Source organism: Pleurodeles waltl, chromosome 12 (genome assembly GCF_031143425.1).
Source record: "Pleurodeles waltl isolate 20211129_DDA chromosome 12, aPleWal1.hap1.20221129, whole genome shotgun sequence".
NCBI classification, from domain to species: Eukaryota; Metazoa; Chordata; class Amphibia; order Caudata; family Salamandridae; genus Pleurodeles; species Pleurodeles waltl.
In genome coordinates this window covers 563,951,279-564,023,367 of record NC_090451.1, presented here as the reverse complement: position 1 = coordinate 564,023,367, position 72,089 = coordinate 563,951,279, and positions in this window count along the sequence as shown.

Below are 72,089 nucleotides of genomic sequence, written 5' to 3'. Positions count from 1 at the left end.
CTGCTGGCAGCAGCGAAGCATCCTATTTCCTGCCAGAGGACCCTTGCAAGCAGGCAAGTCGGGTTCTCCGACAGGAGATGGGGGTGTTGTGTGAGTGTGTGAGGGTGTTGTGTGTGTGTGTGTTTGTGTGTAGGGGGGAGTGTGTCTGTTTTTGTATACGTTCATGCGGGTGTGAGTCCCGTGGAATGCGTGCATGAGTGACTGAATGTGAGTGTATGTTGTGTGTTGTGAATGCGTGTGTGCGACAATGTATGTTCTGTGTGTTGCACTGTGTGGGTATGTATGTGTGCATGTGTGGGTGGATGTGGGTATGCCTGTGTGTATGAGTGTGTATATGTGCGCGTGTGGATGTCGTGGGGGTCGGGAGGGGGCGGGTGGGGGAGGACTCTGGGGATGGGGAGGGGCGGGGGAGACGCCTATCAGTGCCAAGGAAGGAATTCTGTGGCACTGATAGTGCCTACTGCCATGGTTTTCGTGGCAGTAAGATTGGCACGAAAACCATGGCAGTAGGCAGGGTCATAATCCCTAGGCTGGGATTGTGACAGCCGCCCGACTGGAGACTGAAGTCTCCAGCCCGGTTGCTGTTACCACCCTGGCGGACAGAGTGGTACATTGGCGGTTTGGCTTGAGCCAAACCGCCAATGTCATAATTTGGGGAAAGGTACCGCCAGCCTGTTGGCAGTACCTTTTCCCAAGTTACCACCGTCCACCAGGGTTGTAATGACCCCCTATGTCTTCTCACTGGTGGTTCTCCTTTTGCACATTAATCTGGGTTAGCAGGGGCTCCTGTTCTCCCTGGACTGTTCTGTGCTTCTTGGACTTGGTCCTCTTGTTCCACAAGTCTTCAGGTCCACGATTCCATCATTGGTGTCTTGCAGTCTTTTCTGGTTCTTGCAGTGTCTTTTTCCACGACTTCTAGTGTGTTATAGGAAACTTGCTGTATTTTACTCCTGCTTTCTTGGGCTCTGTGGTGGGGTATATTACTTACTTTTGGTGTTTTCTTACATTCCCAGTGCCCCTCTACACACTACACTAGCATAGGTGGGAAATCAACATTCACATTCCACTATTTTAGTATATGGTCTGTGTTTCCCCTAGGTCCATTGCAACCTATTATGATTTTCACTGTTTGCACTATTTTATGACTGTTTACTTACCTGATTTTGGTTACTAGTGTATATTTTTTGTTTAATACTTCATTCCTAAGGGAGTATAGCCTCTAAGATATTTTTGGCCTTGTGTCACTAAAATAAAGTACCTTTATATATTGAGTATTGTCTTTCTTGTGTGTAAGTAGTGTGTGACAACATTGGTATTGCAAGAGCTTTGCATGTCTCCTAGTGCAGCCTTGTCTGCTCTGCCTACAGCTACCTCTAGACGGCCTGGCTTCTAGACACTGACTGCATTTCACTAATAAGAGATAACTGGACCTGTTATTAGGTGTAAGTACCTGTGGTACCCACTACTAACCAGGCCAGCCTCCTACAGTCAGCCAAGTACATCTGATAGAACTTGACTGGAAGGCTATCAGGGCCGGGTGACCGGCCCCTGGCCATATCCTGTAGAGCTTCTCTCCCTTTGTCTAGTTGAAGTTCTCCCTCTAAGTCTTCTTTATCTGCTGGGGAGACCTCCCCGTGGTCATATGGCATAGAGCTGTTCTCAATTCATCGAGCTGAATTTCTCCTGCTAAGTCCTCTTTATCTGCTGCGGGTAGGTGGGGGTGTCGATATCCCTTAAGAACTCTACTGTGTCCTGCGACCTCTCTCCAATGGGCTGCTTGTAGACCTCTGCCAGATAATCCCTCAACACATGGTTAATTGCAGATCGGCCTACCACTACTTGTCCATCTACTCTCACTAAGGGAAATATCACAGGAGGAGGCCTCATCCTGTCATACCAACCAAACCAACATGCAGCCTGACTGGTCACTTTCTTTGTGGAATCTCTGCCTATAATTGTACCGCACATGTCCAGTCTGTCCCCTGTCTTTGCCACTTGTCTATGCGTGGCCGCGGGGTCCTCAAGGGCCTCATCCTCCCCCACGACCTCTGCTGCAGATGGGTGAGTGGACCTCTCCATCCTGTAGTTCACTCTCAAGTTTTCTCCTTTTGTCATAGATCCTTCCCAGGCAGTCTCCCTGGATCACCACCTTACAGACATCCCATTTGGTACTACAATTCCCTGCAGTGTTCCAGCTAACCTCAAAATAGTCTTGTATGGCTCATTTCAACTCAACCTGAAACTCAGGGTCCCCAATGACTCTAGTCAGAGCCCCCACAGAAGGATTTGTGGGTGATGTCTACTTATATAACATTCTGGTATAAGTGAGGCATGGCCCTAGAGGAACATGACCTGATAAAGCGCCGGCTTGACATTCAATGCTCCCCCTGCGGTAGTAAGAAATTGATCCAGCCTGCTATAAACGTGGTGAGTGGAAGAACCATAGGAATACTCAGTCGGCGTTGGGTACAGTTCCCTCCAGATGTCCCTACATTGTAGTCTGTGCATGGTTTCCATCAGACGGTCTGCCAAGACTGGATGGGTGCTCACTCGTTACGGGTGGCAATCTAGTGCACACAGTTGAAGTCTCCCCACTAGATAATGGGCATATCTGCATAATGGAAGAGTTCAGTCTCTAGGGCCAGAAAGAAGTCTCTGTTATCTATATTCAGGGGGTATGTGTTTAAGAGGCATAATATGATCCCATCCAGCCTACTGTGTACCAGAATAGACCCCCCCACCAATGTCAGCTATATAACCAAGTTGCTGGAAAGGACATCCAGGTGCCACCCATAGGGAGACCTCTCTCGCATCTGCAGAGTAGGTTGAAGAGTACAGGTGGTCCCTTCATTTTTTCTGCAGCTTCTGTGCTTCCACGTCCGTGTGTTTCCTGAAGCGTAGCTATGTGGATCCCATTGTGTCTCAAATATGTGTGTGTCCAGTAGCATTTTATGAAGGTACCCAGGCTTCTCACATTCCACGTGAGGAGTTGTGTAGTGTCACCCACCTGGTGTGAACAGTGTGGTCATGTCTTTCTCATCCAGCCCCTCCTCTTCCCCTCCCCTACTGCAAGTATCACTGTCATCATCAAACAAAACCCAATACCCACCTCTTCCAAATCCCCAGTCCCTCCCCGGGTAAACACATGAAACCATAAATTGTGCATCTCCAGTTGAGCTGCACTCAACTTGCCCATCAAGTTACAACATGAACTGTGAAATAGAATCATGTATAATACCCATCCTATGTTCTATTTTATCTCCAAAGGGCAAAAACCTGAACCCAGGTAAGCTACTGCTAACCCTGGCTCCAGGGAACCCACTATGGTGCCTTGGTCACTCATGTCCATGCATCCATACAACTTTACAAACTTTCACTCACTCCTTCATTCTGGCCACCTCACACACCACACAGAGGTGAGAGGAACTCAGTCACACCAGAGTAGGGGTATGGAGGGGAAATGCCCATGAACTGATATATGTGCATTAACTCACCTGCTATGGGAACCCTCCCAGGAGGACAAGTCCCGACGTCCACTTTGAGCCTGGGTGCATCCAGTACATCATGAGACAAACTTTCTGCAGGAGCCTCGAAATACACGTCTGACTTCATAAAACAGTGCTACATCTAGTGTGTGAATAATGTCACGATTGTCATTTATAAGTATATAAAGTCAATTAGGAAGTTCTCAGCCACTGCCCTTCATGCAGGAAACCCCATACAACTGCACTATAGGGCTACTAACTGTTTAGCCACAGAAGGTGGGGAGTCCACCAGATTGTCCAGGCTGGTGCCAGCTGACTCAGCAGATGTTACCAATTCCACCAGTGCTCTGGCCTGCTCGTGCTCCTGTTTCTGCTGCTCTAGGTCCAATGTGGCATCTCAACGGACCACCACTGTAGATCCAGACCCAGACCTACTTCCTTTACTCTGCTTCCTGCTTTTTGGTGTCATTCTGTTACCCCCCAATCCACCTCTGGCCCTGCTCTGCCCTTTCCATCCTGCCATCTCTTCATATCTCCAACCAGTCCCATACGTCCACTGCTGTGGTGAAAAATGTACACAGCTCTCATGTAGCACTCTCAGTTTAGCTGGATACAACAGCATATATTGAAGACCCATGGCCCTTAGCTTCTGTTTAACTCCAGCAAATGATTGCCTTTGTTGGTGCATAGACCTTGTGTAGTCCGGAAATATGCAGATTATATGATTGTCGATAGAGGGATCGCCCCCACTGTGCACCCCCTGTAGTATAGTAAAACGGTCTCTATAATTCAGTATCTTTGCGATGATAGCCCTAGGAGTGCCCCGAGGAGGGGGAGTGGGTGCCATCCATCTGTGGGATCTTTCCACTACAAAAAAGAAATAAGCAAATGTCTGGGAGTTGCACTTAAATCCCCGTCTGTAGGAACAGTTCAGGCCTGGATCCCTCTGCTTTTTCCAGGAAGCCAACAAAATGCAGATTGCATCTGCAGGATCTTCCTTCTGCATCTTCTGCCCGCAGTTCCAGTTTCCGTGTCTGTGCTTCCTGCGTCTACACCATGGCTGTTAGGGCCTTCATTTGTGCTTGCAGTGTACTGACTTGTTGTTCAGTTTTGATAACGCATTCAATCACTTTCCAGACGTCCAAACATAGGAGATTCATGTTGTGAGCCATTGCATCAATTTTACTTTGTGTCGTTGCACTGGAGGTCTCAATGGCTGCTAGGATTTGGGTGCCAGTGCAACCCTGTGGTGCGGGCCCCCCCTGTGCCAGAAGTTGCGTACTGATCCATAGTGGTCGGCTGGGTTGTGCGTGATTTCTTATTGCAAACCATCATGTGGTCACAATAGCAAGATTCGCCCAGGGTCTCTGCACTTTCAATTCTGGGCCTTCTACCTTAAGCAATTGACAAGTCCCATGGATAGCAGAAATTAGTTACAAAATGATGCTGCACCTGCAGTGTGCTGGCTGTGTCCTCACAGTTTGTCTGACTGTTTTTGGGTTCAGGGAGTCCAATATTGCTCTGCTTCTAGGTGACAACCGATGCCACCAGGTCCCTTGCCGCTATCCATGCTTCAGGCCCTGGCACTAGGCTATACCCTACAAGAAACAATGCTGCACTAGCGCTTTGCTAGCGATGTCCATGAAGCCTGTCTCTGTGTGTCTGGGGTCGGGAAGTCAAATGCTGTGCCACTGCTGTGAGACCCCTGACTGCCAGCTGGTATTCTGCATCTACCCTCCCCTTTGTAGGCCCTGGCTCGGGGCCATTTCCTGCTGGAATCAGTGTTGGGTCGACGTTCCTCCATACAGGGAGTCAGCAGCCCATGAGGAGGGTAACTCTCATGGTCTCCACCACTTCTGTCAAGTTCCACAGGGCCCTGTAAGCACTGTTCTGTTTTCTCTGCCTGGTGGGGTAGGGCCGCAACAAGCACCACACACCAGCCAGTGCAGCCACCTCCTACTCTATTCCTGATTGGCCAACTGACTACACCAAATGCCATGGGTCCCCCCCACCTCACCTGCTCACTGCTCCTCCGCCGGGGGGGGGAAGGAACCCACCAAGCCCAGCCCGGGCCTACCTTTGGCAGCCGCAACTTAGACTTGCGGCTAGGTCTGCCGAACGTTCACAAAGCCATCAGCGAAAGCACCCCAGGCAGCCACCACCGCCAAGGCTTCTCAATCAATTCCCGATGCAGTGTTTGAAAGCCATCCGGGCTCTGTCCTCTGGGCTCTATGGCACACCATCACCTCCAGGCTGCTCCTCTCTCACGGGGGACTCCCAGGTCATGCAGCCTAGTCCATGGGAGCAGGCTCCCAAGCTCTTAGCCTCGTTTTTGCAGCTAGGGAGGTGAATAGAGCCCTGGTGGGATCTGCCCTCAGTGTCCCAGTGCTGCAGACTTCAGCCCCAGGTCATCACGGTCCAGTAGCTCACTTGGATGGGAGGATTTTGCAGGATATGTTTTTTGAGGGTCAGGAGCACTAGCTCAGTGCTTCTGTTCAGCCATCTTGTTGGACACTACCTAGCATCTGTATGAGGTTGTTACCTGAATTATTGAGTTGATTTACTGGACTAAGACAACATTCCCTCTTTCAATGCATCAACTTGCTGCAAAAATGACAAGGAGTTGTCTTCTTCAGAATCCCAACATCCATTCCTGTACTAGAGTTAATTGGGACACTTCGACCTCTACTCAGCATCAGAGTAATTCCCTGTTGATACACTCCTTACTTAGTACCAACATTCCCTGTAAAAGGTTGGATCGGACTACTTCTCTGTGCAGCCTTCATCTAAGTACCATTAACTTCTCCTTTAGTTTTTTCTGTTTCATCTCTGTTTTATCACTGGATTATTTCACATATCTCAAAATCTCATCAACTGATTTATTCTGCCAACAAATCAAATTCTGCTGAAACATCATGGTGATTTCAGGTCTCAATCCTGTCACAAACCTCGACACAAAATGTCACATATTATTTTGTTCAAGCGTCTCCATTCCACTCTACTGCTTGAATGCCTGCAACAATCTTGCATACTAAGACTGAATCGACTCTTTACTTTCCTGAGTTGCTCTGTCAATTTTGATCCATTCAATATCTTTGAGTGACACCTTTGACTTTAAAAAAGGCATCAACTGCTAATATTTTTTCCTCACCATCGATGAAGGGCCTTTCGACGCTAGGCTCCCCAGCCGTTCTGAGTCAGGCCATTCAGTGGCTACTTTACACTGGCACAAAAGTCACTCGGAACCACAGTGTCAAACAGAGTATTCAAATTGACTCAAAACATTTGTGAAATCTTCACAAATTGCTCAACTTGCTTGTGCCACTCTACTGGCTTTCCCTCAGCTTCAGAAAGTAATTAGTGAATGATGCAAGTTCACTTCTTCTCGAGGGCACATGAGCATAACCTCCACATGGCACTTCTCTCAACAGGAAATTTCATGTTCTCACCTCTCCTGCTATGGGAGGAGGTGTTTCCGCTGTCTGCTAAGTTGGTTCTTTCTCGCCCATCGACTTTCCCATTTGTCTAACTGATTCCATTTGCAAATGTTCTGAATTAGCTCTTCAAAATGTATTTTCATTCCTGAAGTTCAGGTATAGGCTATGTCTTCTTCATTAAAGCATACACCGTAACTCTTCTGCATGACTAGACCTGCACGTAACTGTGACAACATGGATCCCAATAATGACATAGGCTACACATGGCCCCACACACTTGAACTGGGCACCTTTGTGCAATTAACCACTGGAAATATGTGCACACATGCTGCTTGGTTTGCTGGTCCTCCACTGCCACAGGAGAAACATAGGTCATTTATATGACTCAAACTGTGGCATGACATTACATTTGTGGATTGGTTTTGGGACTTGGTGTCACAAACGTCATACCCACATAGCATTTTATAATGCCTGACTCATGGGTAGTATACAAACAAGTGCCCAGGAAGTGGTATCCAGCATTCCAGGATATGTGATGGCCTAGTCTTGGAACTTTGCCATGATTAACCATCTTCCATCTATCCTGTGCATGGTTTATCATTGGAGATGCTTATGTCCCACAAAACCTGGGAAATTCACACAGCATTTGTTGCAACGTGTATGACAAACACATTTCCTTTCTCATTTCCACACTGAATAGCATCTGATGGTTGGCCACATTGACAACACATGCATACAAGCACATTTAAGAAAAAGTGTCTTGTGATGTTCACACGGTGGGACAACTACATTAGTAAGAGCCAATTCACATACCTTGACACACAGGCAATGAGTTACTGTATTGAGTTGCGTAGCCTTGCTAACCTCTATTGATGCACAACATGCCCAAACTGGGTAATACCAATCTGTATTCCACACGTTTGGCCATCTATTGCGTCAGTGATGAGTGCAAATCTGGTACAACAACTAGAGGATCAGCGTCCGCAGTAGTATGATCTGTCACATGTGCCCATTCACCGCAATGCACAATGTAGGTGCAAACAGCGTACCTCTGTATAGTCACACCTCTCATGTACTATAAAAATTGAGAAATGACACAAACCCAGTAAAAGACAGAATTGTTTACGCATACGTGTCAAAAAGACACACATGCATCAAAAAATGCTGCATAGGCGTCAAAAAATACCGCTCACTACCATGATACATCCATTGGCCCTGAGCGGTAATTCCCACACTGTACCCCATGAGATTGGTTAAGTATGAAAATGAATTGAAAATATGTATGGGGGAGCCCGGAACGCATACCGGGGCTCTGACCCATGCTGCTGCCCTTGCGGAGCTAGGCCCGGGCGTTCGGCCAGTGTGGGCGGAGACGCCTAGCGACGCGGACCGAGGCGCACTCTGGCCTACTCGAACCCCCACAGGCCCGATGGAGGAGACAGGAGTAGAGGGCCTGGAGAAATGATTGGCGTGAAGCCGGGCTCCGGCCACTAACCGTGCTGAGACCCAACGACAACATTGCCGCCGGTAGACGTGCGCAACAAGTATCGAAGCTTAATTAAGCCCGGCAGGGTTGACAAAGCACGAGGTGCGGCGCCGCTCCACTACTCCCAGCAGCTGAACATATCCAAAGAACCCTCACAACTCGCACAGAGAAGCCTACCAATGTGAAAGGCACCGGAGGGCGCGAATTGGATATTGCAGGAAGACATGACCGCATGATGAACCAAGCGACTCATAAAGCGACCACTGTAAACACGTGCAAAGTAACTAGACAAGGATCACGACCCTATTCAACCCTATAAAGCGCCATATCACCGAGCGCACGTGCAGATTCATCTGCAAAAGTAGGGCTCCTGGACGGAATAGCACTGTTGCTCAGCGGTTCCGAAGTGAGTTGGTACCGCGGTAGACAAGTAGTATAAACTTATAATTTGATGCGCATGAACTTAAGGTTAATATAAAGATGGTGAAACCGAAAACACAAAGAGCACAAACTGAAACTAGACCCTCATCAGCATCACAAATGGACGCAGAACACCACTCAAATGCTCTACATAAAGTGACTGCCCACTCCGCGCAAATGGAAAAAGTACTCCAAGCAATATCGACACCAGAACTTCGTTAGAAGGAAATATAGACACTATGGTGGCCGAAGTCAACGCGCTTCGAATGGAACATGGGAAGCTAGCAGAAAGGGTTGCAACAGCTGGAACAACCCTTACCACAGCGCAACCAGACATAGCAGATTTGAAACTCCGGCTCCAACATCAGGAAACCGAAATATTACGCCTAAATAAGCATGCTCAAAAGGCGGAGGGACGCTCTCGCCGCAATAATGTGAGATTCCTTGGTTTTCCAAAGAAGATCGAACTCCCAAACGCAGAAGCATTCCTGGAGCGCTGGCTCAAAGAAAACATATTTACAAACGACCTCCCACCGCTATTAAAAGTGGAACGTGCACACCGAGTACCAGGGGGCCCTCCCCGTCCGGGAGCTCCACCAAGACCACTAATTGTGAGACTTCTTAACTATAGGGACAGGGACCAGATACTAAGGAACTTCCGCACAACAGGCCCAATCGACACAGAAAATGCAAAAATCACGGCCTACCCAGATTACACAGCCGAAGTCCAACACAAGCGTGCCACTTTTAACACAGCAAAGCAAATACTGAGAGACAAAAACTATTCATACTCCTTGATGTAGCCGGCTAAACTGCGGGTGGTGGACGGCGAAAGATCCCACATATTCCCAACATCAGAAGACGCCTGGACTTGGATACACGCGAAAGGCCTGATAGACCCTACAGCCGAGACCCGAACACAAAAAGAGTGGCTGACTCCACAACCACGCCGCAAAAAAAAATTAAAACACAAGACCGAATCGGGTCCAACGAATTCGCAAGTAAAGGCGGAGCAAGTCCAAGTCTTAAAGGTGGCGAACAGGTTCTCATCCATACAGCCTCGATCCAACCAAGACATGAACAACTCGGACTCCAATTCAACGAACAGCCAACAAGGCCTAATCATGTCGGTACTCACCACGGGGCCAATGTTTACTCCACGCTCGACGGATGACCTTTAGTGCTGAAACAGCAGGACTCTCTATACGCGAATTCACGAACTCAAGAAATAAAAGCAGAAAAACAAACATACCATGGACATACCTCCTCAAGAGACAAGCAAACCCAGAACAAAAATAACAAACAAAAAAAAAAGAAAAAAAAGCAAGAAACATGCAGACACTAAACCAGGTACTACATGCGTACTACAATCACATTTGGCACAAAACAGAACACAAGAAGGGATGCAAATACAACCACACGGGCTGAAAATCGGAGACACTCCGGCAATACATCAACACCCCCCCCCAACCCAACGGGTTACCGAATGGACCTTGCAGTAACTAATGTAAACAGTTGCACCAGTTGTGCCTCGCAGCCCCCAGTTAGATTAATCAATGTAAGTTTTATTTCCTCTTTTATTTTCATTCTCTTCCACAAGATGCTTAATATCCTAACACATAGGAGACTCTGGGGGGGGCTGGTCGAGATGGCGTGGGACCCGGGATATGGGTGACACACTACACCAAGCAATCCACACATTATGACGTCATATAATATAGCAACCTGGAACGTTAGGGGACTTGCTAACATGACCAAAAGACGTAAGATACACTCATACCTTAAACAACACAAAATACACATAGCTATCTTGCAAGAGACGCATGCTACAGCACACGAATTGTGTGAAATAGACAAAAATTGGTCGGGAATAATACACTGTACTAAAACCTCGACATATGCGAAGGGTGTATTAATATGGATAGCCCCCGGCGTACCATACACAGTCAAAAATGTACACACAGATAATAATGGAAGATACACTAGCCTGGACGGGGAGCTAGACGGGAAACAACTAACAATAAGTGGACTATACGCACCCAACACAGGACAGGGAGAATTCCTTTGAACCATTACCACACAAATCCCATACGACCCAACTACACCCACTATATGGGGGGGAGACTTTAATAGCATAATTGAGATGTCACTAGACAGATCACACCCTCCAACGAGAGACGTCCAGTGCAAGGCATTTTCCTGTGCACTCAACAAATGGATACAAGAAAGAGAATTACAAGATATATGGAGACGTTTACACCCCATAGATAGAGAATACTCTTTCTACTCACCAGTACACCAACTCCATACGAGAATAGACTTATTACTATGCACTAATAGGTTAGCACACATGATACATAACGCAAAATACCTGGCCAAAACTCTATCAGATCACTGCCCGTTACTGGTAACATTAAAATGGGGCAGACAGCCAACATGTATTCCAACATGGCGCCTGCAACCCAACCTACTGCGTGACCTCCCTTTCCATGCCAAAATAGCAGAAGAAATAGAAGCCTACTTTGCAATCAACACAAAGACAACAACATCACGAGCTATACAATGGGACGGACACAAAGTAGTTATAAGAGGCATGTGCATAGCAACGGCAACCGGGGTCCGTCGAGAACTAAGTGCAGAGCTACATGAAATTGAAGGTAAAATTCTCAACTCGTAATGCGAATTAGCCTTGGGCAGAGGCAATAATAACGAATTAACTAACCTCAAAAACCAATGGAATGCAACCAAGACTCATTTGCGAAAAGTTGACTATCGACACTACATAGCACGACTACAGGCCAAAGGCGACCGTTCTAGCAGGCTACTAGCATGGCTAGCAAAAGGGACACAGAAAGTCACACCCATAAACGCTATACGCCAAGATACAGGCACAATGGTAAACACACAGCAAGAGATTAATGAGACATTCAAACAATACTATAGCACACTGTACGCAACCAAACCCCCCCCACACCCGCTACAACTGGCAAAGTTCTTTCAGCAAGCCCCAATGAAGAAATTACACGCAGAACAAATTATTAACCTTGATAGATCAATCGAAAGAGAAGAGATACTACAGGCATTAAAACAGTTGACAAACAATAAGACCCCAGGTACGGATGGACTCCCCATCGAATACTACCAAACTTTCACACCACAGATAATCGCATCATTCCAAACAATGCTACAAAAAGCATACGAAAGAGGACAACTCACAGAAACACAAAGGGAGGCGACAATTGTAGTCCTACATAAAAAAGGACGAGACCCTTTAAACGTCCACTCGTATAGACCCTTATCCCTATTAAACTCAGATTATAAAATATTAGGGAAAATCCTAGCCAATCGCCTCCTGCCACTAATGAGTACCCTGATACACCCAGACCAATCTGGCTTTATACCAGGGCGTAATACCTCTATTAATATCAGAAACTTAATACGCATCATGTCCATGACTCAGGGATTAGTTCACTCTAGGGTGGCGGTGTCACTGGACATGGAAAAAGCCTTTGACACTCTGGGCTGGCCTTTTTTGATGACAACATTAGAAAAAATGGGATTTGGCGCTGGCTTTATACGCTGGATATCCATAATATACACTAATCCCAAAGCACAGATTAAAACCGGCGCAATCATTTCAGAGAAATTCGACATAGGAAGAGGAACACAACAAGGTTGTCCATTATCACCACTATTGTTTGCACTTGCAATAGAACCACTTGCGGCAAGACTACGCAAGGAAGCAGCAGAATGGGGTATCCCAGACGGCGAAGAATTCCGCATAATTTCATTATACGCAGAAGATGCACTAATATACCTACGCAACCACACCGTGTCCCTTCCACACATATTGCAACTACTTAACACTTTTGGAGACCTACCTAGCCTGCGTGTCAACTGGTCCAAATCATGCATATTCCCCATGTGTCCATCCCCAGAACCACATGTCGAAGCGTCAATTGATAATGTCTTAAAGTGGGAACACACAACTTTTAAATACTTAGGAGTCCATATTTATCATAGCACCACAGATCTAAAGGAAGGTAACCTAGATAGAGCCATTAGATCAATTAAAAGCTGTATACCCTTCTGGTGCTCACTGCCCCTCTCACCTATGGGAAGAGTGGCTCTGGCCAAAATGATAGTGCTTCCTCAATTACTTTATTACTTTACAGCACTACCACTAATACTATCAAAAACACTCTTCGTACAATTAACCAAACTGTTGATTGAACTGATATGGGGAAACGGTCGCAGAAGGGTGACTATTGCTAAGCTTTACCTCCCAATAGAAAGGGGGGGAATGGGGGTACCTCACCTCGAGCTTTATTATGCAGCAGCACAATCACCTCGAGCTTTATTATGCAGCAGCACAATTGCATTGGATTACGACTTGGTTACAAGACCCCTCAAACCCAGAGGGACACAAAGTGAGAACGCAACTAGGACGAACAAAGATACTAGATTGGCTCACGGGGGCACACTCACTTCGCATCATAAAAACGCACTAATGACAGTTGCCAAACGTACCTGGAACCGATATGTATCACAGGGAACTCGTGTACCACTATACTCACCAAAGATTCCCCTACTAGCCATACCAGGGATAAATAAACTACATGATACACTGAGCCTAGCGACATGGACTACAAAAGGCTTACAACAGATCGGCGACCTATATGAAGACGAGCAATATATAACATACACAAGGCAGAGATATACAACCTAGGACCAGGTGAATTTATCACATATGGGGCACTCAAAGGACTGATAAGTAAAATATGGGGCAAAGGTAACTCAGAACCACCAATAGCACCCACACTACATGAATTACTTGCAGATATTGGCACGTCATCAAGCATCTCTCGAATATACCAAATACTACAAGCTTCCCCCGTAAAAACACAAACACAAGCTAAATCACACTGGGATAAGGCCCTGCAAACACCCCTCACAGAGCAACAATGGACCATGGCCCTCACAACCACGCTGGAAATTTCCCGCAATGCCCGCTTCAGATACACTCAACTCAATTATTTACACCAGACATATTTAACCCCACTTCGCATAAAACATATGGTTCCACAAGCAACTTCTGAATGTCCACGATGTGGAACCACGGAGGCATATTTTTACCACATGACCTGGAACTGCCCACCACTACTTTGCACATGGCACACCGTCACACAACAGACAACCAAGTGGTCGGGTCTCATGCTAAATCCCACACCCGAATCCTGCATCTTGGGCATACGTCATAGGCACAACAAGGACAAACAAAAACATAGATGCGCAGACCTAGCGTTCATCATCTTTAAACGACTCATTGCAACACAATGGAAGTCCCCTGGCACTCCAGATATACACAGATGGACTAAAGACCTAATTCACTGGGCCAACGCAGAAAAACATGTATTAGACACATTAAGGGACATAGGGATGGTGGTTAAAAATGCGGAGATATGGGACACCTTCCTAGAACAGCTACTTGAAAAAGACGACACCCGCCCGCCCTAGATCACCGGCACAAAGCAGACAACAATTAAAGTAACAAGACACTACTACTGAAAACCTTCCTCCAGTACCCGCAGCCTTTCCCTAAAGGAAACACATGTGACTGTAATATTGAACCCCCAACTCCTTCATGGGCCCCGCCGCTCTAAGAAATACCCATAAAGAAGCCGTCAGTCCTCCAATAGATAATCTCCACCCGCCAGCATCTTCCCCTCCCCCTCAACCTATTATACATCATTTCGTTTTCTCTTTCTCACTACCTGTTTTTTCCTTTTGTTCTCCTTTTTCTAATTTTTTCATTGTTCTTGCAGTTCTGGCGCCTTTAACCAAATGTAACAAAGATACTAGCTGTAAAATATCTAAAAATTAGCATCATAAGATGATTAGAAGCAAAATTGTGGTAAAGGAACTCCATAACTGCATTATAATTAACACTGTTTATTAAATCACTGTAAGAATTGTTCACTGGAAAATTCAATAAAGAGATTTAAAAAAAAAAGTATGAAAATGTATTGAAAATATGTATGCGGGGTAATTTCTAAGCATGAGTGTCAAAAAATTTTTTTTTGCACAGACTGAAAGTGTTATAATATTTTGACTCATACGAATAAAAACGCACCACATTTGAGGCAGGAAGTGATATAATGGGATATCCTGTGTACAGATGTGGTACACTAGGTGTACTTTCACTTTCTCTTTGCAGTCTGTGATTTTTCTAGACTGTCTGGCTGTGTTTGGAGTTGTCTCTCTGTGCATTTTGTGAATTTGTCTCCTGTGTGGTCTTAATATCGTCTTTTGGTGTTTCCTAAGTGTCTGTGTTATCCTATGTAAGTGTATTTTTGTCATTTCTGGTGTCTAATGTTGTCTTTGTACTGTTGTGAGTCTGTTTTGGGTAGTGTTAGTTTGGGGATAGTTGGGCTGCTTTACTGTTAATTAGTTTTCATTTCCCTCTCCTACTTTCCCTTCATTATCCTCTGTATCCCTTTATTACATTTTTTTTTCAAGCATGTTGGGTAGGCCACGTCTTGGTAGGATGGGAGAGGAGGAGCTTGGGGGATTTATTTGGCTGGTGTGCCACTTCCTAGCATTAATGATTGAAGCAGGTGGCCATGTGATACAGTGGTATCACACAGAGGCAAGGAGGCTCCAGTGGGCAAAGGTCCTGTGCCATCTAAAAAGAATCTACAACACACGGCGCAACGATCACCAGCTGAAACACCTTTGGGCTGACCTGGTTGCCAGGGAGCAAGACCTGCTGGACCACCTGGGGATTGTGATTGGTGGCCCTGTTGGTGAGTACAATTCAGAGTAATTTGCACATTTAAATACTCTGTAGTGACAGTAGCAGATTTGTTCATATGCTGCAGGGAATATTTTTGTTCATGTGGAATGCAAGTTTAACATACAGTTGCTGTGAGTTATACAATAATTCTTACACATTACGGTCATTTGTTGACGCAACAGCTGCACTAACTTACAAAACACAACCGGAGCCTGTAAATTAGTGCTGCCTTCACGTCGATAGATGATGAAAATGTGGCTCTAACACATGTTTTATGCATGGTCTGTGAGTGTACCAGGAAAGACATATTTTTATTCCAGATATTTTCAAGAAATAATGTGTCCCTCAATTATTTCTGATACATGTCAGAACTGGATTCTAACACATACGTAACAAATTATATCTGACCGCAGGTAACATTTTAGACTGATATTTGGACTTGGTTGTGCCGCAATTAAATTAGGGATGGATGCCAAAAGTAATGCACATGCATTTATATCAAAATGTTTGTTGCAACTTACCATAGCTGTGGCACATAAAGTTAAGCAAATGATACCAATTGAGGGATAACAACTATCCATGGCCCTCTGTACATTGTACCTGTGTATTTTACATTGGTCTTAGTCACAGTAGCTGGCCCGAGCTAATGCATTTGCCATCTGTGTTACTCTACTGCCAAGTACTTCTCATAAGTTATGGGATCATCATGGGATACGTGACGTTGGGGAATGCATGATCACAATGGATTAAGTGTATGATGTCATGCAAGGGACCACTGACCAATTCCATCATACATATAAAGTTGACTAACACTTAGCTAGTTTAGTTTGGCACACCCATGCTGATCAAGTGCAGCATATGTTTAATAACTAACCTCCCAGTATGGAGGCTATCACTGATATGGGTGTATGCTAAGATCAGTAGACCAGCATTCCTGTGACTGCTCGCATTCTGAAGGTACATACAAATTGAAAACTACATCAGCTTGATTAACACACTGGTACATTTGCTAAACCATGTGTTAATAATATCACGTTGTCAGTTTGCTATATATACGCTGATCAACCAAATTGGCAAATGTAAGATGATGAATGTGGCTCATCTGTGATTTCCGAAACCCATATTGGGTAAACAGGGCAATGAGAGACACATTTCAGGTGCAATGACTACACCTGTGCCCATGCAGTCTGTCATGGATGAATACAATATGCTCTGTCAAAATATATCTCCTTGTTGTATCCAAATATGAAAACTGCTCAATCCATGGCTAGCCTCAAACTGTCTCCAAATAATGAACAGGATCCCTGCCATTATGGTGTCATAGGGGGCATATGTGGCTCAGGGTACACTGTTAATGTAGCATATGTAACCTAGACACAACACAGGCCCTACATGTAAGGGACCATAGAAAGCATGATAAATCATGCCCTTAATTCAACCCACAGGTGTGTCACACAGTAAACGATTGTCCTTTGATGCCCAAGCCACAATACCTGAGTGACTGGTAATGAGGTCCTCCAGGAAAATGGCTTTGCATGTCTCTCATTGATACACATGATGAGAGGAATACACTCCATAAATTAGTCTGCAAACAAATGATGGGGCATGTTTGCCATATGTTCTCCCCCTCAATGCTGTTGTCTGATCAGTATGACATTTGGAATGTTGCATGGTGTCATTGGAGGTATTGTGACCCAGGCACAGGGTGTACCCTGACATATGCAGCATGGGTATGACATTAGTGCTGTGTACCTCATAATGTTTATGACAATGGCTAATGTTTGTAGCCACTATGGACAATCACATTTGACAGGATTAGAACATGTTTATTGATTACAGGGGATTGATAAAGTTGTCATCCTGAACCCTCTAATTTGGGTGTGTTTGATCCATGGGGACGTTATTGCCATTAGCTACTTGACCTGCAAACACAGCAGAGGTGGTATTGGGAACTGTTGTCAGTGTTAAATCCCACTTGCAGATGTGGCCTGAGACTGTTAATTGAGCCCTAGTTCATGTAGGGAGAATAGCAGCTGTCGTGTCACAGTAGGCCAGTTTTATGTTGTACCCTACCCTCCTGGACTGGCTTTACCTTTCTAACATCCTTGGCATGGCAGCATACCCCCATGCAAAGGTTGTTGGTGTAGTGTAGTACTAGTACTGTGCCCCAGGTTTCCTCTGAATGGGACATGCCCCCGTGCCGTGCCCCTTTACCCATTCCACTCCCTGGATATCATGACTTCCAAGCATTGTGTAGTAGGTATGTCCCCCCTGCTTGCAGTTAACATTTGCGCATTTCAATTCCCATGCGTCTTACCCTGCATCTATGTTGTCTCCTGGTAGTCTGCGCTGTCCTGTCCTGTCCTTGAATCCCTGTGACAATCTCCTCTGGGATGACAGCTGCCACCATCTCCTCCATGTGGTCCGGGGCCTCCTGCGGTGCTGGACTCCCACCTCCAGTCTGCAGTGCTGCCTTCCTGTTCCTGGCCATCTTTTCCTTGGTCCTGCGCTTGTAGTCATGCCAGTTTTTCTTGCACTCGATGACTGTTCTCCGTACTTCTGTCACACTGTTTATCTTGTCAACAATTTGTTGCCATATTGCCTCTCTCCTACTGATTGGCAACTTTGAGGTGACAAACAGTTGGTGCTTGTATTCTGTCACCTCTTTCACCAGAATTTCCTGCTCCTCTGCAACGAAGCAACACTTTCTTTTCTTCTTCTCCCTCTCCTGGGTCTTCTGTGGGTCCTACTGGCTGGTTCTTGGTCTGTTGTCTTCTTCCTGGGGTCTGAGCAAGCATCTGGGATCCATTTTGGCTCTCCTTAGCACATTTTGCTGTGTTTGTGTCCCTTTTTGACGCAATTGCGTCAAAAAAAGGCTTGTATCCGGTTTGTGACGTCGCAAACCGGCTCACAGTCATTTTCGCCGCGTTAACGTCATTTTTCTTTATGACGTGACGCATTGGTTTGAGTAAAAAAAATGACTCACACCAGTAGTTTGCCCTGCCGTGCGTCAAAGTATAAATTTGACGATCGAGCGGCGCAAATAAATGGCGTTAGCCGATGTTAAAAAATTTTACTTAAAACTCTGTCGGCGCAGTTTTGCCTCAAAAAGTATAAATATGGCCCTAAATGTGGCATAATGTGGAAACATCAGTGCACTTCCTTTCTTTCTGATCTTATGCCATTGACCAAGCCAAATACATGTATGGAGCCCTACATTTATTGCCATATAATATCCTGGGGTATCTTCGGATGGTGCCTCTCTACTAGGTATAGGCACATCTTCACTAAATAAGTCTTGTATGAAAAAAAATCATTTTCAATCAAATATCAATAAAACAGATAGGTTTTTTTTCTGGACCAGATAAAAAATTATATCCACAGTTTTTGTTCAACAGCAACAACCAATAGTAACACTACCCCTTATGACGTAGAAAATCAGGACCAGCACAGGACCACACCAATAGACCAATACCAGCACAGCACACTATGATTTCAATTTTGCTCCTTGCAATGGTTCACCCTCCTTTACACTCCGCATGCACGCACTCTTCTCAGTATCAAACAGGTATCTCAAAATACAATGCAAAGATCTCTTGTCTGCTCTACTAAAGAATTTATAGTATCCAATCACACAATTGTCAAAGTAAAGCAATTCAAATGAAGCCTTAACCTGCAAGGTATCATTTAGATTGGTACAGATTAACCCTGCACATTAGGATCCACTAAACCAACTACATCTCTCAGTCATGCAAATATGTTTCCCTTTCTCAATTGTGCCATTGGCAACGTCTCACGACAAGCACCATCAAATCTAGCAGACAATTACAATATATGCCCTCATTATGACTTTGGCAGTAAATCCCACTTACCACCACGCTGACGGCTGCCAACTTACTGCCGCGGTGGCAGATATCTGTTCACTGTATTATGACACACACACACTAATCCGACAGAATACAGCCACATACACAAATCCGCCAGACCAAAGGTCAGTGATAAACTGGCAGTATCAAAACTCAGACCGTTACGCCAACAGAACAACGCCCATCACATTATGACCCATGAATCACAATGGCAAATATTCAACAGCCGTAAACCATTGGTGGTACATACCACCGCACTCACTATGGACAGCCATAGACAAAACAACACCATATTGGACAATTCAATCAACACACACCTGACACTCATACACACACCACACCCACACCATTATAAAACACCCACCCACATTACCCACAACCCCTTAAGAATACAAATCGTTGGCACAAGACTGACACTAAGACCACTGCCACAACAAGATATACACAGCACATACACTCAAACATCCCTCACGCACCCTACTTCACACACTCTAACACATAACCCAACACACCCTCACCAACACACATCACATAACACCAATGGCACCACAAAGGCACCCCTATTTCATGGAGCAGGAGTTAAGGGCCATGGTGGAGGAAATCGTCAGGGTACAGCCACAGCTATTTGAAGCACAGGTGCAGCAAATATCAATAGCTAGGAAGATGGAGCTATGGCAGAGAATCATGGACAGGGTCAACTCTGTGGGACAGCACCCCAGAACAAGGGACGCATCAGGAAGAGGTGGAACGACCTACGGTTGAAAGTACGTTCCATAGCAGCAGGACACCAGCTCCCTATACAGAGGACTGGCAGTGGACCCTCACTTCCTCCCCCACAACTCACAGCAAGTCTTGGCAATAATGCATCCTGAGGGCCTGGCCGGAGTCAGAGGAGGACTGGACTCTGTTAAGACAACTTTCAACAATTATCACCCCCCATACCTGCATGCCATCACATACCCTCACCCTCACTCCCATCACTACTCTCCATCCCACACACTTCACCATCACATCTCACTAATCCCAATGCCAAGCCCTGCATGCTGTACCAATGCATGGACACCTCTCACAGCCATGCATGGACACCCATCACTAAAGCATGATCAGCGTAGGGAAACTAACAATCCCACCACACACCAAAATACACAAGTAAAAACTGGCAGGGCAACACCAATCATAGAGGGGAAGCCAGGGATGTACAATATGTCATACACATGAAGCATAATAGATCATTTACATCTCCACAGGTACCCCAGCCAATGTCACTGGAAAGGAGGTGCCAGCACTATCCAGTCCCCCAACAGAAGAGGCCCACAGTGATGACAGTAACTCTGGTCTTCAGGATCTGGACGATCTACCTGGCCCATCAGGGACCACTGGACAGCCAGTTACCCAAACCCAGTCAAAGACCACCCTCAGAGCCTCCCCCATCAGGAACCAATACCACAGCACCCACCCAGCGTACCCAAACCTCTGTCCCCAGGATACGTCAATCAGCAGTGTGCCCACCTTTACAGGGACCCCAGGCCACACCTCGACCCCAAGGCAATCAGGGACCTGGGGGCTTGGTTCAGGGGACAGAGGCATAGGTCAACAGGGAAACTAGAAGGATTATTTTTTATTTTTGTTGTCCTCATCTCACAACCCACGCTTCAACAGGAGAGACCTTTGGTTTGTATTTTCCAGGGATAGACCCCTCAGTATCAATGGGCCAAACCACCTGTCCTACACGCACCAAGTCTTCCCACATATGTCATTGGCCTCACGCTGCCATTTGCTCATATGGTGGTCATACCAGAGCAACACCCGATAGGTGGAAGGAGTTTTTAATCACTGGACTTAGTTGCTGAAGAAGGAGAACCACATAACACAAACAGGTCATGTTTAATATTGATAAGCATTTTCCCAAACTGCCCAAAACTCATCCCTTCTACTAAAAGGACCAGCTCGTTCCAGATTGCAAAGCCGTTTTACCGACAGTTGCCACTCTTGGACTGTAGGAGGTAATGAACAAACCCATTTAAAACAGATTTCAAGTCGAGCCAAGAACATCAATACAAACAACAGATATTCTTGCTGCACAGAGATTTTCTGGCCTTGAGACTCTGAATCACATACCCCAAACATAACTAATAAAGAGCTTAATTCTAAATTTCTACCAAATGTTACCTTAAGAATTTTTCCTATGTCTTCCCAAAATCTAATCAACCTTGGGCATTGCCAAAACATATGAAGGTCATCCGTGTTAGGATCCCCACATTGTGGGAAGTTTTTTTTACTTTTCCCAATGCCCGTCAATCTTGCCGGTGACCAATATACCCTGTGCAGAGTAAACAAATGATTTTTCCTCATTGCTGCGGATTTGATAGTAAACCAAAGCCTTGAACATGACTTTTACCATAAGGAAACAATGTCTAGGGTCGGGAAAACCTTCCCCCATTTCAACACCGGAAGAGGCGGATCCTCTTCTGCTGCGTCCAATAGCGCATGGTACCATAGAGCAACTTCGTTATTTATGGATAACTGAAATAGTTTTTCCTCCCAAAGGCTTCTCCCAATTTCTCCTGCCTGGAGAGCCTTAACCCAACTGGATAGCTGATAGTACTTAAACTTAGAAATTTTCCTCCCTGCTCGCTCCAAAATATAGACCAGGGTATCAATTCAGAATCTTCTATAATCTGCCCCACTCCACCACCCCATTAGCTTTCAACAGGGCTGATAACTTATCCAAAAGACACTCAGGAGTTCCTGGTGAATCCCAAATGGGAGCCAATCTACAATAGTAAGCTATCCCTAACACGTTCCGAATCTGGACCCAAAATTTGCAAGCTTGTCTAGGGATCTTGAGTGAACCTTCTTAAAAAACTTCAGATGACCGAATTTAGCTAAAAAATTATCAGCCCCCTCCGCAAGGTGCGCCGTCAAAGCTTTCCATAGAGGAGTATACTCTAGCTTCTCATTCAGAAGCATTCTAATGTTCTTCAATTGAAATACCAAATAATACTTGTAAAAATCTGGGGATGCAATCCCCCCCACTCTTTCTTTCTACATAACTTCTTCCATGCTATCCTTATTCCCTTAGATGCCCAAATAAACGTAGATAGGTCACCCTGTAGTTTTTTTAACCAACATGCCTTAAACTCTAATGGGATAGTATTAAATAAAAACGTAAACTTTGGAAGAATACACATCTTTAAGATATTAGATCTGCCAATTAGAGAAAGTGGAAGAGCGGCCCATGCCTTAAGGAGTTTTTTCGTTTCAAAGTAAGCTCTATCAAAATTGACCCTCACCACTTCACTAAAATTAGGCGTAAGCTGAACTCCCAAATATCTTATCTCATATTTAACTAATGGGGAATCATAAGCCATATTCCAAAACATAGGCCCTCATTACAACATTGGTGGTAAATCCCACTTACCGCCGTGCAGAAGACTGCCAACACACCGCTGCAGCGGCGGAATGCCGCTACAGCTATTACGACCAACAGCCCGGAATCCGTCAAAATCCAGACACCCACACAAGTCCGCCACACCAAAGGTCAGCGATAAACTGGCGATAACAAAACCAACACCGTCACGCCAACAGAAATACTCCCACACTATCACGACCCACGAATCCACGCGGCAGTCTTTCAACTGCGGTATTCCATTGGCGGTACACACCGCCGCGCTCAAAATACACACACATTTACAAAACACCACCACGTTGGACAGATCGAAATACACACACCTGATACACATACACACACCACTCCCACACACTCAATACAATATAAAACACACACCCACATCACCCACAAACCCCTACGACAAAAATTGAGAGAGAAGTCCAGAGCGAGACACCTCCATCAACCATACTAGCATCCACAAGCACACAACACCATCACTCACATAACATCCACGCACCTCAGGCAACACACACAAACACATCCCCTCACAACACACATCACCTCACACATCACCCACACCATTGCACCGCAAAGACACCCCAGGTTCTCTGAGGAGGAGCTCAGGTTCATGGTGGAGGAAATCGTCCGGGTACACCCACAGCTATTCGGATCACAGGTGCAGCACACCTCCATAGCTAGGAAGATGGAGCTATGGCTCAGAATCGTAGACAGGGTCAACGCTGTGGGACAGCATCCAAGAACACGGGATGATATCAGGAAGAGGTGGAACGACCTATGGGGGAAGGTGCGTTCCGTGGTCTCAAGACACCAGATTACAGTTCAGAGGACTGGCGGCGGACCCCCACAACTAACAACATGGGAGGAACAGGTCTTGGCTATACTGCATCCTGAGGGCCTTGCAGGAGTAGCAGGAGGAATGGACTCTGGTAAGTAAAATCTTAACTATTACATTCCCCACCCTACCTGCATGCCATCACATACCCCACACTCACCCCCATCACTCCAACACCTCACAAATGTTCCACCATCACAACCCACACATCTCAACACCAAGCCCTGCATGCAACACCAAAGCATGGACACCCATCACCAAAGCATGTCCACTACAGATACCCACAGACATCCCCAAACCAATTATCGCACAAGGTCCTACACAAGAATGTAAGCACTGGAGTACAGGGTCACCCACCCATCGCATACAATGGCACACACAGATGCAATAATCATGCTTTTACACCCCTGCAGGACCCCAACCCAACGTCACCGGACAGGAGGTTCCAGACATGTCCACTCCCTCCACAGAAGAGGCCCACAGTTATGACAGCAGCTCTGTCCAACTGGATTAAGATGACCAGCCCGGCCCATCTGGGACCTCAGGACAGTCGGTTCCCTGACACTGGCAGAAGCCACAACAGAGCCTCCCCCCTCAAGAAACACCAGCACAGCACCCACCCAGCGGGCCCATCCCTCTGTCCCCAGGACATGTCAAGCAGCAGTGTGTCCACCATTACAGGGAACCCAGACAAACCCACCACCCCAAGAAAATCAGGGACCTGGGGGCAGTGGCAGTAGGCACACGGTTCAGGGGACAGAGGCACAGGAAAACAGGGGAACTGGGAGGACGGCTGTGCAACAGGGGGAGGACGGGCCCAGGGAACCCACTCTCCACGAGGCCCTCTCTAACATCATGGGAGCGTACCATCATTTCCAGGAGACTGTGGCAACGGTACTGGCCAAGTTTCAGGAGACCTGGCGGCTGCAGGAGAACAGTATCTGGGGATCAGGGAGGAACTTAAGTCCATCAACACCACCATGCACACCATTGTAGGGGTGCTGAAGGACCTTGTGAACACCAGGATGGAGACTGTGGCACAACAAGGGGCCCCTGACACTAGCCTGGATGATGAACAGCCCACCACCTACGCCAGTGCTAGTGGACAGGAGGCACCGCCACAGGACCATGACACCAGCACCCACCCCCTGTAGATGGAGAACCACCCCGCAAACAGTCCCTGAGATCCAGGACAAAGACAGAGAACAATACCAAGACCCCCGCCAGGAAATGAGACCCCCCTGAATGTCATCATTCTGTCCCACTTCGTCACCCTGTCCATCCATCAACTGCCCTAGCTCTACTTCCTATGCCCTTTTGGACAATGCACCTGTGAAACAAATAGACTGGACTCTGCCATGGACAATCCACCACCATCACCCCCGCCCATTTTACAACCCCCTCCACTATTTAGCACTGAAATAAACACCCTTGAATCACAAAACAAGCTGGAATCAGTCTGTGCTTTCACAAATGTGTATATGCAATAACTATGGAATATAGCAATGTCGATTGTATTGTCAACATACCGATGTAAACAGCTCTAGTCCATGAGGTAATAGAGCAGAGATCACACAGTGGGACCCACATCTGTGAAATGGAAAGGCAAAATGACAAGTCAAGGTCCATACACTGGGTGAAAGTGACAGACATATGATGGGTCTAACAATGGTATGAGAGGTGTGAGGCATTGACATCTTCTTACCTGTGTCTCACTTTAAGGATTGCTGGATAACGTTGTTTCTGTTGTCGATATCCTCTTCTTCTGCCTCCTCTTCTTCACTGTTCACAGGCTCCACAGCTGCCAGAGGACCCTCATCTGGACCATCCTCCTGCAAAAAAGGCACCTGTCGTTGCAAAGCCAGGTTGTGCAGCATACAGCAGGCCACAATGATCTGGCGCACCTTCTTTGGTGAGTAGTAGAGAGAACCACCTGTCATATGGAGGCACCGGAACCTGGCCTTCAGGAGGCCGAAAGTCCTTTCGATCACTCTCCTAGTTCGCCCATGTGCCTCATTGTAGCGTTACTCTGCCCTTGTCCTGGGATTTCTCACTGGGGTTAGTAGCCATGACAGGTTGGGGTACCCAGAGTCACCTGCAAATGTCAAGGGACAACTGTTAGACACACACTAACCCTTAGGGACAACCCCAGACCCAGACAACTATTCACAGGGTATAGGGTCCTTGTCCTCACCTATTAGCCACACACGGTGCCTCTGGAGATGCCCCATCACATAAGGGATGCTGCTATTTCTCAGAATGTAAGCGTCATGCACTGATCCAGGAAACTTGGCATTCACATTGGAGATGTACTGGTCGGCCAAACACACCATCTGCACATTCATTGAATGGCAGCTCTTCCGGTTTCTGCACACCTGTTCACTCCTGTGGGGGGTACCAAGGCCACATGTGTCCCATCAATGGCACCTATGATGTTGGGGATATGTCCCAGGGCATAGAAGTCACCTTTCACTGTAGGCAAATCCTCCACCTGAGGGAAAACAATGTATCTGCGCATGTGTTTAAGCAGGGCAGACAACACTCTGGACAACACATTGGAGAACATAGGCTAGGACATCCCTGATGCAATGGCCACTGTTGTTTGAAAAGACCCACTTGCCAGGAAATGGAGTACTGACAGGACCTGCACTGGAGGGGGGATTCCTGTGGGATGGCGGATTGCTGACATCAGGCCTGGCTCCAACTGGGCACACAGTTCATGGATTGTTGGACGATCAAGTCTGTAGGTGACTAGTACGTGTCTCTCTTCCATTGTTGACAGGTCCACCAGCAGTCTGTACACCGGAAGATGCCGCCATCTCACCAGCTGCCCCAGCGGACGTGCCATATGGAGGAAAACACCGGCCAGAGAGTCAGCCAACACTGAGGTACAGTGTCATTAGCAAACAATTGTAAATCTGCAATGTGCCTGTTACTGTGCGTATGCAAGGCCTAGATAGGTGTGACGCAGTTAATATAAATGCCATGTGGCCTCCTGAAATGGCGGCTGCCTGACCTGTAAAGTGGGTCAAGGGGAAATGAGGTAACTGCGCTGGCGTTCTACACCGTCGTGGTAGGCGGTCGGAGACCGCAGCACAATCCTGCATTGGTTAACATTGGACCCTATGGGTCCCAGAAGCCAATGACGAGATACGCCGGTGTTGACGGTATGCACCGCCGTGGACGTGACCGCCAATTTCTGTCTGTGCACTCACTTGATAACTGACCTTCGACAGGAGACGACCTACACTGCAAGTGCTGCTGGGACCTCAGTCTGGAAGCGACGATGGCTCATGTGTCTGGGGAAAGGGCCCCATGCCTTCACTTCGGAGGAGTTGGAGAAACTAGTGGATGGGGTCCTCCCCCAGTACACGCTACTCTACGGTCCTCCAGACAAACAGGTGAGTACACTGTGAGCATGCTGCATGGGTAATGCCTGTTTGGAGTGGTGTGGATGGAAGATACAATAGGCGGGGTGGGACTGAGGCCTGCATGTGCGGACAGTGGGTGTATGTGCGTCAGGGCAAGAGCGGAAACGTGGGCCAATGACTGTGATGGTCCGGACGGTTGATGTTTTTCCTTTTTCCCTGTACTATTCCTCTAGGTCAGTGCGCACCAGAAGAAGGATATTTGGCGTACCATCGCCAAGAACGTCCAGACCCTGGGGGTCCACCATAGACGGAGCACCCACTGCTGTAAAAGATGGTAGGACATTCGCCGCTGGAGCAAGAAGATGGCGGAGGTCCAGTTGGGGATGGCCTCCCAACGTGGGAGGGGTGCCCATCGCACAATGACCCTCCTGATGTTCCAGATCCTAGCAGTGGCGTATCTGGAGTTGGATGGGCGCTTGAGGGCATCACAGCAGCCACAAGGGGGTGAGTACCGTCACATCCATCTGAGTCTGCGCGTATTACGAGGTGTCTGGGTGGGGGAGGTGGGCAGTGGGTTACCCTAGGCCAGGGCGAGCTTTGTAGGCAAGGGCCCTTTGTGAGGCAGGCTATGTGGCACCCCAACCCCACCAGTGGTAAGAGCCATCTACACCTAGTCAGGCTCCTGTGACTTCCATGTGTGCAGCAATCAGGCATAGGCCTTGTACCCCATGGGTATGTGATTAATCTAGGAACTCTAAGTGCATGGCATAGTGCAGAGGGCTGCTGTGTCTGTAGTGTCTGCCAACGGTAGTGGTATTGCATGCACTGAATATGTCTTTCTACTCTCTCCCCCCCTTTTTGTGGTCTCCCTGTTCTTGTGTGCAATAGCATCATCAGGAGGAGGAGCAGTGGCACCAGAGCAGGAGGGAGCTGCATCCCACTTGGCCCTGGAGGGCGAGACAACGGAGTCTGAAGCCACCAGTGGGACGGAGGGCGAGGGGAGCTCCATTTTGGGGACAGGAGGTGACATCAGTGACAGCGACTCCTCCACTGATGGGAGCTCCCTTGCGTTGGCGGGCCCCTCTGTGCCCCCCGCATCAACAGGTATAGCCGTCCCCCCACCTACCAGCACCGCCCTCCCTGCAGCCCTTCAGCGTGTGTCCTGTGGCTGCTCATCCAGGATGATGGGCATCTCCTTCGCCCCAGGCACCTCAGGCCCTGCCTCAGTCAGCCATGCTGCCCTCAGTGAGGAGGCTATTGACCTCCTCAGATCCCTCACTGTTGAACAATCGATCATTGTGAATGCCATCCAAGGTGTCGAGAGGCATTTGCAACATGCCTCTCGACATACCTGGAGGGCATTCATTCTGGCCAGGCAGCCCAACAGAGAGCATTTCAGGCTCTGGCCTCGGCACTGATGGCAGCCATTGTCCCTGTGTCCAGCCTCCCCACTCCAACTTCCTCCACCCAGACCCAATCCCCTGTCCCTTAGCCTATCCCAAGCACACCATCAGACCAGCATGCACACACCTCACCACACAAGGGTGGCTCTGGCAAACATAAGCACCACACATCCCACAGGCACTCACACAAGCATCATTCCCATGCAGACATATCAACATCCACTGCCTCCACTGTGTCCCCCTCCTCCATGTCGTCCTCCTCCCTCCTTGTCTCATCTCCACTCACACCTGCATGCACAACATCTTCAGCCACTACCTCCATCACCAGCACGCCCATCACCACACACCGCTCACGTGCAATCACCACCCCCACTACCATTCACACACCCCCTGTGTCCTCTACCAGTGTGTCTGTGAGCCCTCCTCCCAAAGTACACAAACGCAGGCACACACCCACCCAACAGCCATCCACCTCACAAAAGCCTCCAGCCCATGCACCTTCACCCAAATTCAGCAATCGTACACTTCCTACAACCACTACCTCTTCCTCCACTCCCAAACCCACTCCATCTACCCATCCCAGTGTGTGTAAAAAAAAAAAATCCTGGCTAACATTGACCTCTTCCCCCTGTCCGTGCCCTAGGGCCAGGCTTTCCAGGTCCCAACCCAGCACCTCAGCCACCACATCATCGGGCACAGTGGTCCCAGCAACAGCCGGCTTTTGGAGTGCGCCAAGCATCAGGGCAGCCAGTGTGCCACGGAGCGAGGACAAGGACATTCCGCCACCTGCAAAAGTAAAAAAAGTTGCCCACATCCCGGAGGGAGAAGACACCTGCCACCAAGGGCTCAGGGAAAACAAAAGGGGATAGTGGAAAGACAGCTGCGCCACCATCCAAGGTGGGGAAGGGCCAGAAAATCAAGGGCAGGTGAGGAGAGGGCATGGTGACACGAATTATGAGACCAGTGTCACACCTACTGTCCACGTCTACACTAACCGGTACGGCGGAGAAGACCGCCACCTTCACTGCCACATGCACTGCCACCAGCACCGCAGTCCCTGAGCCCGCCACCAGCACTGCAGTCACTGAGCCCCCCACCAGCATCACCGCCACTGAGCCCGCCACCAGCACCGCTACCACAGAGCCCACCGCTAGCACCGCCACCACAGAGCCCACCGCCAGCACCGATGCCACAGAGGCCGCCACCAGCACTGCTGCCACAGAGTCCAGCACCAGCACCGCCACCACAGAGCCCGCCGCCAGCACCGATGCCACAGAGGCCGCCGCCAGCACCGCTGCCACAGAGTCTGCCACCAGCACCGATGCCACAGAGGCCGCCGCAAGCACCGCCGCTACTGACACCGCCGCAAGCACTGCCAGCGGCCCCGCAACGTCCTGAGCCAGTGGCACCACCGCAGACATGTCTGCCATCCCCAGTGGTCAGTCGACCTAGCCTGGTGGTCAGTTCCAGGAGCCTGGGCAGCTTCCATGATGCAACACCTTCAGTGGAGAAAGGCATCCACTACCTCTGTCCTGGCAGGATGAAGCACTCTGGGCACAAAGCCCCCTCCAGAACCAGTGGAGTATCACATCCACTACCTCTGTCCTTGGCAGGATGAAGCACTCTGGGCACAAAACCCCCTCCAGAACCAGTGGGGAAAGGCATCCACTACCTCTGTCCTTGGCAGGATAAAGCACTCTGGGCACAAAGCCCCCTCCAGAACCAGTGGAGAAAGGCAACCACTACCTCTGTCCTTGGCAGAATGAAGCACTCTGGGCATAAAGCCCCCTCCAGAACCAGTGGGGAAAGGCATCAACTACCTCTGACCTTGGCAGGATGAATCACTCTGGGCACAAAGCCCCCTCCAGAACCAGTGGAGCACCACATCCACTACCTCTGTCCTTGGCAGGATGAAGCACTCTGGGCACAAAGCCCCCTCCAGAACCAGTGGAGCACCACATCCACTGCCTCTGTCCTTGGCAGGATGAAGCACTCTGGGCACAAAGCCCCCTCCAGAACCAGTGGGGAAAGGCATCCACTACCTCTGTCCTTGGCAGGATGAAGCACTCTGGGCACAAAGCCCCCTCCAGAACCAGTGGAGAAAGGCATCCACTACATCTGTCCTTGGCAGGATGAAGCACTCTGGGCACAAAGCCCCCTCCGGAACCAGTGGAGGATCACATCCACTACCTCTGTTCTTGGCAGGATGAAGCACTCTGGGCACAAAGCCCCCTCCAGAACCAGTGGAGTATCACATCCACTACCTCAGTCCTTGGCAGAATGAAGCACTCCGGGCACAAAGCCCCCTCCAGAACCAGTGGAGACTGTTATTCACTTGAGAGACTGTGGCTTTGCACTCCCCAGGATAAAGCTTTGGGCAAACCACCCACTGGAAAGACTTGAGAGACTGTGGCTTTGCACTCCCCAGGATAAAGCAGTGGGGAAACCACCCACTGGAAAGACTTGAGAGACTGTGGCTTGCTTTGCACTCCCCAGGATAATGCAGTGGGCAACCCACCCACTGGAGAGACTTGAGAGACTGTAGCTTTGCACTCCCCAGGATAATGCAGTGGGCAAACCACCCACTGGAGAGACTTGAGAGATTGTGGCTTTGCACTCCCCAGGATACAGCAGTGGGCATGGAGCCCCCTCGTGGAGTAGTGGCGTTGTGCACTCATCCGGCTGAGGTGCCCCCCCTTCACTTCCCCCTGAGGTACCTGTTTCATTTCGATCTGATGCCTCTGCAGTGTTCTCTCCGTTTGATGTCTGGTATTGAGTGTGGGCCTCGCCCATGCATTTTGGGCCCAGTGGTCCACGGACAATTAGTGGTGCACTATCTGGACTTGTGTAGTTGGTGTACATAATTGTATATACTGTATTTCGAGTTTTGACTACTGTTTTTTTCATGATTACAATCGTTCAACTCATTTCCTTTTGTCCTTGCGTTCCTGAAAATTTAATGGTTGATGTAATGTTGCAGCCTGTATTTGTGTATATGTTGTTGTGGGTAAGGGTGGGGGTGGGGGTGTTGCGTGTGTGTGTCACTCTCTTTTCCCTCCCCCCTCCCCTGTGTTGGAGGTGCAGTGCTCACGTGGTTGTCGCCACCGTCTTTGTGTCTCCTGATAGAGGAGCAGGAATACCATCACAGGGAGCATTTGGTGTTCTGGCTCCATGGCGTCCTGGTTCCTTATGGGGTGTCTTCCAAGTCCTGTTTCTGCTGTGTTTTTGTTCGCGTTGGTTCCGCCCCGGAAAAGGTGGCGGATTGGCCTCTCATAATAGTGTGGGCGGTACATTGTCTTCCGCCTGTCTGTTGGCGGTGTCCGCTGACCTGTTTGTTTGTACCGCCGTGGCGGTCGGAGTGTTAAAGTGGCTGTCTATGTTGGCGGTTTCCGCCACGGTCGTGATTCCATTTTTGTCCGCCGGCCTGTTGGCGGTATTAACACCGACCGCCAGGGTTGTAATGAGGGCCATAATCTCTGTCTTCTCAGTATTTACACTATAACCCGACATTCTGCCAAACTGCTCCATCAATAAAGTAATGATAGGCAGGGAAACAGTCACATTTCTAGTATAAATCATCAGATCATCTGCATACAGTGCCACTTTCTTTTCCCCACCACCACTCCAGAAAGGAAGGATACTCGTACTAGCCCTTAGCATTATTGCCAAAGGCTCAATATTCAAATCAAAAAGTAGAGGGGACAAAGGACACCCTTGACAAGTACCTCATCCAATCCTGAATTCTAGGGACAGCGTATCATTGATCAAAATCCTCGCTTTCGGGGATCTATACAACTCCTTAATGGTTCTAATAAAAGAGTTCCCCAATCCAAATAGTTCCATCACAATATGCAAAAAGGACCAATTAACTCGGTCAAATGCCTTAGTTGCATCAAAGGTCAAAACAGCCAGGGGAACCTCCTCCTGCAATGCCAAATCTACAGCAGCCAGCAGATCATGGGTTAATTCCTAGAGCTGTCTACCTTTAATAAATCCTTTCTGATCTGGATGTACCAAACCAGCAATGACTTTCCCAAGTCTCCTAGACAGAACCCCTGTATAAAGGTTGTAAACCGAGATAATTAATGAGATAGGTCGATACGATGAGCACTGTGTTGGGTCCTTACGTGGTTTCAACAATAAACAAGTTGTAGCTTCATCCCATGATTTAGGTGCATGCACCCTTTCTAACAGCATACAATTAAACAATTCCAATAAAATTGGAGTTAGTTTCTCCCCAAGTACCTTATAAAGCTCATTCGGAAGATTATCAGGACCAGATGCCATTCCTTTCTTCAACGCCTTTATAACTTTAAAAAACTCTTTCTCATTTATCTCCCTTTCTAACAGCTCCCGCACCGAATCAGGAAGGGGAATTTCCCTCAGGAACTCTCTGACCTGCTCTACTGAATTCCTGAGACCCTCTGTATAGAGCATTTGAAAAAAAAGAGACAAAGGCTGCTTCTATCTCTGTTGGCTCAGTACAAAGCTGACCTGTAAGCTCTGATCTTATCGATGAAATATACTTCTTTGAAGGGTCCGACTTAACCTTCAAGGCTAAAAGCTTGCCACACCCTTCCCCATATTCATAATGCACATACCGACTACTATCCCATTTTATCCTATTTTGGTTCTCTAAAAAAAGATCTAAATCCAAACGCGCTTTTTCATATTGCCGCTCCAAACTCTCCAGTTGACACTTAGGGGGTCATTACTACCCTGGCGGTCATGGACCGCCAGGGCAGGGAACGGAGGAAGCACCGCCAACAGGCTGGCGGTGCTTCAGGGGCATTTCTAACCGCAGCGGTAAAGCCGCGGTCAGAAAAGGGAAACCAGCGGTTTCCTGCCGGTTTTCTCCTGCCCCAGGGAATCCTCCACGGCGGCGCTGCAAGCAGCGCCGCCATGGGGATTCCGACCCCCTTCCCGCCATCCTGTTTCTGGCGGTTTTCACCGCCAGAAACAGGATGGCGGGAACGGGCGTCGTGTGGCCCCTGGGGGCCCCTGCAGTGCCCATGCCACTGGCATGGGCACTGCAGGGGCCCCCTAACAGGGCCCCATTAAGATTTTCAGTGTCTGCAAAGCAGACACTGAAAATCACGACGGGTGAAACTGCACCCGTCGCACACCAGCAACTCCGCCGGCTCCATTCGGAGCCGGCTTCATCGTTACTGGAGCTTTCCCGTTGGGCGGGCGGCCTTTTGGCGGTCGCCCGCCAGCCCAGCGGGAAAGTCAAAATGACCGCCGCGGTCATTTGACCGCGGTACGGTCTTTTGCCGGTCACCGCCTGGCGGGTGGCGCCCGCCGGGGTAGGAATGACCCCCTTATTCTCCTCCCTATGTACGTTATTTATTAATAATTGTAAAGTAGCTATAGATGCTTCGATACTTCCTAATTTCTCTTTCTCCTCTCGGCGCCTATATGCCGCCAAGCTAATAAGTCTCCCTCTAAGATACGCCTTGTATGCGCCCCATACGTTCTGTAGACTGGCTGACCCATAATTTAGAGCAAAGTATTCTCTTGTGTCCTTCTTTAATACTTCAACTATCAAGTCATCTAGAAATAGCGACCGATTTATTGTCCACCTAAACTTAAAAACATGCGCCGTAAAACAAAAATGTAGCTTAACGGCTGAATGATCCGACAGATGTGCCAGCGCATGAGCTACATACTTGACATTTCCACACAGGCTATTATGTCCTAAAAAAAAATCTATTCTAGATTTGTGACCATATTTCTTGTTATAAAATGTAAATCTAGGGCCTTCACCCCCATTCCAATGCCAAATAGCTACCAAGCCTAGGTCTATCATAGCCTGCCTCACCTGCGACCGACTTCTGGAAGAGTTAACAGTACCATGAGGAGTAGATTAATCCAGAACAAGATCCAACAATATATTAAAATCGGCTCTAGCACAACCGGATATTTAGCTAGAAGTAGAAGGTTATACAATTCTTGGAATGATGTCGGATCATCTACTTTATGACCATAATATCCTGCCATCGTAACACAACACCCATAAAGGCACACTTCCACCACCACCCATCTACCCCTTGGATCTACTTGCACATTTCCCACCTTTATCCTAATAGATTTTTTTAACAGAATTGCCACCTCTTTAACTACACAGGATTGATTGGTACTCGCACTATAGGCTACCCAGTTCACTTGCTTAAGCCAAGTATCCCATTCTTCTTGCAACAGATGGGGCTCCTGAAGAATAACTACCTCCTCATCAGCCAGCCTAAGAAACTCAAAGATCTTCCTCCTTCTTTGCTTAACCCTCAAACCATTCACATTCCATGAAAGAATCTTCAACTGTGAATCCTCACAATTAACCATCTCCAACAAACAAGAACTGCGCGCCTCCCCTTCTGCCCCATCTTACTAAGCACTTTCTGAGGACACTCCTATTTTTATCTTTTTGTACCCCCATGCTCCCACACCTGGTGCAAAACCAACCCTTCACCAAAAAGCCACCCTCCAAACCAACCCACCTCCCCATGGGAACCCTCCCTTTTTGTTTTAAGATAACCATTCAGTTACCCCTATTGAGCACTCCACAGGGCAAATTTCCCATTTACTATTGTGACACCTTTATCTGTTCTATAAAAGTCCGAACCTCCACCGAGTCTCTAATGTTATCCATTTTATTCATCTACATAATGCGTAAGGCTGCCGGAAATCTCAGCTGAACTGTAGCACCGATGGACCGAAGCTCTTGCATAAAGTTCCCCAATTCCCACTGCCTATCCAAGGTCGCTCTAGACACATCTGATCTTATGCGAAAAGACCAGTCCCCTTTAGAGAAACTTCCAGCTTTAAGGGCTTCAGACAAGATTTTCTCCTTACTTGAGTAGGTAGCAACATTTATTAGAATTTTCCCGGGGGGCTTCCTTCCGGGGCTCTTCTTGAAAGGATCTCGGTGAGTTCTTTGAATATCCTCCTCCAAATTCAAATGGGCTGAACTCGGAATGGCATCCCTGAGCAATGATATCACATACCCTTTAACATCTTCACTTTCCGTTCCCTCGGGAACCCCCAACAGCCTAATGTTATTCCTCCTCATATTATTTTCCAAGAATTCCAACTTGTCTTGTAACATCTTCTCTCCGAATTTTAGCTGTGAAATACCCTGGCTCTTTGCCAACAGTCATTTATCCGGGTCTTTCACCACTGCTCCAATTTACCTAGCCTGTCTGTTAACAAGTTAATCTTACTCTCCAAGACCTCACAAGCTTCCCGAATTTTAGTTTGATTATTTTCAGAGATCTCGAACTTCTCTCTGATCTCCTTTGTTTAAGAGACTAACAAATCCTGCACTGCTGAATTATAAGGACCAGGGGAAAGTGAAGGGCTAGGTTCAGGAACGACCAAAGTTAGTAGGGGGGGGAGAAGCCTTCATTGATCCCGAGAAATCTTCTGTTGTTTAGAGTAAATTATTATTGTCCCCTCTCGCCGGCTCCTGAGTCATCAACCCAGAACCCCCTAAAGACAAATTAATATTAACTGCGTCCTGTGGAGGTGACACCACATTCACCCCTTTCTGAAAATATTTTGTAATTGGGCCCACAGTATCATTTTCTATTGAGGAATGTATAAAACCTCCTTTATGAGGTAACTCCTTCTTAACTTTACTAACGAGTAGACAATCCTCTATTGAAAAATCTTTACATCCAGCCTTCGGCTTCTCAACCCCCCCACTACAAGCCTTCACCCTACTTTCACCCGTTCTCTTATTAAAAACAATTGTGGGTGAAAAGGAAGCAGAGTCTAGCCCCAAGGACCCACGCTTACTTTCCGTATGCCCCCTGGTTTGTTAATGTCAGCCTGAAGGCTCCTAGGGCGACGTTTAATCGGCGACATGCACGGTATACCTTCCGTGCAGTCGCCAGCTCCTTTCCCCGGGCTCCAGCCGAGTCTCCTCTCCAGAGGGAGCCCAGGACTTGCCACAGGCATTCTGTGGAGGCTGCAGCAAGAAGTGTAGCGTCTTCCACGGCGTACACCCCTCGCAGACTCCGTCCACACCCTAGGAACTGATGCGGGTCTCCGGCACCACTCCTCTATCTTCTCTGCAGGAGCGCGCGCCGTCGCTGCCTCCACCATCTCCTCCGCGGTCCCGGCTCCAGGGACATCAAGAAGCGAGGGAGTCCTGCCGCAACGCCTCGGTTAGACTCCTCGATACCTCCACTCCACAATACCGGAGGTTAGTGTCCCCGTACTGCCGGCATCATGTTCCGCCTTCTTACACATGCCTGTCCGGAGAGCTTGCGGTCCCAGCTCTCAACTGGCCGCCATGCTCCACCGATTATCCATCTCGATATTTGGGAAACTGGAAGTATTGATGTGCGCCAGGGGGAGGACAGGAGCAGGGAACCGACTTTCCAGGAGGCGCTATCTGAGGTCCTGGAAGCCTATCAACATTCCCAGGACACGATGGGCCAGATCCTAAACAACGTTCAGGAGAACAGGCAGCTGCAGGAGAGACAGTATCAGGGGACCAGGGAGGACTTGCAGGCCATCAACAACACCCTGATCTCCATAGCAGGGGTGCTGGCAGATATGGCCGACATTATGAGGGAGGCAGTCTCACACCAGGGGGCCCCTGCCACTAGCCAGACATCTGCACAGCCTTCCACTTCTGCTGCCGCTAGTGGCCAGGAGGCCCTGCCACAGGACGCATAGGCCACCCGCACCCCTCCCCCTGCAGAAGGTGAACCACCCCGCAAACATTCCCTGCGATCCAGACAGAAGCCAGAGACACTTGCCAAGACCCCCGCCAGGAAATGAGACTCTCCTGATTGTCCCCGTTGTCTCCACTCAGTCACCTTGTCCACATTGAACTGCCATTGCTCCCCTTCCTATGTCCCCTTGAACAATGCACCTGTGCTACGAACAGACTGGAACTATACCCTGGACTTTCCTCCATCATCACGCCATCCCATTGCACTTTCCCCTCTATATATTAGTACTACAATAAACACCCTTTGCTATAAATTGATTTCGAGTATGTCATGTATTTCAAATATGTATTGATTGAAACAGGTACAACCATTGCAAATTAACTGTACATAGAATGAGCAAAGAATCAATGACCTGTAGCTGGCTGTTGTGATCACACCAGGGGTATTTGTCAAATCACCAACATCTGCAAAATGAATAGCCAGAAGTAACAGTAAGTGGGCATAGATGTGATAAATACCACCATGTCAATGCCACACAGCATACAACCAAAGTAACTGAAATGTAAAGTTGCACTGTCTCACCTGTGTGTCCTTGGAAGTACTGCCGGATCACAGATGTTCTGTTGTCCACATCCTCATCCTCTGCCTCCTCATCCTCACAGTCAACAGGGGCCACTGCTGCCACAGGGGCATCTCCAGTCTCCTCCTCCTGCAGAAAAGGTACATGGCGTCTGAGGCCCAGGTTGTGGAACATACAGCATGCCACAACTATCTGGCATACCTTCTTGGGTGAGTAGCACAGGGATCCACCTGTCAGATGGAGGCACTGGAACCTGGTCCTTTCAATGACCCTTCTGGTTCGCCCATGTGCCTCATTATAACGTTCTTTTGCCCTTGTCCTGGTAATCCTCACAGGGGTCAGCAGACATAATAGGTTTGGGTAACCAGAGTCATCTGCAAATATTGAGGGACAACATTTAGCCACACACAATCGTATATGGCCCACACAATAGGCATACACCAACATATACTGTATGGGAACCAGGGATCACCTATTAGCCACATCCTGTGCCTCTGTAGTTGGGACATCACATTTGGGATGCTGCTATTCCTCAGGACAAAGGCATAGTGCACTGCCCAGGATACTTAGCATTGACGTGGGAGATGTACTGGTCCACCAAGCACACCATCTGCACATTCATGGACTGGAAAATCTTACGATTCCTGAACACCTGTTCATTCTGGGGGGGGGTACAAATGAAATATGTGTTCCATCAATCACCCCTATTATATTGGGGATATGTCCCATTGCATAAAGCCTGGCCTTCACAGTGGCCAAATCATCAACCTGGGGGAATGCAATGTAGCTGCACATGTGTTTTATCAGGGCAGACAACACTCTTGTCAGCACTAGTGAGAACATTGGCTGTGACATTCCTGCTGCCAAGCCCACTGTCACTTGGAAAGAACCAGTTGCCAGGAAATGGAGAACTGATAGCACTTGCACAAGAGGAGGTATCCCAGTGGGCTGACGGATAGCATATAGGTCAGGCTCCAATTGGGCACACAGCTCTGTGATTGTGGCCCTGTCCAGTCTATAGGTGAGGAAAATGTGCCTGTCCTCCAGTGCAGCCAAGTCCACAAGGGGTCTGTACACAGGGGTATGTCTCCATCTCCTATTCATCTGCAGCGGTGGGTATCTAAGGGACAAAATAGTGAGGAGGCTGTCACAAACTGAACAATGGAGCCGCAACAGTAGTCCCCAATCTGTAAACATGCAATGGGAGGATAATTTGTCAAGTATGTGCCTATTTATCCTGTGACACAGCATTATTCCATAGGCCTGTCACCCAACCCCTGAAATGGTGTCTGCCTGTCCTGTGTGGAGGAACAGGTGGAAGTGAGGTAATGCCACTGACGTTGTGCGCAGGTCAGGATCCGCTGTGCAACTCCTCATTGGTTATAATTGGGCCCTGTGGGGTACAATGGGCAATGGTGATCTTCGATGGCGGTAACGGTATGCCCTGCCACAGATGGGACCTCCATTTTCTATCAGATTCTTCACTTGTTTCCTGACCTTCCATAGTAGAGGACCTACACTGTCACGTACTGCACTGAACTTCTCACCTCTGGATTTCGGATTGGCGAATACACCAAGTGGCATATTTATACTCCGGTTGCGCCGAATGTGCGTCAAAAATTTTGACGCACATTCAGCGCAAACGTTGCCCCATATTTAAACCCTGACGCCCGAGCCGGCGCAAAAGTAAAATGGCGCTATGTGCGTCATTTTCTGGAAGCGGCACCCCGCCCTGCGTTAATGACATGCAGGGTAGGCGTTCCCGTCCAAAAAACGAGGCACACAGCGGTGCGTCGTATTTATGCTTCCGGGCAAAAATGACTCCCGCGCGGTAGGCGGCGCAAAAAAATGACGCAAAGCACGAATAACGTGAAATTTTAACGCCTGGGTCAGGGCAGGTGTTAAAATGGGGCAAACACACCTGTACTTAATCAGAACACACAGAACAAACAACAGAGCAGCAGAGCAGCAGAGCAGCAACAGGGAGACATGGAGGTGCTTTTTCTTCAGCGTGCACGTAGACGCAGAGCCCTGCAGCAACAACAGCAGCCACAACAACAACAGCAGGGACCCCAAAGACAGCGCAGAAGGCAGGAGAGGATATTCCGCCCAAGAACAACCCTGCATGGCCTCAGGGAACAGGACATCATCCAGAGGTACCGGTTGAACTGGCAGGCCATTCAGCAGCTGCTGAGAAATATTGAACAGCAGTTGGCCCCCACTTTAGTGACTCCCCGCACTATCCCAACAGAAACAAAGCTGCTTGCCATACTTCACCTGCTGGCAAGTGGCTCGTTTCAGACAACTGGTGCCCTGGTTGGTGGAATATCCCAACCATCATTCTCTGCATTCCTGCCAAAAGTACTGGATGCCATCATTCGCCTGACACCCCTCCACATCTGCTTCCCTACCACACTGCAGAAGCAGCAGGAAACAAAACAGGGGTTCTACGCCATCAGTGGCTTCCCGCACGTCCTTGGTGCAATAGACTGCACACACGTACGCCTTGTGCCACCTGCTGCGACTGAACACCTCTACCGCAACAGGAAGCACACACATTCAATCAACCTGCAGGCCATAGTCGATCACCAAGGATTGATCAGCAACATTGTGGCTAAATATCCTGGGAGTGTACATGACGCATTCATCTTCCGTCACTGCACCATCAACCAACACTTCCAGGATGGACGGTATGGCAATGGACTACTTGTTGGTAAGTACAAAAATCCAACTTATATACACACTGCACAGCAACCCTCCAGGACAAACAACACATACACCACAATAGCAACACCTAGCCAGGAACACACTGAGGTACTCACATCACTAGCCATGTTTCTGAAGTCACCATTGAACCTGTCACACATTGGAATTTACTCTACAGCTTAATGTGAAGACATTAATGACTGTGGTTGCCTAAATGTCACCTTGCTAATTGGAAGTCTCACAATAACCTGCACACCAATACAATGCATAAGTTTAAAGGTATGGGATGGCCTGGGTATGTACATATGAACGTTTCAACTACACTTTCATGTTTCAACTCTGCATGGAACTATCATCACACCCCCAGTGAGGACACACGGACACCTGTATCACAAGTCACAATCCTAGGGAGGACACACTGTACTGGAAAAACCAATACATCCTGCTGACAACCAGTTAGGCAACAAACACTTGCTCAGCCAAGGAAAAAAACTAAATGCAAAAGTTTTCACCAACAACCATAGGTTGTCACATTAGTACACAAAAGAGTCACAGACAACACAAGACAACTACTGCCATCAAAGATCCGTACAACAGTGCCTCCTACATCTAATTGATCCCATTCTGTGTTTCTCTTTCAGCTGATGAGGGGTATGGCATCCAGCCTTGGATAATGACACCATTTGGGAACCCAAATACTGCTGCAGAGCGGGCATACAATGACGCCCACAAGAGGACACGCAGCATTGTGGAGCGGACCTTTGGGATCCTAAAGTCAAGGTTCCGCTGCCTTGACATCACTGGCGATAGCCTACTCTATTCCCCAGAGATGGTCTGTAAGATCACACTCACTTGTGCCATATTGCACAATATATGTGTAAAAAGGAATATTCCCCTCCTTGAACAGGACCCAGACATGCCTGAGGATGACGAAGAGGAGGATGCTGGCCTGCAACAGGAGGGGGAACAACCTAACACGGCAGCAGGAGTGCGTAGGTGCCAACAGCTTGTCAACAATTTTTTTTCTTAATGTATCTTAATAACTTGTATAGCACAATTGTAAATAAACACAGATAACAAACACCACATCATGCTTTGGCCTATGCATTTCTGACCACCTTTAGTTTGAAATTGCTGAAGAAGAATGTCGTCTCATTGAGCAATAATGCTATAACAATCAACACAACCAAAATTAACATCACAAATGTATGCACAGAGGGTAGGATGTGACATGATACATTACCATACACAGAGGCCAAAAGGAGTACAAATGTGGCAATTACACATGCCGGATCCAAACACCTGAGACAGTCTCTCACCCAGCCCAAAAATTTAGATCATTTGAAAGTCACATCACACGTGTTCAGAGACAGGGTGGGACCATCCATGTGTACGTGACCATGTCATCAATGACTTCTCTCAAGTGTGTTAGATGAGCAATACACAATTGGAACAACATTAGCTGCCACTAACTCAGGAGGAGACCTTGAAGTCACAGTGACAACATACACCCAGACAGGTGATAGTGGATCCACATTCCAACACACATGTACACATATGTCATACAATCAACCTAATATTTGAAAGTAGACCATCACAGTTGTGTCCCAGTTTGAACCGAGCAGGAAGAATGTAACATGCCACTAAACCAGTTAATGCAGAAAGGGACACAGACAACAACTAAATCTTTTTCATCAGCACATCAGGAACGCTGAGAGTCTTGCAAACATAGTCATTGGAAAATGTTATGCAAGTTTGCTCAAAATCATCATTACTGCAAACGTCAAATGGGCTAATGAGATGAATGAATGGTCAACAATCATTCATACCATATGGCCTTACATTAGCCTGATGCTGCAGGTTTGCCATAATATAATAAATAAAACCCATGGATACAGTAGCTATTCTGGATGGTCAAATCCTAGGGTGCTGGGGGCATAAGTCCACCTCTACCGCCCCCCAAACATACAAGAATCTTGTACTTGTGAACTAAACACATGCATAAGGCACATGTGTGGGCTACATGTCAAAAGTCCAACACAATTCAGAAACACAAAATCATAATGGGACATGGTTAGCCCCATAAAAACTGTAAGTGACTATTGCACTCCCTGTTAGGACTACAGATAAAAGCATCACCATCATAATTGTGCACAAATTTTGGAGAAGGAATACATCATGGTATCCCATCCATCATTTCAAAATAGCCATCAGCAATTACCCAAAATATGTTGACAAATATGGTCAATACATTTTTTAACGTATCCTAAACATTACAGTGTGAATGCCCTCTATACATACAACAACGGACATGTGTCATATCCAACCACAAATGTGTATCACATAGCACCGTTTGACCATGACAAATCACCTTCCCCAAGTTAAAAACATGAAGACATAATAAAAAAAATTGCTCAAAATTCTACGCATACAGCATGGGCGTCATAATTTGTTCATGTACATGAGTGCACAGAATGCAGAGTCAATTATAAATGTATCCAAAAGTTTCACATATTTAGCCATCAAAGTATAATTTCCATCATATATTTTTTTGACTCATCATCATGTGCACTACTGTACGTGGAAAAAATATGACGCCCATGATGTATGCGTGGTAAAATTGACGCAACATGGACAATATGTTGGTCATCTCATTTACATTAAAAAATTATTAATATTCATATCATATTTTTTGACTCAGCATCATGTGCACTACTATACGTGGAAAAAAATGACGTCCATGATGTATGCGTGGTAAAATTGACGCAACATGGACAATATGTTAGTCATCTCATTTACATAAAAAAATTATTAATATTCATATCATATTTTTTGACTCAGCATCATGTGCACTACTGTATGTGGAAAAAAATGACGCCCATGATGTATGCGTGGTAAAATTGACGCAACATGGACAATATGTTGGTCATCTCATTTACATTAAAAAAATATTAATATTCATATCATATTTTTTGACTCAGCATCATGTGCACTCCTGTACGTGGAAAAAAATGACGCCCATGATGTCTGCGTGGTAAAATTGACGCAACATGGACAATATGTTGGTCATCTCATTTACATTAAAAAATTATTAATATTCATATCATATTTTTTGACTCAGCATCATGTGCAATGTTATGCGTCAAAAAAAAGGACGCACAATTGTGTATGCATAAAAATATGACGCATAACGGGAAAATAAAAACGGCGGCCATTTTCTGCAGGAAGTGATGTAATAGGATATCCTGTTTACAAAATCTGTACTGGGAGTTAACTTTCACTTTCACTTTGCAGTCTCAGATTTATCTAGACTGTGTGGTTGTGTGAAAGGTGTTGTCCTGTGTTTTACTGCTTTTGTGTCCTGTGTCCCTTGTATTTTGTCTTTTTGTGAATCTATTCTTGTTGCATAATATTGTCTCAGTCTGTTTAGTCTAGTTTTGTCTATTCCTGTGATTGTTTGTATTGTCTGAGGGAGTCGGTTGTGGGTAGCATAGTTTTTGGGGTTAGTTGGGCTATTTTTCTCCTTTTTCCTTTTCCTTCACACCTCTACCTTTCCCCATTTCCCACTTTTACTTTCTAATTTCATTTGGCAATTACTCTTGCTGTCAATATGTCAGGTAGGCCTCGCCTGTCCAGGATGGGTGAAGATGAATTGGGGGGATTCATATGGCTAGTTAGCCATTTCCTCCCACTGATGCTGGAGGCTGGGGGCCGTGTGATACAGGGGTATCACACGGAGGCAAGGAAAATCCGGTGGGAGAAGGTGCACCTGGTCCGGGTCTACGGGAGCATGCGCAATGTCCATCAATTGAAGCACCGCTGGGCAGATCTGATAACCAGGGAACAGGACCTGCTGGACCACCTGGGAATCAGGATTGGTGGCCATGTTGGTGAGTACAAATCAATTACATGGGAATAATAGAAATCTGTGTGGGAACATGTGATGATTGTTACCCAATCTGCTAGATAAGTAGCTGACTGTGTGTAATGCTAGGGAAACCTAGGCCCATGTTTATACACATATATCCCCATTTTTGCAACACATTTTCACGCAATAACAGCAGCAAATTGCAACATATATCTGTATTTTGCTATTTTGGCCCCTCTCTGCGTGACAAAATGATGCAAATGCTGCGCTACAAAGGTATACATATGTGCCCTAATGTGTATTTGTTGCAGAATGTGTATGAAGACCAATGCTAGCAGTCAGATGGCTCATTTTTGCAACACATACCAGATGCCTGTAGCTGTATGTAATGTAGTGTTGCATTTGTGTCAGACAAGCAACACGTTAACGGCTCTATTTGTACTCTACAGGTCATAATGGCCAGTAAGTCATGTAGAAACAACATACCTACATATGTAGATGCCATAGCTAGACAGAAAATTAGAAACCCATGATGATGCTATACATGTGTGTTGCCTTCACGTCACATGAAGTTAGATATGTTGTCCACACATATGTCACATGTGTGTGTGGTTGCTGTGTGTTGAACATGTCCATCTAGCCTGTTTGATTGTGAGTGGTCATGCAGTCCTCATGGAACCAGTTTTGGTATGTCTCTCTGGGATGCACATGCTGAGATGTATGGATAACATTATTGTTGGGGCATACTAATGGAGGGTTAACTTGGACGACACATGACTGTCCTGGCCACTGCATGTGTGTAGTAGGGTGTGTAACTGTAGCAGGAGACTCATCCAATGTTAATGTTGAATACAAAGTCAGCCATGCAGTATGAGCATGTGGGAAAGTGTATCATTTCCATGTCATATTCACACAGTGTCATTGTAACTGAAATTATTTGTCAGTTCACCCAGTCTGAGTATATTCTTCCTTTCATGCTTTACAGGTGGACCTGCCCCGTACACCGTGGGAGAGGTGGCACATTTTGACGACCCCGATACCTACAGTGAGTGTCGCCTGAGTGCTATTTTCATTTTGTGGTAATGAAGCATGATGGATTACTGTGTGTTTAAGAGAATTCATGATTTGATGGGCTGGCCGTTGTTGTTTTAGTGTGATATCAAATCGGACTTATGTTTCTGTAAAGCAATACCTAGCCATCTCTCAGATTGAGGGGATGTAGGTCATTCCAGTTGGGCCGCAATGGGGAATGGGATGACTCATTAGGAATACACTGGTCAATGTAAGACTTGGTCAGGGACTTGGCATGAACTGAGTCTGCATATCAGACTGACAGTCTCCCAGATAGCTTAGGCACATGGCTTTGATGACAAGTGCTTCTTCCTAGTTGAGGATGGACTGTGTACACTGTAGGTTTGATCTTCCAGGGGCATGTACTTCCACAAGGTGAACTAGAAGTGTGTGTGACTTGAGTGCAATGGCCTAGGTGTTCTGTCGAATCATGAGAATGGGTGTTCTACCTCCTCTGTGTGTGTTGTAAAACATGCCTCACTGATAGTATGTCATGTTGACCTAAGTCATATCATTTTGACATGTGTGGACCTGGGACATGACAATGTTTGGCTGACTACAACGTGTTGCTAGCCATTGTGTGTGAAGGCACATACTTGTTGAACTTTCTATACACTCCTGGGTGTGCATTGAACATGGGATTGTTGGTTGTTCTTCCCACACCACCCTCAAAGACTGGGATGTTACTGTGAAACAGGGTACCTAGGACTGTAGCAACCAGTATGTTACACGTACTTGCCACCTTTTGTGACTTGAGTTAGTACCTAGGGCCAGATGTAGCAAACTGTTTACAAGTTGGAAATGTCATAAATTTCTGTTTGTGAGTTGCAAACGTCTGTTTCCTATTCCGAAATGTATTTGGTGATTATGAACATATTTGCAAAATGCTTTTCCAAATGCAAAATATGAAGGGGTTTTCCAGACCTACTTGCAACTCACAGTGGTAGGCAATTCCATTTGCAACCGAGTATGTGGTTGCAAAGTGAGTCGCAGTTATCATCCACTTGAAGTGGATGGTAACCCACTTGCTAACTAGAAGGGGTCCCCATTGTAACCCTTCACCTTTGTGAGTGGACCTAAATAATCCTGTACAAAACAGCCAGTGGTCTAAGGGACCACTAACTACCGTGAAATTATCCAAGATTGAAGTTGTTGTAATTTATTACTAAGTGCGGCTCATTTTCCTTTCAGGTAAATGGTCTACACTTGGGGAAAAATAACCTGCTTCATTTAAAAGCAGTCACGTCCATGGAGGTCTGCTGTTCCCAGCAGGCCTTCATCCCCGTGAGTGCCCATAGTCGCTAAGGTGGCGCAACTTGGAACCCACATCATTGATGTTCATGAGGTGGGTCTTAGCGACCGCATAGCGACTCGCAGAGGGTGTCAGAGACACCGTTCTGCATTGCAAATTGCTAGTTGCATTTTCCAAATTCCTACATCTGGCCCCTAGTGTTGACATTTGGTTATGGCCCATGGGTTCAATCTTAGCACACAACTAATTCCAAATGGCATTGAGTGAGGAGTGTGATTGTTATCACATAGAGTGACATATGTAGTGAAGTCAGTATGCGGAAGAGGTGCTGCCATGATGTCAAATGCCTTAGGTATGATTTGGATGAGTAGTTTAGAGTGATGTCATCCATCATGTAAAGACATGGATATGCTAGGTGTGATATGCCCTCATGTATGCATGTTTCACATGTACTTCCTCTGAGCCTTTCCGTGAACTAGGTTGTGACAATTGCTGCAACCAATACATTTCTAGTAATGGACAAATAACCCATTGTGCTATTCCACCCAATGCAAATCCAAAGGTAAATATTTGCCTTTTCTCTTCACAGCTGCAAACCTGAGTGCCGCAGATCGCAACCATTTTGAGCGCTGTGCGATGAGATACAGGCACATCCTGCAGGTGCAGTATGGGTATCGGAGGATGGGCCGCAAGTATCATTCTGATCGGGCCTCCGGGGCGTGGTGGGCCACACCACAGGCTCCCCCTACAGTGCCACCAACAACCACCAACACCACATCCACCAGGTCTGCCCAAGTGGACCCAGCAACGTCTGCAGCAATGGACCCTGCATCTTCCTCCAGACCTGGACCCAGCCGTGTGGTGGTAGCAGGACTGTCCTGTGGCCAAACAACTCCTGCCACAACATCAACCTCCGCCGGCACGCAAACCAGCACAGACCCTCCTGTGGACCCAGCTGCCTTCCTGGCATTGTCCCGAAAATTGGACAAGTTGGTGAAAAAGGTGGACAACCTGAGGGAGGACATGAGTTACGTCAAAAAGAGGGTCCGCTCCATCAGGCGCACACTACGGAGGGCAAATCTGTAGTACTTTTGCCCTCTTGAACTTTTACCCCTCCCCTCTCACCTCTTTCCTATTTTATACTGTTAGTTGGGTTTTGGGGATTAGTTATAGGATAAGTATAGGTAATTAGCTTAGTTAGTGTTAGGGAAGAGGGTGGGGGGTCCTTATTCTTTCTATCTTATATTTTTGTGTGGGTAGGTGGGTGGGGGGCAATGTTGGGATTCCTGTTTAAAAAAAAAAAAAAAATATCAGAAAATTACAAAAAAATATATGTTTGTTTAGGATAGTATAGTATGTGTGTAGGTTAGTAAGTGTTGTCCTGCATGTGTCTTGTCTCATAATGGTGGGTGGGGGGTTGATGTTTAGATCGTTTCGTTACATGTGTAGAGTAAGTTTAGCTTAGGTTAGTTAGGGACAGTTGTGGGTTAGTAGTAGTCAGGTTAGATTAGTGTAGGTTTACCTTTCCCTTGGTTGCCTCTTTTATTACTTCATTGAAATAAAAATGTAGTTAACCCTTTACATGATGCGTTAGGTGCTACATTATCATGGCCTTGACATCAGTGTAGCAGAATGTTTTAGTATGACATTTGTGTCCTATGCTCGCCATCCCCAGGAAATTGAGGTTTAACATGCCAGCTACCCGTGTGCTAACTTGGTAAGTATCCACCATGTGGGAGACCCACCATTGGTAGTGTGCATTGATCACCAAGGGTTTGTTTCGGTATGTATCCTACTTCACAAAGAGTGCTCCCAGACTTGTTATTGTGGGTAAATTGATAGGTCGGACAGCAGTGTGAAGTTCAGGGAGATCTTTGTAGATGAGGAATTGTTCACACTCTTGTCTTGTTGCTTTCATTGCTGACCTACATCATGTGTGTACTGATTCAGCATGACTTTCCTTCATGGAAGTATACTCCGTAAGGGTGATTGATGCAGTGTAATTTGTTAATGATTCCTTACATTTTGCGGCATTATTTCTTATTTAAGTATTGCATGGTGCCTACATTTCTCAGCCACCATTAGTTGTCTACAATAGCTATAGATGGTGCATCATTGTGTCCAACACAGCATGATTGTGTGTGCTTAGTCCCTTCATCAGTTATTTTCCTCAGTATGTTAAGGCTATGATGCAATCCTGGCCACTGCACAGATGTTTCAGTATACATGAAATCAGAACAGTAGTATAGAGAATCTACATGGTTGCCACACAGCCACTTTCGAGTTATGTACTGCACAGTTGAAGTGTGAAATAACACAGAGACACAATAGGTGTGCAAGTGATATTTATTTATAGGTGGTGTAGTGCAAAATGTCCATTCACCATGTTTGCTGAGTCCGTTCTGGTGCATTCTTACATGGTGATCCTACAGAAGGGGTGTGGATGATGCTCCTGACATGCTGGGGTGATGTCACAGACAGTGCAGAGGAACAGGAATTTGCAAATAGTTGGAGAGAGACATTCACTGGCAATGTGGACAAGTCATACAGTGGATTGCCAAACAATCATTGAGTGTAGTTGTAGTGAGACTGGCCTTTTACAAAACGTAGGACCTTGGTCAGAGTAGGCCATGGTGCAGGGACTAGGGCTTCCGGGTACTCTTGCGTGTGAATGTTATCTGTTCCATGTCTTCTTCTTCTGATGTGTGTGTTGCCTGGTGTGTCCTTGTTGTTGTTGGTTGTGAAGGGGCAACACACACCTCAGTGTTAGAAGACATGGAGGCAGACATCCCGGGGGCTGATCCCTGTGGAGTAATGAAGGGCAGTACTGCAGCAAGGAGGGCCTGCTGGTTTTTCAGAATGGCAGCCACATCACGATCACGTTGACTGGCTTGCAGTTGTAGATGTTGTGTCAACTGGATGACAGCTGTGCAGATTTCCTTCTGTGTTTTTAAAAGTTCCTGCAAGAGCGATGTTCGGGCTTGCATTGCAGCTGCCTGATCAGCAGTAGACATCATGCACGAACGCACCCCCTCAAGGCTGGCTGTCATAGTTTGCATCCCCACCTGCACCTCCTTGGCCAGCTCCCGCTGGACCCCAACGACGGTTCTTTCGAAGCTGGTGCCAGTGTCGTCAGAGTCCTCAGCTGTGTTGGAGCTGGTAGGTCTTACAATTGGGGTGGCGGGTGGTTCTCCTGTGGTGGCTGCTTCTTCTGTGCTCCTCCTTGTGACTGAAGGTGGGGTTTGGAGGCTTTCAAGGACCATTTGAATGGTCTCTTGTGGGATGTTTATGGGCTCGTCATCCATGTCATCAGGGAACTCAGGGACAGGCATATCGGCAGGAGATCCGTGTTCCTCTGCAATGAAACAGGGTACAATTAGTGTGTCTGTGTTGTGACAATTTTGCACTAAGATACAAGCCTTTGGATGCCTTAACTTTGTGCTCTGTGTTTGTCTTGGTATCTGCTGTCCGTCATAGGGCATTGTTATAGGCCTATGGCCCACCTGTGTGTCACATGTATGATATGGAGATATCAGACATGTCTGCCTGATCGCCTCTAGGTGTTGCTTTGTAATTATTTAGGAATGTGCGTGTTTTTGTCCTACTCCTCCCTCGGTGTTTAAGTATTGTTATGGAGGGACATTTTGTTGGGTGGGCTCTCATTATCCTACATGTGATTACTGGCTTTCTAGGCAGCAGGATAGCTAATGGTGTGGGGGACTAAGTCTGACCCACTTGTAAATAACTCAGTCACCCTGATATTTCATTTTGCTCAGACTAACTAGCAGTGCCTCTGGTCTCCCACATCAAAGGAATGTTTAGACATCCGAGCGCATGACATCTTTGGAACTTCTCAGGGAAGTCGTGGTCACTCAGATCCTACACAATTATGTCTTTTCCGGTATGTTCCCATACACAAATGAGAAAGACAGTATTTGTTTAATATGAGGTTTCATTGTACAACTGACTTGTTGAAATTTAGGTGTGAGCCACAATAACCCAAACCATACACACTGTTAGAATTGAAATAGTCCGCAGGAGAGTAATACATTAGTACACAGCTATCATGGTGCCTAACAGTTTCTACTCTCCCTCTGCTTGTTCTATGTATAGCACAGCATGTTACGTTTGGAGCTTGCCTGTCGGAATCACTGGGGAGACATCATCCCTCATATCAGAGGAATGGCCTGTGATCTGGTTGTGCATCAGCAGCAAGGCAGGCAGCATCTAGTTGTGTTTCTCTGTTTGGAAACTCCCCCTTGCATATCTTGGGACAAGGAAGTGATTTTATAAGTCATATGTCATCGTGATGACAAAGTTTCCCTACGCAGGAATGCCAAACCTTAACCCCTACCACATCTATCAGCAACGTACCAGACTGTATCCTTGACTGGGGCACAGAGTGAATATGTTCTGGCAAACTCCAGTGCAGAAGTAGGCAAAACAGTGTGATTTGACTAATTAACAACACCTTAGGACTGGCTATTTGCTAAATTAACTGATAGGAAGGCAATGAGAAGCATTTAGTGCAAAGTGCTCTGAGGCTCTTAGATGTGAGCAAATGAGTATAAGTACATTCAGGGTAAGATGCACAAAGGCCTCCATCCTGAGGCTAATGCGCAAAGTATACGTTACACTTGCCACAATACACTTTGACTGACTGTGGGTGTTGTGACTGCCCTGCCAGCACACTTGCCTCTCAGGACCTGCCCCATACACTTTTTATTCACATTGCATGAACTGTACATGTTACGTGGCATTACCTATGCATGTCAATGTTAGGATGTGGTATGGATGTAAACATTGTTGATGTTTGAAGATGATGTTGGGTCATGTGTGTTTAATTGGATTGGCCTGTTTATCGTATGAAGGTCCTATTTGGTTGTCAGACTTTGCAGGTGTGTTTCAGTGACCAGTTGCCTGTGTCCCCTCCTCAGGTGATGTCTGAGCAGTATGACATTAGTGATGTAGCCTTGTTAGCCAGGCACGTGAGGGACCCTGACGTATGCAGCATGTGTGTGTCGTTAGTGCTGTGTGGCTCCTATTGCTGTTTAGTTTGGCTTATGTATGTGTCACGTATGGACATTCGGCATTTGAGTGTACTGGTGCCTTTGTCTTATTTCTATGAATAGTTGTGGATGTCATCCTCACCCCCTAATTTGGGTATGTATGTTCCATGGGGATGTTCCTGCCATTTGGTACTATAGCTGCACAGAGATGAGAGGTACTATTGTCAACTGTTGTGGCAGTTACATTGCAGTTGTTGTTTTGGCTACTGCATTACTGATAGGGACCTAGTTGATGTAGGATAGATTTTGCTATACAAGTGCCTGGATGTGAGTTTGACGTAGTGGCCTTCCCACCTGTCACTGCTTTCCCTTGGCTCTATTGTTGTAATTACAGGATGGCCCCATGGGACTGTTGTTGGTGCTGTATTTTGTCGTGCCTCAGATTCAGTGTGTGCTGGCCATGCCCCCCTGCCGTGCCCCTTTACCCATGCCACTTCATATATGTGCTGACTTACATGCATTGTGTAGTATGTATCCCCCCCCACTGCTTACAGTCCCCATTATTGCAATTTAATTCCCCATGCGACTTACCCTGCATGTGCGTTGTGTCGTGGTAGTCTGCGCTGTCCTGTCCTTGAATCCCTGTGACGATCTCCTCCGGGATGACGGCTGCGACCATCTCCTCGATGTGGTCCAGGGCCTCCTGTTGTGCTGGACTCCCCCCTCCAGTCTGCACTGCTGCCTTCCTGTTCCTGGACATTTTCTCTTTTGTCCTACGTTTGCAGTCATGCCAGCGTTTCTTACACTCAGTGACTGTGCGGCGTTCTTCAGCCACACTGTTGATCTTGTCCACTATTTGTTTCCATATGGCCTCTCTCCTACTGAGTGGCAATTTAGAGGAGATGAAAAGTTGGTGCTGGTGTTCCGTCACCTCTTTCACCAGGATTTCCTGCTCCTCTTCACTGAAGCAACAATTTCTTTTTTTTCTAAAAATGTCCTGGTTCCTGTATGGATCCTCCTGGCTGGTTCCTGGTCTGCTCTCATCCTCCTGGGGTCTGTACTGGCATCTGGGATCCATTTTGGCTCTCCTCTGCTGAGAGGGCAGTTTTCGCACAAAAATTTAACGCAATAGCGTGAAAAAAACCAGCGCTTTCCGGATTGCGCTGTCGTAAATCGACCCACAGTGATGTGCGTCGCCTTTACGTTGGTTTCCTTTACGACAGAACGCCGCTGTGTGCGTCACGAAATAATGACTCCCACCTGTTGGTTGCGCCGCCGTACGTCAAAGTATAAATTTGACGCCCGCACGGCGCTTCAAAATGGCGTTAGACGGCGCTAATTTTTTTGACGCAAAACTGCGTTAGCGCAGTTTTGCGTCAAAAAGTATAAATATGGCCCCAAGTCTTCTACAGGTCCTGGATGCTCCCAGATAAGGGCGACCCCTTCTAGTAGCCACGGTGCAGCTTGACAGGCTACGCCAAAGCAGACCGTACCCTCCAGAAGGAGTCCCAGAGGGAAAAAACCCCAACACTGGGGAAAAAACCTCTAACAGGAACTCCAGAAGGAAAAACAGGACTTGACAACAGGAAACAAAAATAGGCAATATCCAGGGTATAAGGCAGGAAAAAAGGAACAGGAAAAAATATCCCAAGGCAAAAGCAGGAACAAAGAACAGGCAAAAATCTCCCAAGGCAAAAAAAGCACGAACAAAGAACAGGAGCGAACAGCACAACCAGAAGGAAGTGTTTGCAACGCAAGGAGGAACAAGACTGACTGACTTATATACTGAGAAAAGGGAAGTGCCATCACAGGAAAGGGAAGTAACACCATCTTGGATTGGGAAAAGCCCATGGACCAGTATAGGAAAAAGGAAGTACTATAAAAGAACAACAGAGCATGCTGGGACAAAAACACGAAGAAGACAAGATGGACACAACATGGATAGAGACAGGCAAAAGGCCCAACAAAAAACCCACCACCAACAATAAAAGAAGAAAAAAGGCTACAAGTAAGTGTAGCGCGACTGGGAGCGAAATATATGCTTCCCAGAAAGCTTAGTCAAAAAACACGGGGAACGGCGCTCCGAATATCGGTGGCGCGTTCCACCCGCGAGGACAGAAAGAGACGCCGCGTCAGAGCGCGGCGTTACATACACTGCATGTGCTGCTGTGACCTGTGTCTGGAACCTACCATGGCCCGTGTGACCAGGGAAAGGGCCCCATCCTTCACTTCTAAGGAGCTGGAGAGACTGGTGGATAGGGTCCTACCTCAGTACGGACTGATGTATGGGCCTCCAGACCAACAGGTGAGTACACTGCGGGCATGATGCATGTGGCATGAATGCATGGAGTTGTGTGTGAAGGCATTATGTAAGGGGGGATGTCCTCTTGACAGTGTACACGTTGTGTGCGGGGCTCGCCAATGGTGATGGAAAGGGGTATTGTGGGTTATTCGTGTTACTGCTTGGACTGTTTGTCTAATGGTGTTCTCCTGTCTGTATTGTCTCTGCAGGTCAGCACCCATCAAAAGAAGGGTATATGGCGTGCCATCGCCAAGGAGGTGTGGACCCTGGGGGTCTATGGAAGGCAGAGCACCCACTGTCGGAAACGGTGGGAGGACCTGAGACGCTAGTCATGGAAGACCGCGGAGGCCCAGCTGGAGATGGCCTCCCAATGAGGAAGGGGTGCCCGTCGGGCCCTGACCCCCCTGATGGCCTGCATACTGGTGGTGGCCTATCCTGAGCTGGATCGGCGCTTCAGGGCATCTTAGCAGCCACAAGGGGGTGAGTACAGTGGCCATCATTGAAGCTCATGGCTGGAGGGGTGGTATCCGGGTGGTGGTTGTGTGTCAGTGGATGCACCTAGGCCAGGCCAGAGATAGCAGCGTAGGTCATCTGGTGGCTAGGGGTCTGAAGGGGAAATGCTGCCTACCTAGCCTGTAAGCATCCACTACTGGTCACGGCTGTGTGGGTCCCAGGTGTGCTACAGTTGGCTGTGTGTGCTCCTCCTCATGCCTTGGTGGCTAGCAATATCACTGGTAGTGCAATGCATAGTGCATAGGCCTGTACCCTGTGTGTGAGGGTGCTGTGTACACCAACGGTGGTGTTGGTGCAGTCATTGACCCAGTGTATCCTTTGTCTCCCCCCCTTTCTTGTTTTGTCATCCTGTCCTTATGTGCATTAGCATCATCTGGCGGAGGAGCAGAGGCACCAGCGACAGAGGGAGCTGCATCCCACAGGGCCCTGGAGGCACAGTCCACTGACGCAGAGGGGACAGTGGGACAGAGGGCAAGGGAAGCACCACGGCGCAGACTGGAGGGGACAACATAGTCTCAGATACCTCTTCCAATGGGAGCTCCCTGGTGGTGGCGGACACGTCTGTGACCACCCCAGCTACAGGTACAGCTGCAACCCCTCCATACCACCACGCCCTCCCAGCAGCCGCTCAGTGAGTTGCCCGTGTCCGTTCACCCAGGAGAGTGGGCATCTCCTTCACCCCAGGCACCTCAGGCCTTTCACCTGTGAGCCCTGCTGCCCTGCAGAGGAGGCTATTGACCTCCTGAGATCCATATCTGTAGGGCAGTCAAACATTGTGAATGCCATCCAGTGGCATGCAGCCCAGATGCAGCAATCTAATGCATTCCTGGAGGGCATTCACTGTAGTTTGGTGGCCCAACAGAGATCGATCCATGCTCTGGCCTCCTCTCTGATGGCAGCCATTGTCCCTGTTTCTACCGTCCTTCCTCCAGCTACCACTTCCTAGACCCATTCTCCTCAACCCCAACCCATCCCAAGAACACAGCCAGACGAGCATGCACACAAGACAACACCCAAGTGTGTCACAGGCAAACACAAGCACCACACTTCATCCCACAGGCACTCACACAAACACCATCCAGTTGCAGACACAACATCCACTATTTCCACCGTCTCTCCCTCCTCCTCCTCCTCCACCTTTCACCCAGTTATGTCCACACTTACACCTGCATGCACTACATCATCATCCACTACCTGCATCATCACCACACCAAAGAGAACACACACCTCACTGGCAGACACCTCCACAACATCCATGCACACATCCCCTGTGTCCTCTCCCACCGTGTCTGTCCACCCCAAAGTACACAAATGCAAGCACTCAGACACCCAATAGCCATCCACCTCACAACAGCATACAACCCATGCACCTGCACCCAAATCCAACAGACAAACACCACCACCAACCATACCCTCATCCTCCACTCCCATTACTTCTCCCTCTTCCTGCCCCAATGTCCCTAAAAAGCTTTTTGTAGTGAATCTGTCATCCAATGTAGAGATTCAAGTTGACACTTGTAGTTGATTGAATGTACGTTTATTTCCAGTTTGATGCATAAAAGAAACTTCATCCATCCACAAGTAAAGATCCTCCAATCTCCCCTCATCTCCTTCCCAGCCTCCCCAGCATTCCACATTCCAGAGAGTCTATGAGCCTAAAGGAATGCAGGGGAAGCATTGGGATAAACCAACTAAGAGAAATACATAACTAAAAGAAACACAATACAAACAAAGAGAAACCATGCTGAGATAAACACAATAAAGAAATAGTGATAACACCACACCATCTTCCCCCTGAATTATAAATAAATACATATATACATTATTTTTTTTTTTTTTTTTTTTTTTACATCTTCACAACTCTATTCAAATTCCAAATACGCCCATCATCCACTTTAATAGCACCTTTAAACACTTTGATAACTTTAAAGATTTTACTATAATGAGAAAATGTTGCACAATTTCTTTTCGGCAACTTAATCTTAACAGAATCACCAACTGCAACAACTAGAGGTTTGACTGCTTTACGACGATCATATGTCAATTTCCTTTTTTCCTGTAACATCTCATCTCTGGTCACAGCTAGTTCTTTAATTTTCTCATGGTTCAACTCTTTACTAACATATTTATTCACCCATGAAGGATTTATGCTTGTGTTAGGCACTCTTTTCTTGAACAAAACAAATGGAGATTGGCCAGTACTGGAATGTGGTGTATACCTATAACTCTCAACTTTAGATTTAACAGCTTCCATCCAATTACATCCTGTTAATCTTGCTACTTGAATAGTTTCCTTTAATGTCCTGTTAAAACGCTCAACCATACCATTAGTTTCAGGATGATATAGAGCACTTTTCTTATGCAATATGCCTCTAGATGCTAAAAACTCAAACATGTGTTTAGAGGTGAATTGAACCCCATTATCTGTTATGATGCATTTGGGATATCCTTCTCTAGAAAATACCCCTGAAAGAAAATTAGTAATTGACTGAGAAGTTATGTCAGAGGTAATCAACATTTCTGGCCAACGAGACAACATGTCCATTACAACAACAATATACTTAGAAGTTGAACCACACACAACAGGACCCATAATATCCATTGCAACATCCTCCCACACTTCATTAGGAATTTTCCTGATTTCTAATGGACGTGACCTACACTTGAAAGTTTTATCTGCAAATTTGCATTCCACACAGTCGCGAACAACTCTTTCCAACGCTAAATCCATTCTCGGCCACCAATAAAATTCTCTCAACCATTCTTTTGTCTTGCAAATACCATGGGGACCCAAATGAGCTAAATGTAATAATCTTTCTCGCAAACCAGATGGAGGTACTAATCTTCCACTCCTAAAAACCAAACCATTCTCAACTGAAAGTTCATTCCAAATTTTTTTATACACATTCTCTTCATCACAGTCAGCAGGAACACAATTAGATTCGATCAAATCCTTTACCCGTTTCAAGCTAGTATCATTACTAAACTCCGTTAACCACTCATCTTCCGTGATACAACCATCAGTCAAAATGCACACTTTCACATCCTCATCAACCCACCATGTGCTACAATCCGTATCTTGGTCCCAGCTAAAAGATCTTAACCTTGACAAACAGTCAGCTGTGCGGTTCTCACATCCAGGGACATATCTGACAGAAAATTGAAAGTCTTGAAGACCAACAATCCACTTGCAAATACGTGATGAAATACAGTCTAGCCCCTTCTTATCAAAAATCTCTTGTAAAGGCTTATGATCAGATTGCACAACAAACCTAGATCCCCACAAAAACTGTTTAAACTTCTTTATAGCCCAGTAGATAGCCAGTGCTTCCTTTTCAATGGTGGAATACCTCGACTCCGCTTCCCTTAACGCTCTGGAAGCAAATGCAATCGTAACATCCTTACCATCATATTTTTGCTTAAGAACACTACCTAAACCTTTATCTGAGGCATCAGTTATAATACAACAGGGAAACCCTGGGCGAAAGCTGTTGAGACATTGAGCAGAAGATAGTGCATTCTTTAGATCCTCAAATTCTTTCTTGCAAGCTTCTGACCATACGAAATCAACACCTTTCTTAAGTAACTCTCTAATGCAGCAAGACCGACTGGCAAAATTGGGAACAAATTTGGAATAAAATTCCGCCATGCCTAAGAAAACTTGTACATCTTCTCTTTTAACAGGATTCGCAAAATTAACTACAGTTTTAACTAGATCCTCTTTCGGTTTAACACCTTGAGAAGAAATTACATGTCCTAAATACGTGATATCTGAACATGCAAACTTGCATTTTTCTCCCTTGAGTGTGATTCCCTTACTGCGAAAGATTTTTAAGACTTCTCTAACTTTGGAAAGATGTTGTTCAAGAGTGTTAGAAAAAATGAGAACATCATCTTGAAAAAATCTAACACCATCAGTTTTCCCAAGAATATGATACATTAGTCTTTGAAATGCAGAAGCAGCAGAGCACAAACCAAATGGCATCCTATTAAACTTAAACACACCAAAGGGAGTGATGAAAGATGTCAGCAATTTTGATTCTTCAACGAATTGTCGTATCCCCTGTGGAGCGTGTTTCTCTTGAATACGGCAGGGTAAATAAACAGCGCGTGTAAATCAAGAGAGCGCGGCCGAGAAAGAAAGGCACGCGTTCACGTTGTCATGGCAACAAACTCAACAGCAGGTAAACAAACAGCGCGTGTATCTCTAGAGAGCGCGGCCGGGAAAGAAAGGCACGCGTTCACGTTGCTTTGGCAACAAAATCAACAGCGTGCGTCTCCAGAGGCACGAGAAAGGAGACAGTTGAAAGACGCGTCTATTAAATTTATAAATAGACACGAAAAGAATTACTATGTAGCTCAAAACAGGTTGAAAAAGAAACAAAAAAATATGAGCCACAGAAAACGGAGGAAAAAAAAAAAATTACAGTACCTTTTTTTTTCCTTAACGTTAGAAGCTGAATAAATGAAGATGTTGAAGTTTCCAATTTACAGTTTCAGACGTCACGAACCACCCTCGTCGCCAAAATGTAGTGAATCTGTCATCCAATGTAGAGATTCAAGTTGACACTTGTAGTTGATTGAATGTACGTTTATTTCCAGTTTGATGCATAAAAGAAACTTCATCGATCCACAAGTAAAGATCCTCCAATCTCCCCTCATCTCCTTCCCAGCCTCCCCAGCATTCCACATTCCAGAGAGTCTATGAGCCTAAAGGAATGCAGGGGAAGCATTGGGATAAACCAACTAAGAGAAATACATAACTAAAAGAAACACAATACAAACAAAGAGAAACCATGCTGAGATAAACACAATAAAGAAATAGTGATAACACCACACTTTTCCTTTCCCGGATTGACCTCTTCCCTACCCCTTCCTCCTGCACATATGGCCGTGGTATCAAGGACCCAGCCAAACTGTCCACGGGCCCAGTTTTAGCAGCACCTACTCGTTGTGGAAAGGATTCCAGGCTAGAAATACTGAAGGGGAAGCAGCCTGCACCAGCCACAAAGAAGGGGAAGGAACCTGCACCAGCAACAAAGAAGGGGAAGGATCCTGCAGCAGCCACAAAGAAGGGGAAGGAGCCTGTACCAGCCACAAAGAAGGGGAAGTAGCCTGCACCAGCCACAAAGAAGGGGAAGGAGCCTGCACCAGCAGCTGTCACAGAGCCCCCACCGCCAGCCGTGGTTGTGCAGTCATCAGAGAATGCAGTGGCTGAGCAGAAGCCTCCCACAACCACCACCACCACAGTGCAGATATTAAAGGGGGCAGGGGCTGAGCAGGAGTATCCCACAACTAGCACTACCACAGTGCAGCCATCAGAGGGTGCAGGGGCTGAGCAGGAGCCTCCCACAACCACCACCACAGTGCAGCCACTGAAAGGTGCAGGGGCTGAGCAGGAGCCTCCTACAACCACCACCACCACAGTGCAGCCATCGGAGGGTGCAGGGACTGAGCAGGAGCCTCCCACAACCACCACCACCCGCAGTGCAGCCGTCACCGCCGGCAGATGCCATATAGTCCAGCCTCCATGGGCTGCTGTGCGGCCTGCCCCCACCAGAACCAGTGGGCAAGTCACCCACTCCAGAGACTATGGTCTTGCACTCCCCAGGACCAAGCACAGGGCATGTTGGCCCCTCCAGAACCAGTGGACAAGTCACCCCCTCCAGAGACTGTGGCCTTGCACTCCCCAGGTGCTAGCACAGGGTATGTTGCCTCTCCAGTACCAGTGGTCTTCTTTGTGCATCCGGCTGAGTGGCCACCACCTTCCCCCAAGGTGCCTGCCTATTTGCCAACTGATGCCCCTGCAGTGTTCTCTCTGTATTGGTGTAGGAATCGAGTGGGGCATTGGACTTTGCCCTGTGGCCATGTGGCCCCTGTGAACTATGGACTGGGCAGTGTCCCTTCTTTGGACATTTGTACATATCTGTTGCATTGCCCCATCAACTTATTATTTTTGATGTTGATCGTATTACAATCACTGTAGTCAATTCCTGTTGTCCTTGCATTATTTTGCTGATTTTCGTAGACAAATTGATTTTCTTGTGCAGCTGTGTCAACACCAGGGCAGTGCGCGCTCTATTGGCGACTAGAATGCAAAAACCCAGCACTCTCAAAATAACGTAATTTATGCATTGTGCTGATATGTTGTTGCTTACCCTTTTGCATTGCAGAGTTCAATCCTGAAGACTTATTTTGAATGTGCTTACAAATGCTGTTCATTTGCAATGTATTGCTGCAGGCTTTCAGAGTGTGTTAGGGTGTGGTCCCTTTCCAGGGCCTTCTAGAGGATTTCCCTGCAACATGCCTGGCTGGGGTTGTGGGCTGGGCCAAGACTCTATAAAAAGGAGCCAGCCCAGCTCCAAGTGCTCACTATTCAGAGGTCCCGGTGCAGAGCAGCAGCTACTTCCTGAGCTCCTGTCCTGGTGGCCTATTTGATCTTCCAGACATCTGACTTTCATTCTTCATTTGGAGATCCTTGTTCTGGGTGGTAAGACGGTGGTTGGGCTGGCCTCCCGATGCCGTTATCGAGAACTCTAATGTTCTGGGGCCTAATCTGTTAATGATTTGACAGAGTACTTCGCACGTGTGAAATATGCGCTTGAGTGTTTGTGACATTTGCAGAGTGACTTGCGAATCGGCAAGACGCGCGATTCGTTTCATGATAATTTAATCTTGTTAATTATTGCGCTACCATTTCTTGACATTTACATGGTGGCTTAAGAATCGGCAAGACGCGCGATTCGTTTTTTGGTGTTTTAACTTTGTTGTTCATTGCGCGCTACCATTTCTTATCATTTACATGGTGGCTTAAGAATCGGCAAGACACGCAATTCACTTTTTGGTGTTTTAACTTTGTTGTTCATTGCGCGCTACCATTTCTTGACATTTACATGGTGGCTTAAGAATCGGCAAAAGACGCGCGATTCGTTTCATTGTACTTTGATCTTGTTATTCATTGTGAGCTGTTATTTCTTGGCATTTACATCGTGGTTTACAAATCGGCAAGACGCACAATTCTCTCCTCAAGTTTAATTCATGTTGTTTATTGTATGCCACTATTCTAAGATATTTATCATGTAATATTCGAGTTGACAAGTTATGTGATTTGTTTTTCCTGAATCCATATTGTGTTATTCATGGTGCACAATCCTTTTATGGTGTTTACTATATATATGTGTACAGTACACAGAGTACACAGAAGATCAGAGTGTCTAGGTGCAATATTGTATGGTCCTAGTATGCATTCTCAAAAAAGGATTTATATGACTGGTTTAAAATTTAGTCAGAACGTTTTTCTGATTCTCATGTAAAGGAAAGTACTTGAATAAGAAAGTTTGCATTTAATCCATCTTGATTCCCTTACAGGTATCCGGCCATCTTGAAACTTAGTCATTTAAAACTTAATTCTTAGATTGTTCATGTTTTCAGAATGACAATGCTTAGAATCATAGTCTAGTATTGATTTCAGGAGATATAATTTTCATATTGTGTGTTCTACCCTTTTTCTTACTACAGGTCTCCTTCCCAGCTGTTTCCCTTCCTAATCCCCTCTTCTCCTCTTGAACTCCCTTAGCCTCTGTGATTTATCTATCAGAGTCTTGGAGCTGTTCAGTGGTGGACGTGTTGGGAACGTGCGCAGACCCCGAGGATCCGGTGACTCTGACAGAATAGTGAGCCCACAAATTATTATCCTCCTGGTTTGTGTATGTTCTCAGCATGACCACGATGGACGAGTTAGTCAAGGCAATCACCCAGCTCCAGGCAGAGGTGGTATCATCCAAAGAATTGACAACTAGCTTAGCTGAGAGAGTGAGTCAGTTGCAAGATAAGGTAGAGAAGAAGGAACAAAGTCCCACAGGTGTGTCCTGACCAGGTACTTCTTCTCAGGCTTCTGGAAATAATCCGACAAACATTTCCCTAAATGTTCCTGCTGCAATTCCTTTAACTCCCCCAGAACGTTTCTCAGGTGACCCTTTGAAAGGGCAATCTTTCGTGGTTCAAGTGGGACTACACTTCACCTGCAGTCCACATACCTTCCCCGATGCCCAGTCCAAAGTAGCTTTCTTGTTATCATATTTGGCTGGGGATGCAGCTACTTGGGCAATTCCTCTTGTGCGTAAAAATAGTCCCTTGTTGTACAACTGGAGAAATTTTGTTTGTGAGTTTGAGAGAGTTTTTTATCGTAGAACTGTAACACAGTCAGCAGATCGTGAATTATTACATTTACTCCAAGGAAATCAAGACCTAGGCCCTCATTCGGACCTTGGCGGGCGGCGGAGGCCGCCCGCCAAAGTCCCGCCGTCAGGTTACCGTTCCGCGGTCGAAAGACCGCGGCGGTAATTCTGACTTTCCCGCTGGGCTGGCGGGTGGCCGCCTTCAGGCCGCCCGCCAGCCCAGCGGGAAAGAGGCTTCCACGATGAAGCCGGCTCGGAATCGAGCCGGCGGAGTGGAAGCTGTGCGACGGGTGCAGTTGCACCCGTCGCGTATTTCACTGTCTGCGCAGCAGACAGTGAAATACATTTAGGGGTACTCTTACGGGGGCCCCTGCAGTGCCCATGCCAGTGGCATGGGCACTGCAGGGGCCCCGCGACCCCCCCTACCGCCATCCGGTTCCCGGCGGGAGAACCGCCGGGAACTGGATGGCGGTAGGGGGGGTCGGAATCCCTAGCTGCGCCGCCTTGGAGGATTCCAATGGGCGGCGGTACACTGGCGGGAGACCGCCAGTGTTGCTGGTCCGACCGCGGCTTTACCGCCGCGGTCGGAATGCCCATTGGAGCACCGCCGGCCTGTCAGCGGTGCTCCCGCGGTCCTCCAACCCGGCGGTCATGGACCGCCAGGGTTGGAATGACCACCCTAGTGTCGTATTTAGCCAACTTTAACCGGCTGGTTGCCGAGACATCCTGGCCTGACGAAAAATAAGCGGTCTTGTTTTGAAAGGACTCAAAGAGGAACTAAAAGATATCTTAGCGCAAATCGACCCACAACCTACAGACTGTCAAGAATTAATAAACCTTGTCTTGAGGCTTGATCATCGTTTAGCAGAACGTAAATGAACGTGCAATAAGATTGAAAAATATTCATGGCCTGTTTATGATAACAGAGACTCAAGAACTCCGAAAGAGAGAATGCCGGAACCGATGTAAATTTGAACCACCAGAAGACCTTTGACCAAAGATGAAAAGGACCTACAAAGAAAAAATTGACAATGTCTTTATTGTGGACGGAAGGGTCATTTTGCCAAAGATTGTCCAATCAAACCAAAGAACAAGCAAGGTCTAGTTCAGAAGGTAGCAGCCAATGCACCAGTCGAGTTGGAAAACTAAAACACCCAAGATGCAGAGAAGGGTTGCTCTTGGGTGTCACCGTGGACCCTTCACAATCTAGACATCTTAAACTGGAAATAAGAGTTCAGTTCAAGAAAAAGATCTATTTAAAAAAAGGATCTAGTCGATTCTGGGGCTTCTGGGAACTTTGTTGATGTCCAATTGGTTCGTGCATGGGGGGCCCCATGTATTGAAAAGAAGACCCCAGAAATCATCCAGGCAGTTGATGGAAAACTCTTGACAGGAGGTCCAGTAACTCTTCAGACTATCCCCTTGTCGATGATTTGTGAATATAAGGATCAAAGAAAGAAACATAAAGAGAAAATCATTCTTGACGTGATCCATGCTCCCCAATATGGGATTATCCTCGGCTTGCCATGGTTAACTCATCACAATCCAGAGATCAATTGGGTAGAACGAAAAATCGTGTTCTCATCTGCGCTATGTAACGAACAATGTCTCCAAAAGATTAAAGTACCAAAAGTTTGTAACTCTTACATAGCTACTTCCGCGGAGAAAGAAATTCAGCTGCCCAAACAATATTCATCTTACAAAGATGTATTTGATGAGAAAGGAGCAGAGACTCTCTTCCTCATAGATCTTATGACTGTCAAATTGATCTAGCCCCAGGTGCGATACTTCCCAACTGTCGTATATATATCCCTGTCAGAACATGAAAATCAACATTTACGAAAATACCTAGATAAATTTTTGGAGAATGGCTTAATTTGCCCCTCTAAGTCTCCTACAACTTCGCCTTTGTTTTTTGTTCTAAAGGCTAATGGAGAACATCAAACTTGCATCGACTATAGGGGTTTGAACAAAGTCACCATCAAGAATAAATATCCTTTACCCCTAATTCCGGTATTATTGGAACAAGTAAAGAGAGCAAAAATCTACACGAAGCTTGACCTTCGAGGTGCTTATCATTTGGTCAGAATGAGAGAGAGTGACGAATGGAAAACAGCGTTCAAGACGAGATATGGCCTTTTTGAATACACTGTCATGCCTTTTGGTCTGTGTAATGCTCCAGCAGCATTTAAATTTGTCTTGAATGACGTTCTTAGAGAGTACCTCAACATATTTGCCATAGTCTACATCGATGACATTTTGATCTACTCTGACAATGAAAACGAACATGTCCAACATGTCAAGAAACTTCTTGCAGCCCTTCGAAAGCACCATTTATATTGCAAACTGACCAAGTGTGAGTTTCATGTTACCACAGTTGAGTTTTTAGGGGTTATTCTTACCCCTCAAGGTATGGTGATGGCAGAAAAGAAAGTAAAAGCCGTATCTGAATGGCCCATCCCAAAAACTGTTTGTGATGTACGATGTTTCCTGGGGTTTGCAAATTTTTACCGGAGATTCATAAATCATTTCTCCCAGACAGTGGCTACAATCACTAAGCTACTAAGAAAGAAAGAAAAGTTTGTGTGGTCCCCAGAAGCTGATCAAGCCTTCTCGACTTTGAAGAACGCTTTCTCCACTGCCCCAGTCTTGACTCATCCTGATGTGAATCGACCTTTCATAGTGGAAGCTGATGCTTCAGATGTAGCAATATGAGCCGTCTAATCACAAAGAAATAAAGACACGGGTCAACTTCATCCTGTAGCTTATATGTCTCGGAAGTTGAACGAAGCCGAACAGAACTATGTCATTGCTGAAAAAGAGCTTCTGGTGATTCGTGACGCCTTTAAAGAATGGAGACATCATTTGTTGGGTGCCAAATACACTGTCACAGTATATACTGATCATCGTAATCTTCAATTCATGAGTTCCGCCAGACTTTTGACCCCTCGGCAATTACGCTGGATGCTGTTTTTTGCTGAATTTGATTTTGTAGTAACCTTCCGGCCTGGTAAAGATTATCGCAAAGCTGACGCCTTGTCCCATCAAGAGTCTACCACGTTGCCTGCATTTCAAGCCTCCAAAGCTATCATTGCTCCTGACAAGGTCCTATGTATCATAAAAACTGGAGATTTCTTGTAAGAAATTTGCAACTCTTTCACTGTTGAAAAATGGCAAACATGGGCCCAAGCAGATCCCAAAAGGTCAATCAAGCAAGGACTACCTTTTCATGACGCTCGTTTGTTCGTACCCACTACCAAACTTCGCAAGATAGTGTTTCATTGGTTGCATGTTATACCGACGGCAGGTCACCCAGGTACTCCTAAAACTCTTGAACTGATCAAACGCTATTTTTGGTGGCCTACCCTAACAAAAGATGTAAAAGCAATGGTAAACAACTCCGAAGTTTGTGCTCGCATTAAAACAAGTCATTCAAAACCAAAAGGGTTGTTACATCCACTTCCAACCCCAAGTCGTCCATGTGAGCACATTTCTTTAGACTTTATTACCGGTCTGCCAGTGGTTCAACAGCATTCAGTAATTCTGATGGTAGTAGAAAATCTCACGAAATATGGACATTTCATTGCCTGTAAACAACTGCCCACTTCTAGTGAACTGGCAACTATTTTACTGAACAGAGTGGTTCGTTATCATGGACTGCCAAAAGTTATCCTCTCCTATCGGGGGTCACAATTTGCCTCCAATTTCTGGAAGACATGGTTAAAACACTCCAAGTGACATCTACGCTATCTACTAGTCACCAACCTCAAACAGATGGTCAAACGGAGAGACTAAATCAGACTTTGAAACAATACTTACGTGCCTACGCTGAAAAGGCACTTCATTCTTGGACATCTATGCTCTGGTTAGCTGAGTTAGCTTACAATAACTCATTCCACACTTCTATTGGCGTTACACCCTTTTTTGGTTTATTTGGCTATCATCCTGACACCCTGCCCATCACAATTCCTCAAGAAAGTTCTCTTACTCCAGCTGTGTCAGAAACCATTCAGCATTTGCATCAAACCCAGAAACTGATTCAACAGCATTTAGAAAAAGCCAAACAAAAATACAAAAGGCATTATGACAAGAAATATTGTGCGGGACCGCAATATCAACCAGGTGACAAAGTGTGGCTTTCCACAAAACATATAGGCCCATATTTATACTTTATTAGCGCCGCATTTGCACCGCTTTTTGGCGCAAAAACGGCGCAAACCTACAAAATACAATTGTAGTTTGCGCCATTTTTGCGTCAAAAAATGACGCAAATGCAGTGCTAAAAAAGTATAAATATGGGCCATAGACTTCAAGAAGAAGCACATGTTTAATCCCAAATTTATAGGTCCTTACACAGTCCTTCAGCAAATCAATTCGGTAACCTATAAACTACAATTGCCCAGATCCTTACGGATTCATCCAGTGTTCCACACTTCCCTATTGAAAAGGGCAGTCCAAAAGGTCCACCCTCATCCAGCTCCTGTTCTAGTACAGGGAGAAGAAGAATATGAAGTTAAGAAAGTGTTGGATTCTAAACTACGAGGGCGTAATCTATGGTACTTAATCTCATGGAAAGGTTATGGTCCTGACAGTAACTCATGGGTTTCCGCATCTGATGTTCATGCTCCAGTACTTGTGAGACCCTTTCATCATCTTAATCCAGGCAAACCAGGCCCTAGAGCGCGTCTGGGAGAGGGGAGTACTGTCAACACCAGGGCAGTGCACGCTCTATTGGCGACTAGAATGCAAAAACCAAGCACTCTCAAAACAACGTAATTTATGCATTGTGCTGATATGTTGTTCTTTAACCTTTTGCATTGCAGAGTTCAATCCTGAAGACTTATTTTGAATGTGCTTACAAATGCTGTTCATTTGCAATGTATTGCTGCAGGCTTTCAGAGTGTGTTAGGGTGTGGTCCCTTTCCAGGGCCTTCTAGAGGCTTTCCCTGCAACATGCCTGGGTGTGGTTGTGGGCTGGGCCAAGACTCTATAAAAAGGAGCCAGCCCAGCTCCAAGTGCTCACTTTTCAGAGGTCCCGGTGCAGAGCAGCAGCACTTCCTGAGCTCCTGTCCCGGTGGCCTATTTGATCTTCCAGACATCTGACTTTCATTCTTCATTTGGAGATCCTTATTCTGGGTGGTAAGACGGTGATTGGGCTGGCCTCCCGACGCTGTTATCGAGAACTCTCATGTTCTTGGGCCTAATTCTTTTATGATTTGACAGAGTACTTTGCGCGTGTGAAATATGCGCTTGAGTGTTTGTGACATTTGCAGGGTGACTTGCGAATCGGCAAGACGTGCGATTTGTTTCATGATAATTTAATCTTGTTAATTATTGCGCGCTACCATTTCTTGACATTTACATGGTGGCTTAAGAATCGGCAAGACGTGCGTTTCCTTTTATGGTGTTTTAACTTTGTTGTTCATTGCACGCTACCATTTCTTGACATTTACATGGTGGCTTAAGAATCGGCAAGACGCGCAATTCGATTTATGGTGTTTTAACTTTGTTGTTCATTGCGCGCTACCATTTCTTGACATTTACATGGTGGCTTAAGAATCGGCAAAAGACGCGTGATTCGTTTCATTGTACTTTGATCTTATTATTCATTATGAGCTGTTATTTCTTGGCATTTACATTGTTGTTTACGAATCGGCAAGACACACAATTCTCTCCTCAAGTTTAATTCATGTTGTTTATTGTATGCTACTATTCTAAGATATTTATCATGTAATATTCGAGTTGACAAGTTATGTGATTTGTTTTTCCTGAATCCATATTGTGTTATTCATGGTGCACAGTCCTTTTATGGTGTTTACTATATATATATATATATATATATATATATATATACAAATCTACAATATGTGCAATTTGTGTTGAAACATTTTAAGAATACACAGAAGATCAGAGTGTCTAGATGCAATATTGTATGGTCCTAGTATGCATTCTCAAAAAAGGATTTATATGACTGGTTTAAAATTTGGTCAGAAAGTGTTTCTGATTCTCATGTAAAGGAAAGTACTTGAATAAGAAAGTTTGCATTTAATCCATCTTGATTCCCTTACAGGTATCCGGCCATCTTGAAACTTAGTGATTTTAAACTTAATTCTTAGATTGTTCATGTTTTCAGAATGACTATGCTTAGAATCATAGTCTAGTATTAATTTCAGGAGATATAATTTTCATATTGTGTGTTCTAACCTTTTTCTTACTACAGGTCTCCTTCGCAGCTGTCTCCCTTCCTAATCCCCTCTTCCCCTCTTGAACTCTCTTAGCCTCTGTGATTTATCTATCAGAGTCTTGGAGCTGTTCAATGGTGGACGTGTTGGGAATGTGCGCAGACCCCAAGGATCTGGTGACTCTGACAAGCTGGTTGTATTTATGGTGTGTGTGTGTGGAGTGTGTGTTGTGCGTGTGTGCGTCAATCTTGTTTTCCTCCCCTACTCCCTTGTGTGCTAGGCATCTCTACTCACCGTCGTCGTCTTCGCCGGCATTGGTGTTCGTGGTGGAGCATGACGTAGAAGATCATTGGGAAAACATGCAGTTCTGGTTCCATGGCGGCGTGGTTCTTCCCTGTGTCTCCAATGGTGAGTCCTTTGACTTCTGTACTCTATTTCTGCCAGGCTTTTGATGGCATTGGTACCGCCCCGGAAAAGGTGGTGGATTGAAGGGTCTTACTATGGTGAACTTTGGCTTCCCCCTGGCTGTAGGCAGCTACAGCCGTGGTGCCTGTTGTTTCCACCCTGGTGGTCGGTGTGGTACATTGGCTGTCTTTGGGAGATATCACCACCATTGTAGAGAGATGATGCATAGCATAAAGCAACACAAAGGAACAAAGGGTAGAGAGGTCGAAATCCCTCCAGGTCTCAAGGGAATCTGCTCTTGCCTAGCTAGATGAATACCAACTAAATCTACAGAACCTTTGAGAAGGCTATGTCATCCACAGCAGTAGCTTTCCACCTTCAGTGCACAATTGAAATTGGCAACTCTCATCGAACCTCACATCCCACCAACTGAACATCAGGACGGCTTGAACGTCTATTGGTGTTTGGTTCACAAACAGGAGTCTTTCTTCTCAGTTCGTTAGTGCTCCTTTGTCCTTGCCAAAGTAACCTCTCATACCTCACCATACTCAATACACACAACATGCCTTTCAATAAATGTAGACACTCACGAACACAGCTGCAGAAAAAGAATATTGCAAAGTGAGCAAAACGCCATGTTGAAGATTAGACAAATCAAATGTTTTAGGCCTTTGGTTTTGCTAACTTATTATGACATTCGATGGATATTCAAAGTACATGATTATAAGTGCATTTTGCAATTATAATTGGAAAACAAGAATTATTAATGCACCATGATTATATGCAGTTTCCCCATAATAACATAGCCGGAGTACAGGAGTATAAAGGTGCATGAGTACTACATTTCAGCATGCTAAAATCAAACAATAGAACACACACATATATATGAATTTCTGATTCTCCACTGTGAATACGCATTCAGCAAGACAATTTAAATGTTCCACTTTACATTAGTAACGTTAAGACAACAATAAATGTATTGTTGATTACATTATTTTGTCACTCTTGTAGCTCATGATGGTCTAGCCAAAATTATGTGGTACCAGGATCAAGGAGGTGAAACAGCACCAGTCAAAAGTATTTTGCACCTTGTTACTGTTTGAGAGAGTGTGCAGTGCACCTGAAAGACTTGTGAGGCACAACTGATGCACCTGCTAAGAATTGAGCGCTGGGAGGTAAAAGAACAGGAACGCTGCTGAGAGTGTAGTACATAGTTGCTACATTTATCATTTACATCAGACGATTACAGCAGGGCTATCAGTGTAATTATTAGTCAAACAGGTACGGGACAAACATGTGTCACTGCTTGGAAGGTGGTGAATGATCATGGGTTTTAACATGATTTTTCAATAAAATGTACACTTTTCTAAGTGCAATACTATGTCATGGATGAACGCTTGATGTATAATGGGCCCACCATTGAATTTGCTGAGGCAATTAATGATAGTGCTGACATACGAGGATATCATTTCTCATAATTTTAGTTTGTGTCTTATTAAATTCTGTGTGTGTTATATACAATATTGATTGACAGACTGCACTGTACCTTCTTTATTTCGATCCAATATTTTGTTTGTTATGAGTAGTATTCATTCATGTGTGTGTTATATGTTTCTGTGTGATGTACATTTCAAGAAGTGATATGTTTACACATTTGTAAATTTGACATGATCAACTACCATTACCAGCTTTTCTTTAGTGAATCACTGCATGGTGAAACATTTATTCTATTGGTAAGTCTTAGAATCTGCCAGCAGTTAAATTAACTGAAAAACTTGTTACCATTTATGACTCAGGCCTCACAATATAAATGGTCATCTTGTACTACATATAAAGAACATTCAAAAACATACCTTTAACAAAGTGCTTAGACAGGTTGCATACCAATGGCTTCCCACATAGATTTTTACAATTTGATTTAGCGAATGGACTTTGATTTCAGCTGACCACTTCTCATCTATACAACAAATAGTAAATAGCAATATATTTCTTTAAAGTGCAGGGAATACAATCAAAACTATATTACATTATGTGGCAAAGGGTATAATGTGAATGTCTTCGATAAATAACATAAAGCATGTCAGTTGTAACAATTCTGTTCGTCTTATCTACAAGAAATACTGTCTCGGGTAAAGTATGTAAATAAAGTCATCCAAATTAAGAAATGTACGCATTATAACCCACAATTTCAGTGTTTATGTATATATCACATTTACTATGTTAACACCCTGAAATTTGAAAATATTGTTAAGAGGCAGAAGGCTCACAGTATTGTAACCATATTACTAAAAACACGTTAGTCCCTTTAATATCTTTAGCACTTCTTGTCCATGGGTCCTTCGGACCTTAATCCAGAAAACTACTGTCAGTGTCTACACTTATAAAGATTGAACAGGGCACCGTCAAGGTCGGACTGGGAGAGAAAATAGGTCTTTGCACCGAAATAAAAGTATCTCCATCAGTGAATCATATAGGTAAAAAAGAGGCCCATGTCCGCAAACCAGGGCCGTGTTGAACTTGTAAAAACGCTCTGAATATATGTTTTGAGAGGCATGGGAGACTGAATCAATTTCTGCTTGCTGCAGGAAATGCTTTTGGTAACATAAGGGTAATCAATAGAAAAAAGAAGACCACAAGAACATAAAACAGGCCCACAAACACCCAAAACAAAGCCCACAAACTTACCTGTCAAACCAGCCCTTCAGGCATTGCCTGATTGTCCTATAGACAAGTTCCACTCTGCCAGTAAGAAGATTTAAGAGCCCTATGTCTCTCTGTGTCATGATGTTTATGCTGCTGCCCTCTTGTAAAGCTACAGGAAAAATGCAGCATAAT